Here is a 67747-nt window from a genome sequence, read left to right as displayed (position 1 = left end):
AACATTTGTGGAGGGATAGCCTATAGACTAGGAAAACTATATCTATATGTGTGTGTATATATATCTATAAAAATAGATCAAAAGACTGGAAAAGTGGTAGCGATTAACTGGAATGTATTTGAAAGTGTAAGACCTGGGCATGACGTATATGGTATGGAATAAGGGCTGGATACGGTCCTGGTTTTGGCTGGGACCGAGTTCATTTTCTCCCTAGCAGCGGGCACAGCGCTGGGGTTTGGATTTAGGCTGAGAATAACGTTGAGAACGCCCCAGTGTTTGAGTTGTTGCCGAGGGGGGCTCACACCGGTCAGGGCCTTTTCAGCTTCCCCTGCTCTGCCGGGGGCACAAGGAGCTGGGAGGGGGCACAGCCGGGGGGGCTGACCCCGACTGGCCCCAGGGCTGTTCCATACCCTATGGCCTCCTGCCCAGTATAGAAACTGGGGGGAGCTGGCCGGGGGGGAGCGATCGCTGCTGGGGAACGGGCTGGGCATCGTCGGGGGGTGGTGAGCAATTGTGTCGCGTACCACTCGCTTTGTGTATTATTACTGTATTACGTTGTTATTATTATTACTACTCCTACCATTCTGTTCCATTTGACTTCAGTTACTGAACTGTTCTTATCGCAGCCCACGAGTGTTTCTGACTTTCCCCCTTCCAGGTCTCTCCCCCGCCCCACCGGGGGGGCAGCGAGCGAGCGGCTGCCTGGTGCAGAGTTGCCGGCTGCGGTTAAACCACGACAACCGCTCACACCGGCCTCGCACACTCAGTGCACATACGTGACTCCTTGCACACTCACTGGACCCCCAATTCTTGCACACTCATTGCACCGCCCCATGCACAGCTCGCATGGGTCTTGCACACTCATTGCACCGCCCCATGCACTGCTCGCATGGGTCTTGCACACTCATTGCACCCCCTCGTGCACACTCATGGCACCCCCGAGCACTGTTCGCACGGGCCTTGCACACTCATTGCACCCCCTGCGCCTTGCACACTCATCGCATCCCCATGCACTGCTCACACCGGCCTCGCACACTCATTGAACATTTGAGAATCCTTGCACACTCATTGGACCCCCCGTTCTTGCACACTCATTGCACACCCCGGTGCAATGCTCGCACGGGCCTTCCACACTCATCGCACCCCCCCGTGCACCGCTCACACCGGCCTCGCGCACTCAGTGCACACCCGTGACTCCTTGCAGACTCACTGGACCCCCAGTTCTTGCACACTCACTGCACGGCCCCATGCACGGCTCACACGGGGCTTGCACACTCATCGCACCCCCCGGGCCTTGCACACTCATTGCACCCCCCCGGCCTTGCACACTCGTTGCACAGCTGTGACTCCTCACACACTCATTGCCCCCACGTCTTGCACACTCATTGCAGCCCCTGGGCCTTGCACACTCACTGCACCCCCGTGCACGGCTCGCACGGGCCTCCCGCACTCAGTGCACATCCATGACTCCTTGCACACTCATTAGACCCCCAGTTCTTGCACACTCATCGCACCCCCGTGCACTGCTCGCACGGGCCTCGCCACTCATTGCACCCCAGGTCGTGCACACCCATTGTGCCCCCATCGCCACCAGCACCCATCGCCCCCAGCACCCCCGCCCCCACCAGGCCCCCGGCACCCACCCCCCCCGCCCCCTCCCCCCCAGCCCCCCCCGCCCCTACCCCCCCCCACCCCATCGCCCCCCCAGCACCCAGCCCCCCCCAGCCCCCTGTACAGAACCGGTACCAAATGCGGCCGTGTCGCGACACGGCCGCTGCGGCGCCCCCCGCCTCGCGCTCCGAGAAGCCGCTCTTCTCCGCGGTCCCGAGCACAGCGCCCGCGTGCGCCTGCGCGGGGACGAAAGGCGCGAAAAGCGCCGAGGCGGGGGCAGCGCGGCCGTGGCGAACCGCACGTGCGCACTTGTGACCCGCGCGTGCGCGCCAGCCCCGGCGTGAGGAGCCCCGCGGTGCCCCGCGGCGGGGGGCGGCGGCGCGAGGCCGCTCCTTCCGTTCCTGCGCCCCCAAGGCCGCCCCCCCCCCCCCCCCCTTCGGTCCCCGACGAATCCCGAGGCCGCCGCAGACCCCGCGGAAGATCCTCGGACCGAGGCGGTGGTGAGAAACTCCTCCTCCTCTTTCTGACTCTCTCTCCCCTGTTCTTTCCCTCTCCGCCCTCGCCCGCCCTCCTCCCTCCGTTCTCTTCTCCCCTCGAGCAGAAGTGAGAGGTGGTGCGGCATCTGGCCGCTTCCAGCCTCTTCATCTCGTCCTTGGGATCGGATCGAAACCTCCCCCGACGCTGGATCGGGACACCGAGGCACCCGAATCCCACCCAAAAAGGGACCCAGGGCACCCAAATCTGACCCAAAAGGGGATCGAGGCACCCAAATCCCCCCAAAATGAGACCAGGGCACCCAAATCCCACCCAAAACTGGACAAAGGGCACCCAAATCCCCCCCCCGCCACGGGACCCAGGCACCCGGGCCCTTCCCCCGCCCCCCCCCGGGGTCTGGGGTCCCCGGCCCCCGCACCCAGCACCCACCGATGGGTTTCTGGCGCAGCATCAGCCCGGGGGGGCCCGGGGGGGAGGAAGGGGCGGTCGCAGCCCCCCGGCCCCATGCAGGGCGCCTCGAAGGGCGCCTGGGCGGCTGTCAGGGACCCGGTGTCCGGGACCCCCCCCCCCAGGGCACCCACCCAGCAGGGACCCCCACCCCACCCCCGGGGGACCCCGGTGTCCGGGACCCCCACCCTAAGGGACCCCAGGCATCAGGGACCCCCACCCCAAGGGACCCAGGGGCTTGGGACCCCCACCCCCAGGGCACCCAGGGGTCCGGGACCCCCCCCATCAGGGGACCCAGGTATTCGGGACCCCCACCCACAGGTTTCTGGGACCCCAGGGGTCTGCGACCCCCACCCCAAGGGACCCAAGCATTCGGGACGCCCACCCACAAGGGACCCATGGGTCTGGGACCCCTCCACCCCCCCCGGCATTAGGGACCCCCCACCCCCAGGGGTCTGGGACCCCCCACCCCCAGGGCACCCAGAGGTTTGGGACCCCCACCCCCAGGGCACCCAGGGGCCACCCACCTCGGGGCTGAAGAAGCCCTTGGGGCGACTCTTGCCCAGGGGGGGCAGGGGGTCCCCGGCCCCTCCCCCGCGCTGATGCTCTGCTGGGCGGCGGCCAGGATCTCGTCCAGTTTGTGTGGGGGCACCCAGGGGTCCGGGAGGGACCCCCAACCCCCGGGGCACCCAGGGGTCTGGGGACCCCCCCTTAGGGCACCGAAGGGTTCAGGGACCCCCACCTGGGCACCCAAGGGTCTGGGGACCCCCCCTCAGGGCACCCAGGGGTCTGGGGACCTCCCCCAGGGCACCCAGGGGTACAGAGACCCCCCCCCCCCTCAGGACACCCGGGGGTCTGGGGACCCCCCCCCTTGAGACCCAGGTGCCCAGGAGGGACCCCCACCCACCAGGGGACCCCCAAGTCCAGGGGACCCCCACCCAAGGGACCCCCCCATTGGTACCCAGGTGCCCAGGGCCCCCCCTCACGGCACGAGGGGGGCACGAGGGGTGGGGGGGCGGGGGGGTCCCAGACCCCGTGGGCACCTATGGGTGGGTTCCCATCCCCCGTGGGTGGGTCCCTGCCCCCAGTGGGTGCCCGGGGGTGGGTTCACATCCCCCGTGGGTGGGTCCCCATCCCCCGTGGGTGGGTCTCAGGCCCCGTGGGCACCCGTGTGTGGGTTCCCAGCCCCCGCTGGTGGGTCCCTGCCCCCCGTGGGTGGGTCCCCATCCCGCGTGGGCGCCCATGGGTGGGTTCCCAGACCCCGCGGGTGGGTCCCTGCCCCCCTGGGTTGGTCCCTGCCCCTCATGGGTGCCCGTGGGTGGGTTCCCATCCCCCGTGGGTGGGTGCATTCCCCCCAGTGGGAGCCCGTGGGTGGGTCCCTGCCCCCCGGCAGTGGGTCCCAGCCCCTGTGGGCACCCATGGGTGGGTTCCCATCCCCTGTGGTTGGGTCCCTGCCCCCCGTGGGTGGGTTCCAATCCCCGTGGGCACCCATGGGTGGGTTCCCAGCCCCTGCGGGTGGGTTCCAATCCCCGTGGGCACCCATGGGTGGGTTCCCAGCCCCCGCGGGTGGGTCCCCGCCCCCCGTGGGTGCCCGTGCTTGTGTTCCCATCCCCCGTGGATGGTTCCCTGCCCTCATGGGTGCCCATGGGTGTGTCCCTGCCCCCCGGGAGTGGGTCCCAGCCCCCGTGGGCACCCATGGGTGGGTCCCCGTCTCCCGTGCGTGGGTCACTGCCCCCATGGTTGGGTCCCTGCACCCCATGGGTGGCTCCTGGCCCCCGTGGGCACCCATGAGTGTGTTCCCAGCCCCCGTGGGTGGGTCCCTGCCCTCATGGGCACCCATGAGTGTGTTCCCAGCCCCCGGGAGTGGGTCCCAGCCCCCGTGCGCTCCCATGGGTGCGTCCCCGTCTCCTGTGGGTGGGTCTTCGTATCTCATGGGTGCGTCCCCGTTCCCAGTTGGCGCCCAGGGGTGGGTTCCCAGTCCACGCGGGTGGGTCCCCGCCCCCCGTGGGTGGGTCCCTGCCCCCATGCGTGCCCGTGGGTGGGTCCCCCTCCCCCGCGTGTGCCCATGGTGGTTCCCTGCCCCCCGGGAGTGGGTCCCAGCCCCCGTGGGCAGCCATGGGTGGGTTCCCATCCCCTGTGGTTGGGTCCCTGCCCCCTGGGAGTGGGTCCCAGCCCCCGTGGGCACCCATTGGTGGGTTCCCATCCCCTGTGGTTGGGTCCCTGCCCCCCGTGGGTGCCCGTGGCTGGGTCCCTGGCCCCCGGGAGAGGGTCCCAGCCTGTGTACGCACCCATGGGTGCGTCCCCGTCTCCCGTGGGTGGGTCCCCGTATCTCACGGGTTTGGTACCCGCATCCATTGTCAGGTCACTGCCCCACATGGGTGGGTCTCAGCCCACGCGGGCACCCATGGGTGTGTTCCAAGCCCCCATGGGTGGGTCCCTGCCCCCCCGTGGGTGCCTGTGGGTGGGTCGCTGCCCCACGTGAGTGGTTCCCAGGCCCCGTGGCCACCCATGGGTGGGTTCCCTACCCCTGTGTCTGGGTCCCTGCCCCACGTGGGTGCCCGTGCTTCGGTTCCCATTCCCCGTGGGTAGGTCCCTGCCCTCATGGGTGCCCATGGGTGGGTCCCTGCCCCCCGGGAGTGGGTCCCAGGCCCCGTGCGCACCCATGTGTGCGTCCCCGTCTCCTGTGGGTGGGTCCCCGTATCTCGTGGGTGCGTCCCCGTTCCCAGTTGGCGCCCGTGGGTGGGTTCCCAGCCCCCGTGGGTGGGTCCTCGCCCCCCGGGGGTGGGTCCCTGCCCCCATGGGTGCCCGTGGGTGGGTCCCCCTCCCCCGTGTGTGCCCGTGGTGGGGTTCCCATCCCCCGTGGGTGAGTCCCAGCCCCCCTGGGTGGGTCCCAGGCCCCATGGGCACCCATGGGTGGGTTCCCAGCCCCTGTGGCTGGGTCCCTGCCCCCCGTGGGTGCCCATGGGTGGGTCCCTGCGCCCGTGGGTGGGTGCATGCCCCCAGTGGGAGCCCGTGGGTGGGTCCCTGCCCCCCGGCAGTGGGTCCCAGCCCCCTTGGGCACCCATGGGTGGGTTCCCATCCCCTGTGGTGGGGTCCCTGCCCCCCGCGGGTGGGTTCCAATCCCCGTGGGCACCCATGGGTGGGTTCCCAGCCCCCGCGGGTGGGTCCCCGCCCCCCGTGGGTGCCCGTGCTTGTGTTCCCATCCCCCGTGGATGGTTCCCTGCCCTCATGGGTGCCCATGGGTGTGTCCCTGCCCCCCGGGAGTGGGTCCCAGCCCCCGTGGGCACCCATGGGTGGGTCCCCGTCTCCCGTGCGTGGGTCACTGCCCCCATGGTTGGGTCCCTGCACCCCATGGGTGGCTCCCGGCCCCCGTGGGCACCCATGAGTGTGTTCCCAGCCCCCGTGGGTGGGTCCCTGCCCTCATGGGTGCCCATGGGTGGGTCCCTGCCCCCCGGGAGTGGGTCCCAGGTCCCGTGCGCACCCATGTGTGCGTCCCCGTCTCCTGTGGGTGGGTCCCCGTATCTCGTGGGTGCGTCCCCGTTCCCAGTTGGCGCCCAGGGGTGGGTTCCCAGCCCCCGTGGGTGGGTCCCCGCCCCCCGTGGGTGGGTCCCTGCCCCCATGCATGCCCGTGGGTGGGTCCCCCTCCCCTGTGTGTGCCCGTGGTGGTTCCCAGCCCCCCTGGGTGGGTCCCAGCCCCCGTGGGCATCCATGGGTGGGTCCCCGTCTCCCGTGGCTGGATCCCGGCCCCCATGGTTGGGTCCCTGCCCCCCGGGAGTGGGTCCCAGCCCCCGTGGGCACCCATTGGTGGGTTCCCAGCCCCTGTTGTTGGGTGCCTGCCCTCCATGGGTGCCCGTGGCTGGGTCCCTGGCCCCCGGGAGAGGGTCCCAGCCCGTGTATGCACCCATGGGTGCGTCCCCGTCTCCCGTGGGTGGGTCCCCGTATCTCACGGGTGGGTACCCGCATCCATTGTCAGCTCACTGCCCCACATGGGTGGGTCTCAGCCCACGCGGGCACCCATGGGTGTGTTCCAAGCCCCCATGGGTGGGTCCCTGCCCCCCGTGGGTGCCTGTGGGTGGGTCGCTGCGCCACGTGGGTGGTTCCCAGGCCCCGTGGCCACCTCTGGGTGGGTTCCCTACCCCTGTGGCTGGGTCCCCGCCCCATGTGGGTGCCCGTGCTTGGGTTCCCATTCCCCGTGGGTAGGTCCCTGCCCCCATGGGTGCCCGTGGGTGGGTCCCCCTCTCTCCCGTGTGTGCCCGTGGTGGGGTTCCCATCCCCCATGGGTGAGTCCCAGCCCCGATGGGTGGGTCCCAGCCCCCGCGGGCACCCATGGGTGGGTTCCCAGCCCCTGTGGCTGGGTCCCTGCCCCCCGTGGGTGCCCATGGGTGGGTCCCTGCGCCCGTGGGTGGGTGCATGCCCCCAGGGGGAGCCCGTGGGTGGGTCCCTGTCCCCTGGCAGTGGGTCCCAGCCCCCGCGGGCACCCATGGGTGGGTTCCCATCCCCTGTGGTTGGGTCCCTGCCCCCCGTGGGTGGGTTCCAATCCCCGTGGGCACCCATGGGTGGGTTCCCAGCCACTGTGGCTGGGTCCCCGCCCCCCGTGGGTGCCCGTCGTTGGGTTCCCATCCCCCGTGGGTGGTTCGCTGCCCTCATGGGTGCCCATGGGTCTGTCCCTGCCCCCCGGGAGTGGGTCCCAGCTCCCATGGGCACCCATTGGTGGGTTCACATCCCCTGTGGTTGGGTCCCTGCCCCCCGTGGGTGCCCGTGGCTGGGTCCCTGGCCCCCGGGAGAGGGTCCCAGCCCGTGTGCGCACTTATGGGTGCGTCCCCGTCTTCCGTGGGTGGGTCCCCGTATCTCACGGGTGGGTCCCCGCCCCCATTGTCAGCTCACTGCCCCACATGGGTGGGTCTCAGCACACGTGGGCACCCATGGGTGTGTTCCAAGCCCCTGAGGGTGGGTCCCTGCCCCCCGTGGGTGCCCGTGGGTGGGTCGCTGCCCCACGTGGGTGGTTCCCAGGCCCCGTGGCCACCCCTGGGTGGGTTCCCTACCCCTGTGGCTGGGTCCCTGCCCCACGTGGGTGCCCGTGCTTGGTTTCACATTCCCCGTGGGTGGTTCCCTGCCCTCATGGGTGCCCATGGGTGTGTCCCTGCCCGCCGGCAGTGGGTGCCATACCCCGTGGGCATCCATGGGTGGGTCCACGTCACACGTGGGTGTGTCCCTGCCCCCCGTGAGTGCTCGTTGGTGTGTCCCTGCCCCCCGTGAGTGGGTCCCCGTCCCCCTTAGGCGCCCATGGCTGGGTTCCCAGCCCGCGCGGGTGGGTCCCCACTCCCCGTGGGTGCCCGTGGTTGCGTTCCCATCCCCCGTGGGTTGGTCCCTGCCCCGATGGGTGCCCATGGGTGCGTCACTGGCCCCCGGCAGTCGGTCCCAGCCCCCGTGGCACCCATGGGTGGGTCCCCGTCTCCCGTGCGTGGGTCACCGCCCCCATGGTTGGGTCCCTGCACCTTATGGCTGGCTCCCGGCCCCCGTGGGCACCCATGAGTGTGTTCCAAGCCCCCGTGGGTGGGTCCCTGCCCCCCGTGGTTGCCCGTCGGTGGGTCTATGCACCACGTGGGTGCATCCCAGGCCCCGTGGGCACCCATGGGTGGGTTCCCTACCCCTGTGGCTGGGTCCCCGCCCCACGTGGGTGCCCGTCGTTGGGTTCCCATCCCCAGTGGGTAGGTCCCTGCCCTCATGGGTGCCCATGGGTGGGTCCCTGCCCCCCGGGAGTGGGTGCCATACCCCGTGGGCATCCAGGGGTGGGTCCATGTCACCCGTGGGTGAGTCCATGTCCCCCGTGGGTGCCCGTCGGTGTGTCCCTGCCTCCCGTGAGTGGGTCCCCGTCCCCCGTGTGTGCCCGTGGTGGGGTTCCCATCCCCCGTGGCTGGGTCCCCGCCCCCCGTGGGTGCCCGTCGTTGGGTTCCCATCCCTGCCACCTCTCAGGGCACTGCCTCCTGCCTGCCAGGGACAAGGCAGGGCAAGCTAGAAGGCACATCTCTTTCTGGTAAAGGTCCCCTGCACTGTCCCAGGCAGCGTGCACGCCCCCGCCCCGCCACACGCTGACTCACTGTATCTCCACGCGCATCGTGGAGCACAAGGCGAAGATCTGAAGAGCGCTCTGTAAGGCGTGAAGGCTCTCACAGGGCAGCTTTACTCCAGGGAGTCCAAACAGACAGAGGAACGTGCAGCCCTGCCAAGGACAGATGCAGCACGCCTTGCTACAATGCCCAAGAGGGAGTCGCTCCCTCTTGCTCGCTGCCCACCCTCTCGGGGCGCGGGGAGGCGATCGCTCCCCCACGCTCACTTTATCAAACAGGAGGACTTTGTTCACTTCAGCCTTGTGAGGACTGAGGATTTCTAGCGTCATCCTGCTGACGTTGTGGAGGATGGTGCACAGATCCACTGCGTTGATATCTGCAGCCAGCTGCAGGTGGACGAAGAGGCTGGTGACTGGCCGTAGCTCAGAGAAGAGGTCCAGCGGCACTCTGTCATCAAGCTGTAAGACAAGAGCACGACAGCTTCGCCATCCTGCTCTCCCGGGGGCTCGCTGCCCACACCAGATACCGAGGAAGAGCAGGCGTACTGGCAAGAGCAGGTACTACCGGAGGAAGGGATAATCCTCCTCCCGGTGCAAATGGCGGGCAGGCTGCCCAGCCTGCGGCAGGCAGATACTGAACCATAACACAAATGACAAAGGAGAGAAAGGCGCTCCGGTTACACCCCATCTTGGGACAGGCATGGACATGAGGGAAGACCCTCAGGGATGCTCTAGGCGCTTCAGGAGAATCTCCCTTTTAGCCCACCGCCACGTCCGCAGCACATCCAGAACCACACCCACGGAAAAGACGGAGCCGACGCAAGACCGCCTCCCGCCACCCGTCTCTCTCCGAGGACAACGCGCGCAACGGTGCGGCACCGGTGCCCCTCGGCTCCGATTCCCTGCCATGTCGTCTCAGGGTGCGTTTTCTTTTGTTGGTCTGTTCTCGTGAGAACTCCATCTCTGCCACGCACCCCTTCTTCTGCCCTCCAAAAATGCAGCAGCCCCCCCGCAGTGGTGGCCTGGCCGTACCTTCCTGAGAGCAGCTTCTGGGATGTACTTCATAATCACCTCCTCCGCATCAGGATCAGTGGGCAAGAGAAGAGCAGGACTCGGGGCACCTGAGGAGAGAAAACGCAGGTGATCGCTGGGAGGATGGGACTACGAGGTGTTGGAAAGCAGGGGCCGGCACTGGAAATGGGGCAGAAAGAGTCTTGTGCGTTTGCTCGTGTTGCCACCTCCAGACGCTCCGGGCGGAGCCGTCCCCTGGAAGGAGGCGGCGGCAGCAGCAATGCCCCAGCTCACGCACAGGAGGACCAAAAGCACGAGTGCTGCCCGAAAGGGGGAAGAGGGTGGCGGTGCTTCCTCTCTGGCCCCCGAAGCGGCCAGGCCCCCCCCTTCCTCGGCAATCGCAGAACAAGGGGAAGGTTGCACTCACTTTCCTCTTCCGAGGGGCGACTCATTTGGCAGTGTACAAGCTTGCGTAAAGCGTCTTGGCATTCTGACTGAGACATCTGATCCATGCCTGTAACCTGAAGACACACAGAATGAAAGCACTGCCACTGGCCTCCCCAGCAGTCCCAGGGGACAGAGCCTGCCCTCCACCGTCACTGCCCAGGAAAGGGGAGAACAAGCCCACCCGGCGCGATGGGACTGCAGCGCTTCCTCAGAAGCACCGGAGCTGGGCAGGCATCCTCCAAGCATCCCCAGCTGTCAACAACAGCTCCGTGACCCACAGAGGACACTGCTGGTGGGCCCAAAACCCGTCCAGTGCCTCCCGACCCCTCACACCAAGCAAGCCCGGCCCACAGTTACCCCCGAGAGGGAAGGACAAGAGCTTCAGCCGCCTGCCCGCTTTCACAGCTACAACTGTGAGCCACATTCAGCTCCTCAGCCTTCTGACACCTCTCTCCTTTGTGGCCAGGTCCGGCTCCTCAGAATGGCTCTAGAGGCCGTCCCATCCACCTACCTTCACAGCTCTTTTGCCTTCAAGACGCTTGGTCCTGAGCCGGCGCTGCACACAGAGCTCCCAGGCGGTGGCTGAGAGGACAACTTCACCTGCATTCGCAAGCTCCTCGGCCTCACGAACTTCAGCCAGGGCCTGGCCATAGATACAGAAGTACTGCCGCCTCCCGTCTCCGGCAATCAGGAGGCTCATGGGCCCCGCAGAGATGCCTGGTGAGAGAGAGAGAGGGAGAAGCAGAACTGACACAGGGAACGTTTGGAGCTCTACAGTCCCCAGCATCTCAGCTGTTCAGAAGCTCATCTGAAGCCCAAGCGGGGAGACGGGCGTTGTGGAGGGGGAGGGCTTCCTACTCGGGGGGTACCGACACAGGTCCCTGAAACGGGGGTCTAGAAACGGACAAAGTCGACGTTGACAACGTGTCGCTGAGACGCGAGAGTGCCAGGCGTCTTACCCAGCTGCCCGTCCCAGACGCCCAGCAAACCAGCGGGCTTGAGCACCGCCTGCTCCGTTTACATGCAGGCAGGTTGGAGCTGTCTGCTGGAGACAACACAGCGGCCTGCAAAAGCCCTTCTCACAGCTGTAAGCAAAGCGGGGCCCTTTTGCTCTTTGTCAAAGGCAGGGGAGAATCCAGCAGGGGAAAGGATGCAAAGCTGCCCCAGCTGGAAAAAGGAAAGGCTAACTGCCTCCCCCAGACATCTGCGCTGAAGCAGCCATTCAAAGACCCCAATACTTGATCTGAGCCCCGCTCTGCCTTTAAGCTTCCTCTGCACCTGCAAAGGCACGCAAACCCAGCAGTCCTGGTCTCCCATCCCTGCTCCGACTACAGCTGGCCCCTTGAACGCTGGCAGGAGATGCTTTCCTTTGGCGCTAGCCCCAGCAGGGATCCCCGCGTTCCCTGCCGGTGCGAAGCACCCTGTGGCACGGCAGAGTGCCACGCATCTGCGCCTGGCACAGCACCCGTACCTATCTTCAGCTGGATCTTCAGACCCACGGGCGTGTCGCGACTCCCGTACTTCTTCTGGATCTGCTGGCTACATTGCAGCACCAGGCTGATGGTCTTAGCCAGCTCCTGGAGCGACGTTCTCCACAGCACCAGCACAGCATCCCCTGGGAAAAGCGAGGGGAAGGCAAAGGCTCTGCCGAGACCTGACTCTCCCCGACCTACGCTCAGTGGCAGGGACGGCAGAACCCGCACAACGTGCGGAGGAAGATGGGCTCGTGGGAGGGCAGCGTCCTGGAGGACCACGCCCTGGGCGCCGGGCCACCTCTCCTCTCCCGGGCCAGCCACAGCAGCAGCCAGCCGGCGGCGGTGCCAGCCCCTGCCCCGAGCGCTCCTCTGCAGCTGCGGCACGCCAGGGACTCCTCCTCCCCTCGCGGCCTGGCAGCCCCAGCTCTGCATCACCAGGGCCTCCCTGCCCCTCGCTGCCACCCCAACACGCGCCTTGGGCTGCGCTTTCTAGGGGGTCTCCTCCTCTCAGTGCTTCCTTGCCCCCAGGGCCCTGCAGGCGGGGGCAGAGGGAGGGGAGCCACAGCCCTTGCAAAGCCAAACCGCAGGCAGGCCCGGGGGCAAAGGGAAGCCTGGGGAAAGGGCGCTGCAGCGGGGGGGGTGTGCGTGGCCAGAAAGCTGGCTCAAGGTGCTGCACAGAGCCTCTTGAGAAGGAGAGCAGAGCAAACGGCCGCCACATCAGTTAAATGCTGCAGATCAGTACGCGTGGGCATCATCGTCCCGAGTACGTACCGGCAAACTTCAAGATGTCTCCTCCAAAACTCAGCATCTCTGCGGACAGAGGGAGGAAAAGGAAGAGTCGTGCGGCCACCTTCTTCCAGAAGCCACAGAGCAAGCCCCTCTGCCCGGAGAGGAGCACCTGGGCGAGGGTGCACCGTGGGGCACAGCTCAGGAAAGCACCACTCCGCCCCGTCTCCCAGGCTCACAGTGGCCCCAGCCCTGGCACCCACACAGCAGGCAGGGCCTCGAGATGCCACCAAGTCTCGGAAAGGTGGAGGCTGGAAGGGACCTCTGGGGTCTGTCTGGTCCAACCACGCTGCTCAAGCAGGGCTGCGCGGTGCCAGCTGCCCAGGACGGTGGCTAGATGGCTTTTGAATAGCTCTGAGGAGGGCGACTCCACAATCTCCCTGGGCAACCTGGGCCACTGCTCAGTCACCCCCACAGTCAAAAAGTGCTTTCTGACGTACGGAGGGACCCTCCTGTGTTGCAGAGCGTGCCCACGGTGTGGCCTCTGCTGCTGACACTGCGCACCACTGGAAAGAGCCTGGCTCTGTCCTCCTTGCACCCTTCCTTCAGCTTTTAGACACATTCCTAAGATCCCCCTGAGCCTTCTCTCCTCTAGGCTAAGCGGTCCCAGCTCTCTGAGCCTTTCCTCGTAGCAGAGATGCTCCAGACCCTTCCTCACCTTTGAGGACTCCCTTGCTTTGCTCTACAAGTGCTGCTGAAGGGGTGGCCATGATGTGCTCACGGTCAGCTCGGAAGGGTCACGATGTCCCCTGTGCTGAGGGGCTCGTGAGGGTCACACACAAACACACACACACACATCAGCGCCAGCATCCTCGGGTCGCTTGCGCACTGGCACTTGCCGGATGCCCTCAGCCTGCTGGGGGCCCTAACGCATCACGGAGCCGGGTGTTCACGCCAGAGGCACAGAGGTGGCTGCTGAGAAAGCGGGGAGCAGAAAGGACCTGCGCTGGTCCTGACTCGCCAGGAGACCCTGGCTGCTCTGGCTGTTCCTCTGGGCCACAGAAAGCCCCAGCCCTTCCTCGGAGGCAGGACCAGGCTGCCCAGCATGTCGGCCTCCACCCTCCATGAGCAGCCTCACGGCCCAATGCCAGAGAGTCCGACAGCACGGCCCTTACCCTTCAAAATGTCACACATGTAGTAATTGAGGGTTTGCGCCAGCTCATCAGTGCCTCTCTCTGTGCTGCTCCGCTGGAGGAATTTCTCTGTCAAAGCAGTGAAACCTGTAAAAGGGACAGCCAGCAATCACGAAGTGCCCGTGTGGGCCTAAGGACCTGGCAGCCAGTTCCACGCTGTTCTCCAGGATGAACAACTCCAGCTCTTTCAGCCTTTCCTCATAGCAGAGGTCTTCCAGCCCTCTCATCATTTTTGTGGCCTCCTCTGGACCCTCTCCAGCACCTCCAGGTCCTTCCTGTGCTGAAGAAAAGAGCTACCATCCAGAGCTACCTTTCCGTGCCACCGCACAGTTCCACTACCAATGGTGTGCAGGGTCATCCATAAGGAAAATAATACAACCCACCAGCCTAGGAGTCAGACAGGTATGGAGGGAGGGCAAAAGGAAGGAGGAGGCGAGTACGTCAAGGGTGCAGAGAGGATGACGCGTGCTTGTCCAACTTAAAGCCAGCACCTACAGGGAGACCGCTGCCATGGCCTCCATAGAAGGACACAGTCCATTCCACTTCCCACCCACCACCAAGCTCTCTTGTGGTCGCACTATACACTTTTAAGTCCCTTTTAAGTTCTGTGTCTAATAGAAAACACCTGGCTAAGCCTGGGTGCCACCAGAAACACCCCAGCCTTCACTCTAGATTGTCAGCACATCAACATTCAGGGATGAGCACCAGCCACGTCCGTCGCCTTTGGGCATTCCCAAAAGCCAAGCCTGCTGGTGAAGCCCTTCCTCACAGCAGTCGTTCCCCATGGCGGACATCACCCCTCCAAAGAACAGAGGGGAAGAGACAGAGGCACACCCGCCAGAGGGACCCCAGTCCTGCTTGACTCCGGTGTGAAGCAACGGAAGCTTTTGGAGCAGGAGGTGCGGCACTGCTGTAAGCTCGGCCTGCCTGGCGTTCCTGGGGTGGCCATGGCAATTCTGTGCTACGGAGGGTGCCAGAAGCAAAGCTGCATCTGCAGAGCTCCTGCAGGTGACTGGAAGCTCCCGGAATGAAGCCCCTGCCATCCTGCAGGTCCCAAACGGAGCTGCAATTAATAGGTAAAGCCAAAGTGAGCTACAGCGGATGTGCGGAAACAGACTCCCCAGCCCGTAAGGCTGTAAAGTAGGTATGTTTATTCAGCGCTGGGCAGCACGGGGGTCATCCCGCCAAAGTCGTGCGCGCCCACGTGCTGGCTTGTCCCGGATTTATACGACAAAGTGTTACATATACATAAGGTTTCCCAATACGCCTACACATATGCACTGCCTGTCCCCGCTTCATACTAAAATTCGCCCCCAGAGGTCGTTTCCATAAACCCCTCCCAACTGCGCTTGCGCGGTGCCTCCTGGTGGGGGTCGCGGGGGGTCGTGGGGATGAAGGCTGAGGACTCTTCCTCCTCACCGCTGGTAACCCCTTGTTCTTGCGCAGACTCAGTTGCTCCTTGACTCTTGTCCAAACTGCAGGGTCGGTTTCAGCTGGTTTTCAAGACAAGTTGCTGTTCTGATCAGGAACTGTCCTTCGCTGAGAGATTGCAAGACTTCAATCCTTTTGTACAATAGGTAAACTTTTGTAGTTACACTCTAAAGCCCCTTTGGTTAAGCCCCTTTTCACAGCGAGCAGCTGTGTGGGGCTTAGTTGCCGGCTGGCGTTAAACCACGACAGAAGCGCAGAAGACAACCTCCAGATGCAAACCTTTCTCCTGCCAAAGCCCTTGGTAGGCAGCTGGAGGGGACGAACCCAAGGAATTCTTCCGCCAGAAGGAGCGCGGCCAGCTGGAAGGGCAGAGGAGCAGACGTACGACCTGCCTGCGTGCTGTGTCCCCACATTCTTCCCCCGTCTCTGCGGCGCTGCTTATAGACCATAATTGCTTGCAGAGTTTTGGCACTGACACGGGGGCAACGCTAGGCACAAGGGTGTGTTGTTTCACGCCCCCCGATGAGCTCAGTCAAGGCAAAACCTTTGGAGATACCTGCCCAAAGTCCCCTGGGCGTCTGGGGCGTTTCCTGTCACCCTGGCCTTATTAAACAGGTTTCTCCTCCCCTTTAGCTGGGGAAAGGTGGGGAGCAGCAGTAGGCGGCTGACCGTACGTGGGTGGTGAGGAACAAGAGCAACAGAGAGGGCTAGGCTTTGAGAGGGTCTCTGGCTTTAATGTGACCTCCAATCAGCAGCGTCTTCAATCACGACTCTGCACCAGGGCCTGCGAGAGAGCTGTAGGCATCACAGCTGGAGCCACGGTAGCCCTCAACAGAAAGAAGACGACAGCGTGTCTTTTCGTGCCTCAGAAAGAAAGGCCCGACAAGAAAGGTCTTCCAAAAGGAGATGTTTAATGAGAGAACTTCATTTCCCCCCTTCTGTTCTAACGCTGTCTGTGGTGGGAGTCTGCCGCCTGATAGGCGTCTGCTGCCCTGTCCGTGTTGGCCTTCATGCGCGCTGCCAGGCGGGAGAACGTCCGTCCGCTGGAAGTGCCCTCCAGGCTGAAGAGGTGCTCCAGTAAGGAAAGGCAGCAGCTCTGCCGCAGCAGCCAGGCGAGCCTCTTCCTCCTGCCACACAAGAGAAACTGCTGGGCCCCGAGGCACCGGACACCTGGCCCGGAGGCAGGGTGGCCGATCAGCCAGGAGACACCTCCCTGGAAGAAAGGGAGCTGCTGGAGCGAGGGCTGCTGGAGCGGAAGGGGGCAAACAAAGAAGTGCTGCTGGGGGAAGCTGACCGCTCGAGGGGGCGTCTTGGCACTACAGCGCCGGGGGGGCACCAAGCAAAGCCGGGAATCGGCAGGAAAAGGGGCATCGCCCTCGGAGCTTCCTCACCCTCACACCTCCCCTCCACCTACTGCTCCTTCCCCATGTCCTGCTCCTGCCTCCAGACCCCCTGCCCCTCTTCAGCCTCTGCTCCCTGCTTACAGCTCTCTCTTCCCAGCCACCCCCAACCCCCTGCCGCAGCCAACACCTGCCGGCAGACGCATCCCCAGCTGCAAGCTGCTTTTTGCCCAAGGGCGTGCTTTGTTCCCATGACTGCGCAGGGAGGGAGGGAGGGAGTGTGGGGCTCTGCAGTTCCCTGTTCTACCCGCACATGGCTCCTTAATGCCTCCGTCCGGCGAAGGCCTATGCGTCTGGTTAGGCGCGGCCTCAGGTCCAGGCAGGTCTGGGCCCGGACGCCTGCGACCGGGCAGGACATGGCTCTTCCTCCCCTGAGCTCTCAGTTCTGCTTCTCACCGGGCCTCCTGCGGAAGGGAGGATGCTCTTCTGGCAGCAAAGGCGGCACACGGCAACTTTTCCACCTGAGACTTGACAAAGGCTCCAACGGAGGTCCGGGGGAACTGCCTTCTGAGCAGGCGCAAAGCCTCCCTGATCATTTTCTTTGCCAGCTTCGCGTGTCCCATACGACAGCAGACCTGCACGGGGAAAGGGAAGCATCCCGATGTGGACGAGTTGCCCAAGAGCCTGCAGGAATCCGCCAGTGGCGGGAGAGGCCGGGGATATCCCCTGCAACCGGGGAAGACATCCAGCCCTGTCCCCCAGGAGATCCCTCCAGACCTCCCCGTCTCTTTACCTCCCCTTTGAGGCTGAAGAAGGTGGCCTCTTCAAAGCAGGCTGTCCCATTCCCATCCGCTTTCTTCTCTAGTGAGTTCCTCAGGACCTCCGCTTCATTCAGCTTCAGCAGGGCCTTGCGCAAGCACACAGAGAGCAGGTGAGCGTGGGCGCAGAGCCCGTGGCCAGCCTCGTCCTCCCCCGTTGCCTCTGGCATCTGTCTTAAGAGGGCCTGTTTCTGCCCCTGCTGATGCCCGCCCAAACGCAGTCCCGCTGGCTCAGAGCACAGGCACCAGGGATCCTTCTGCCCGCCTCCCTGCTAACGCCCCTGGTGCTAAGGGCACGGTGCCCTGTGTCTCTTACTGCACAAGAGGCAAACCAGAGGCGAAAGTCAGGGTCCGACCCCAGCGGTTCCCTTCCAAGGCCCTGCGAAGGCACGCCCTATTGCAACGGGGAAGTTGTCCTGCCCAGAGCCAGGCGCCTGAGAGGACTCCACGCGCAGCGGGTGCTGGCAAGCAGGGCAACTCACCATGTAGCTGTTGGAGACGTGCAGGTAGGCAGCCGCACACTCCAGAAGGTAGTAGAAGGCTCTGGCAGCGTCGCCCATTGCCATGTAGTGGCGAGCCAAAGGCACAAGCACCGATTCCACGATGGCTTTGCATTCACACGAGCGCACGCCGTTGTGCTGCCCCTTGGTCTTGCTGGGCAGCTCAGCTGTCTGTTCGCTCTTTGCCAGAAACCACCCTGCCGCACTAGTCAGGGGCCAGTGCCCAGGGGAAGAAGAGAGCAAAGAAGACACGGCCGTCACTTGTACTGCTCTTTCTCCCCCCAGAGACGGCATCAAAAGCCCTTTGTTCAAAGCAGAGCACGAGGCCACGGGCAGGCGTGACTCCTACGGGTGCTTTGTAGGTAGGGAGAAAAAGACAAGCTGGGCTTTCTGTCACCTCCCACAGGCAAACCACCCGAGTCCCTGGGGTGGCTTTTGCCCTGCACATTTTGTCCAGTGGAGTGTGACGACCACTCTGAGCCCACGGGCTGCCTCGAGCACTCCCTCCTCTCCATGGCCATCTCCTCCCAGCTCCCACCCCACAGAAAGCCTCTTCCCTAAGCTAGGCTCACAACCGGCAGCCAAATGCCAGCGCGTCCTTTGTCTCCTCTGGAGACCCTCAGCTCACTGGCTTCAAAAAGAATCAAAACCTTGTCCGCTCACCCAACATCCTCCTCCGGGAAAGCCTGCTGCTGCTGCAGAGCATCTGCAGCACCTGCAAAGAAAACGGGGGGCTAGAGACCTCCTCGCCTACCCTGGGCTAAGAGCTGCTCTCCCTTTCCCAGCAGGCTCGCAAGGAGCCTTGCAAGGGTCCCGACGCACTGAGGAAAGACTGTAGCGGTCGTCCTCACCGCCGGGGCTCATCCCTAGCAGATCTACTCCCACCCGATGCCCAGCACACACCCCTGGGCTCCTGGAGGGCCCGGGCTGCGGAGCATGGCGCGCAGCATACCCTCAGTGGCGCGGGTCCTGTCCCTCTTCAGCCGTTCTCCTGCCAGCACCAAGGCCTCCCAGCTGCGTGAGTCGCCCTGGTCAGCAGGGCCCTGACAGCTCCCTCCGTCCTGGGGGCTGGTGGCGGCGAAGCGGTGGAAGGCAACAAAGTCCCCTTGGCTGCAGCTCTTGCACTTGTGCGCGTGCTGCTCCAGGAAGGCGGCACACTTGCGGTGCAAGACGACCCGCTGTTTCTCGGGCCACAGCTCGTAGGCAGCCTCCCGCAGCAGCGGGACACAGAAGGCCAGGACGCCAGACTGCTGCTCCGCGGTCTTCTTGCTGGGAGAGGGCCTCTCCGCACCTGCAAGGCAAAGGGCCTTTGCATCAGCCAGGGCTGGGGCCACGGCTCAGGGCCATCCCAGCCGGGGCACCAAAGTCGTGCCTTGGTGCGCATCCTTGGCAGCGAAGCAGCGCTGCTGCACACCGAGCCTTGCAGCGTGGGGCGAAAGGGCCCGGCTGGCCTTGCTGATGGTAGCACCGCCCTGGGACACAGCGCTCAGCTGCGCTCCAGGCGGGACCTGGGGACGTCGCCACCAGCCGAAGGAGGCCTCGGCTAGCGCTTTCTCCCCGCTCTTGGCAAGGCAGCCCCCGGCCTCCTGAGCTTCCCCTCCCTGCGCCACAGGGGAATCCAAGCTGAATAAGAGCCTGTCGAAGGCCTTGGGGCACTCTGGAGGGCATCTTTGATCCGGATGCGGCAGGCGGCTGGGAGAGGATGACAGGGATCCCTACGCCCTCCCGTGCCTGCGCTGCGAGCAGCGCTTGGAGGCAGGGGAGCAGGGGCACTTGGGACGGCTGGTGGGAACTTCCCTCCAGCGCAAAGCGAGCGTGCTTTGAGATTGACTTGGAAGATCTTTGAACAACCCGTCCCCAACAGCCATGCCTGCCTGAGCTCTGCCTACCCAGCAGCAAGGGGGACGCGCACCGTGCCCTGGGGAGCCCCGCCAGGACACAGCTGGGAGCTGCCTTGTCCGCCTTACTGCTACCACTTACTGCTCTCCGCCTCCGGGGAGGTGGCTGGCCCCGTGGGAGGATCCTGGACACCTCCTGGCACCTCTGGGTTTTTCAGCCACTTCAGGATGTTGTCGTGCACCAGCATGTCCAACAAGCAATTCATCTTGTGCCTGAAGCCCGTGGGCAGGATGTGCGACAGCAGCTGGGTGGTAAACACTGGCCCGATGACAGCTGCAAACTTCAGAAGCATCCGCTTCAGCGGCTTTATCTGGTCCAGCTGAGCCAGCACAATCTCTGTCAAAAAGAAGCAACGCGTCTTTCTCTTGCCTCTTCCCCATGCTGAGGCTGGAGTGGCTGGAACGGTTCCGCACATGACACGGGCTAGACTTTGGCCTCCTCTCCTCGGGACCACGCCTGCTGGGCAATCGCAGCCCGGGGCAGGCGTCTTCAAAACGGCTCCGCTCCTGGTGGAATCGCAGGCCAGGGGAAAAGCGAGACGCTCAAACAAACACTCCCCCACCAAGGGTGAGGAGGGCAGGATCCAGCAGGCACCTGCATCCCGTGCCGTGCCCTACCAGATCTGGAGTAGGTTTTTGCCCAAGAGTGCACGCAGGGAACAGAGAACTTTCCCCCCCTCAGAGGGGGACTCAGAGCTCCCCACAACGGATATCTTAAGTATTCCTTTCTTTCCGAGCCAACCCACAGCAAAAAAAAGGGATTTGGTTAGGATGAAGTGCCTTGAGTCCAGCGTTAGCTGGGGAGCTTCCCAACAGAACAGGGAGGTAGAAGCCACGTTCCAAGTTGAATCAGAGGCAAGGCAAAGACTTTTCCCAGCAAAGGCTTTGTTTCTCTGAGGAAAGGGAGTCATTTTAGTGTTGCACCAATAACCCTTTCCCTCCTGCCTGCTGCTGGAGAGCAGCCAGCAGGCTCACAGCTGGTCCGCAGCCAGGAGGGGAAAACGGCTGCCCGCAGCCCCAAGCCTGTTTCTGGTGGGACCGGAGCCACCTTCCCAGCAGAGCCCCCAGGCTGAGAGGGTGACTCTGCAGCACCCAGATGCCCAGCCTCCCTCTAGCTGATGCCCCGGGAAGGGGCCCCGGCACAGCCGCCAGCCGGCAAAGCGGCGCTCGGCCCCTCACCTTTCAAGGTGGCAGGCAGCACGGTGTTCTCCAGGTTCACGTCTGGTCTGACGACGCAGACCCTGCCCTCGTTCCCCGCGCCGGAGCTCGAGGCTGCTGCGAGGGCTGAAGCCTCGGCCGCAGAAGCTGGGTGGAGCAAGAGAGCACAAATAAGGCAATTTGCAAAGTGACTTGCAGCTTGCAAACCTTTCAAAACGCACCCGAGATGGGACAGGTCCCACCTTGCGTGGTCCAGTGCGGGCGCATGGACCTGCCTGCGCTGAACGTGGCCATTAAGCAGAGCAAAACAGTTCCCAGTGCGAGCGCCTCTTTGCGTAGCCCTCCCAAAGGCGTTCTGCCTTCAGACCCGCTTTCCCAAAGAGTCCTTCGGTCACAGCTTCCAGACTTCCCGGGGGGCGACGGAGCGCCCTGGGACAGAAAGCAGCAGCATTGCTGCCTTTGACAGCGCTACCTCCACGCCCAGGGAAATTGCTGGTGATAATGCAAAAGGTAGCGTCCGTCCTGGCTCTTCCCCAGGCCACGGCGCTCCGGCTGGCACTGCTCTCTCGGTGGCGTTACCGCTGCTTTCTTCCATGACCAGCACCCTTGTGGGGATTTATGGCTTTGGATTCAAGTTTCCCGGGCCTGTCCCTCACCTCAAGCTGGGATTTGTTCTCAAGTGAGCTGGCGTTTGGCCAAGGTTACTTGCGTGCCCATTAGAATGCTTAAGATATACCAGGAACACATGCGCTCTGGAACCATTTCCCCTGTGTTTTAGCCCCCCAGCCCCCACCCCAAGAATTCAGGCCCCTCCGAGCCACCACAACTCGCTAGTCCCCGCTTTGGCTGTCCCAACAGCAAGGCTTGCAGGAGCCCACGCCTCCGCCACACCAAGTTCTGCACTGCTGCAAGAGCCGACTCTGCCAACATCCACGGGGGAACAACGGGGCAAGACCGTGCTGCGGACAACGCGCCACAGCAACTCGCTAGTCAGCAGCAAAGATGCTTACTGATCAGGCTCTCCCAGTTGTCCTCTGCTTTTACACCCCGCCTCCGGGTGCGGAACAAGAGCACGTCGTTGCAACGAAGCCAGCGCAGCAGCTCCTCGCAGTAATAGGGGATCCCCGAGCTTCTTTGGATCAGGAACCTGGACAGGAGTAGATCCGGCAGTGAGCAACACAAGGAAAGTAAGGCGCAACACAGTTCAGGTGGGCGGCGAGGCACTCGAGCCTAACAGGGCAGCCAGCATCTTCGTCACAGCTACACCTCACTTTTGAAAGGGACGGTTCTCCCACTGGCTTGGGCTTTTTGGCCCCCGTGAACCTCCAGCCTTCGCTGAAGTCCACGGGAGAAGCATTGCGCACGATGCCCAAAGCACAGAGCAGCGAGCCCTGCCTTTCCTCTCCTCAGGAGCCTAGCTCCTCCCTGGCAGCAGGCCGGACCTCTGGCCCGGCGAATCTCCCCCACAGCCTGGCCACCCAGACCAAGGCCTTTTCACAGCCCGGCCACGCTTGGGTTCGAGACTCTTCCTCCCTTCCTCCCTCCCTGTGCAAGAGCGAAGGGCTGACAGCTCCCACACGCTGTGAATAGGGGATTGCCCGCTCTCAGCTCACACCTGCCAGGGCGAGGCGTAACAAGCAGCCCATGGCCGCTGCTCGCTAGAGCCAGCCATGCTTCTAGCGGCCCTGCGCTCCCTCTCCTGGGGGGTTGATTCCCTCCCATGGTCTGCATAGGTTCAAGCCCTCTGGAAGAGCTCCTCGAACTTACCTCGCTAGATCCCTGGCGATGCTGACCACTCCAAGGGCCTGGCAGACCTTCTGCACCACAGCGGAAGGTTTCAGCTCGGCCAGATGAAGATAGGCGATTTCCTGGGATGTTGCGTTGCCTGCTGCGGCTTTGCAAAAGCTCTCCATTCTCACGCAGCCTGGAGCTAAGCTCATGACCATGAAGTGGGAGACATTTTGGAGCGCACGTGACATGAGAGACCAGGAGGCAGGGTCGATGAAATGGGCGTTGTCGATGACAAATATGCCAAATTCTCCTCCAATGACCTGAAAAAAGCAGGTTGTTCTGAGGGGAAGCCGGTGGATTCTCACGGGTCTTCCAGGGGAGGAGATTTAGCCTCTGTCTCTTGAGAGGATGCTCGGAGGTCTCTCCCCAACCACTTCCCTGCTCAGAAGCTTACCGACTCTTAATTTCTTTGAGACTTGAAGGTCACACCTAGCATCACTTGCCCTGCACAAGGAGGGAGCTTGGGCAAGGGAACGCAGAAGACATCGTTCCTCCTCCAGGGCCACTTTCCAGGAAGAAAATTATTGGGTGTGTTTTTCCCGGCGGCTCACACTGCTGTGGTACAGAGCCCAGAGGCAGCAGGGCTGTTGTCCTTCTCTGACCCAGGAGGAAGGAAGGAAGGAAGGAAGGCGAAATGCTCACCTTCTCAAGCACCTTCACCCACGTCGAGCACAGTTCTGCTTTTCTTTGCATTTCACACATCTCGCGAACCTTGTCCGAAACGGGAAACTGGCCAGAAAAGCAGCAGAGTCAGGGAGCAACATCACGCCGGGGCTAGGCACACCTACCCGCCAAGCAAGGGCGCCGAGCAAACCGCCACTGCTGGCCTCGGCACCTTAACTCTCCCCAACAGAGGTGCAAGGAGCCCCACTGGGGCCTTCACCTAGAGCCTAAAGCAGAGGCCCTCTGCTGAGGGTGTCTGGCAGAGCTGGGGCTTGGGGGTGGCCTCAAGAGCTGCTTCTCTGGCTGCGGGAATCTTGGGCTGGCTGGAGCAGACCACTCGCACACCGGTGACCTCAGCACGAGGTCAGCAACAGCCTCTCTCCAATGCCACTTCCAGGGTGCTGAACAAGGCAGCGGGCACTGCCGCATGCAGCGCGGGACATGAACTCGGCACAGAAAGCGAGCCCCCCGGGCCCGGCAACGGGAAACGTGTGCTATGACCCCTGCGACTCCCACCCCCGAGCTAAGGCACTCCTCCCAGCAGCGTGCCCACACGACGTCAGACCCAGAAAAGCTGAGGAGAAGGCCTTCTCCAGGGCCAGAGAGGCCTCTCGCTCTCACCTGGACAAGGAAGCTGTCGTTGAGGAGGCAATAGCTGCTCTCTTCGATTGCCCCTCGGAGCTCTGTCCGCAGCACGCGCTGCTTGTCGCTGCAGTTTTCACAGTCCTGGAGGCCCAGGGCCCTGGCCACCAGCGTAGAGACGGCAGAGAAGGACTGCCTGACGTTGACCTCTAGCAGCTCCATGGCAACCACCCTGCCGTGCAAAAGCAAAAGGGACTGAGATCCCCAACAGCCCAAGCCTTCTGGACAAAACGGGTGGAGATGTCCTTGGCGGGGGCTCTTCTGCCACCCATCCCAAGGTGCTTCCCAGAGAAGGCCAAGCTTCTCACTCCTCGTACGAGAAAGGGCACAGAGGGGCGCTTGCTGCCAAGGCACTGGGAGAGCCGGGTCGAGAGCCCGTGTCTCCGCAGCGCCGGCCCAGCTCTCGCTATGTCCCCGCTGCAGAGGAACTGACGGGGCTAAGAGGCAAGGATGGAGCGAGTGGTGAGTTTGCCTTTGGGCTCCAGACCTCAGCAGTCTGCCTGCCAGACCGCAGGAAGGCTTTTCTGCCCCAGCGCTCCTCCTGGGAAACAGGCAGAGGGCAAGCAGGGCTTCTGAGACAGGCCACTGTGCTGTCTGTTGGGTCTGGAGTCGGATGAAAAGCCCTGAGCTTGGGCTCTTTCCTTCCAGCTGTGCCCAGCCCAGAGGTGAGGAGGAAAGGCCATGGCTCAAGAAGCCACCGCCAGCTCCCCGAAGAGCTGGCAGAGCACACGGGAGCTCCTAGGGAGTGTCTCCAGGAGGCTTTTTGGGGAGGCTGCAGTCCAAGGGCCAGGCGCACCGGCAGAGGGGCGGGAGCGTTCCATGGCTGTCAGGGGACGGGCAGGGGCAGTGTCCCAAAGCTACACATTCAAAACCCGTACGTGTGGCCAGCAGCCTGGCCTAAATAGGCCAGTTCAGTAAGTAAGTGGCTCTTCCCGGAGCCCATCGTGCCCTCAAATGCCAGGATGTGCCTTTGTCCTAAATCCTCATAGGCTTTCAAGCAGCTGACAAAGAGGTCAATCTCCTTCTCCCGACCTGTGAAGACAAACAAGAAAACGAGCTGCTGGGGCGTGCCGACAAGCAAAGAGTCGCCCCTCGTGCTGGCACCCTCCACCGCAGCTTCCCTCCCCGCCACCACAGCCGCCAGCCTGCCTACACCCAGGCCTCCTTCCCGCCCGCTCATCCCAGCTTTTGTACCTCTGCCTTCCTGGGAGCGGCAGCGGGACCCCCTGCCCGCCTGCCCCACGGCACACCTCCCGTGCCCTCTTCCCCGCCTGCCCCCCTCCCAAAGGCCCAGAGATTCAGCCGGCCCCGTGCAACTCCCCACAGTGATCCAGCACCAGACTGGAAGGGATGCTTTGAGTCGCTGCAGGCAGCTGCGTCCCAAACGGACTCAAAGCATCTCCTCACCGCACCATGAGCCACAGAGCACTTCCCAGTAGCTAAGGCAGCGTCTTCAGGCCTGGACTGGTTTGGGCTGGGCTAGAGTTAATTTTCTTTGGTAATAGCTCGTGTGGTGCTATGTTTTGGACGGCTGACCAAACATCGGTGGGGCTAACACAACGATGTTTTAGTTATTGCAGAAGAGCGCTTGCGCAGCGTCAAGGCCTTTTCCGTTTCTCACGCCGCCCCGCCAGCGCGCAGGCTGGGGGTGCGCAAGAAGCTGGGAGGGGGCACAGCCGCGACCGCTGACCCCGACTGCCCAAAGGCCTATTCCACACCATAGGACGCCGTGCTCAGCAAGAAAAGCTGCGGGAAAGAAGGAGGAAGGGGGGACGTTCGGAGTTACGGCGTTTGTCTTCCCGAGGCACCGTTACGCGTGATGCTTTCCTGGAAATGGCTAGACACCTGCCTGCCGACGGGAAGCAGGGAACGAACGCCTGAGTCTGCCTTGCGCGCATGCGCAGCTTTTGCTTTACCTACGAAGCTGTCTGTATCTCAGCCCACCAGCGTTAGGGCCGCTGCAGGCAACACCATCCCTGGCAAAAGCTTCTCCCTTCCCAGCGTGGCACTAAAAGTTACCAAGGGGAAGAACCCGGGGTTCAGAAGAGCAAGGCGTTCTCTACCTACCCAGCAAGGGGACGTACTCTGACCTCTCCTTGGTAAGACCCATGCCAAACATGCTAGAAGCAGGGCAAAAGAAAACACAAGTCAATTAGCTGGCGAGAAGCAGCCTGGCCTGGAGGGGCAGGGCGTGCTCCTCGGGTACCTGCTTTTCTTTCGAGCAGCGTGTTATTCTCTGCACGCTCCCCCAGCCAAAGTTCAGGCTGCACGCTAGGACAGCTTCAAGCATACCGAAGCCCAACGGCCATGGCGGGACGGGAGAACGTATCGAGAGCCCATCACCAGAGGCCAAACCCAGAGAAACCGGAGACACGCAAAAGAAGCCAGGCCGTGTTGTTGGCTAGCAGACAGCTCTACCCCATTGGCCAACAAAAACAAGTGTCTTGGAAAGAAGGACTTGTGTCCCTGAATGGGTGGGGATGCCAAGCACCCGGCACCTTTGGCTCAAGTCTTCCTGTAGCTTCCAAGAGATGGCAATGTTAACGTTCAAACCGTCATCCAAAGAGGTGGTCAAATCCTGGCTCAGAGGAAGAGCCGGAGACTTCAGCAGGAAGACAGGAGGAAGAGTGGCCCGTTATGTCCCCGTGTCCCCATGGGAAACTGGACTGGTTGGCCTGTGCCGGAGGTGAGGCACAGGCCATGGACACGGACATGGACAACATGGACTGGCCTAAAACTTCCCGCTCAGAAGCAGCCGGGACAAAAGCCTCCTTGGGCACGTGGTGGAGCAAGCACAGTCAAAAGCCATTTGTACAGAGCCTGCGAGGCCAGGTTGCGTCTACCGAGACAGACGAACCTTCTCCATCCCTGTGGCTTCGCTCCCGCCCTCTCAGCAGCAGGAGACAGCAGGGGAGAGAGGCAGAAAGCCTCCCACGCCAGGGCTTCCGACCGTCTCAGCCAGAGGGAGGGGAGAGCAGCTTGGTCTCTCTCTGCAGGACTCCTCTTTGCAGGCCAAGGCTGCGCCTTTGGTGCCACCGTCCCCTCAGGCAGCCCTCTCAGAGGACCCTCACCTCTCCTTGGTGATCCCCACGTATTGATAGAGAGTGCCAGCATGGCTAACGCCTTTCATCTCTCTCTCCGGCAGCTCCTTGAAGCAGCAAGGGGGCAGCCGAGAGGCGGCGTAGGTCACTGCATCACAGGACACCAGCCCAGGGTAGTGCACCATCATCCGGGCTGCCAAATTCACCTTCTGGCCAATGGCTGGAGACAGAGAGAGGGAGAGCACGTGTTGCTGGACCTGTGCCACCAGCCCTGCGGTGCCCTTCCAGGCCAAGGGCTGCCTCGCCTCCGGCACAGGCCAACCCCACAACGGGGTCAGCAGAACCCAGGGGAACAACCGGCCACGGAGCCCCTTCTCCCGCCCCGCGCCAGGACCGGCGCTGCCTAGGCCCCTCCTGGCCGGCTGCTGGGCAAGCCCTCTCCCAGCGCGCCTTCCTCTTCCAGACTGCTGTGCTTAAGCAGGCCCACGCCAGCCTCCCGCGCCTCTGACACACGCCTCGTACCTGTGTATTCATGCCTCCGAGGGTGGCCAGTGACTCCGCAGAACACCGTCCCGCTGGTCACCGCAACAGACACCGCCCTGGCACATCGGGAAACAGAGTGGCTTCAGCAGCGCCCCAGGCGCGGTCCTGCCCACCCAGCTTCATCCCTTCCCGCACCTCCCCTCGGCGCTAGCCTGGGCCGCCTGCTGTCCTGCCCTGCCGGCACGGGTCTTGGGGCCATGGAGAGCTCGGGGGCGCAACATACCCATGTTGCAAGGGACAAGGGACAGGGGTAGAGCGCACGCAGGAAGTTTTGGACACTTCCCCCGAGGCCACGTTCCCTGAGCTGCGACCTGCAGCAGGCCGCAGCCCTCTCGTGAGCAAAGAGGGAGGGAAGGTGGCGCCCACGATGTCACCACCTGTGGCGACAGAAACTTGACCTCAGGTGGCTGGGCCCTGCCACCTCTCAGGGCACTGCCTCCTGCCTGCCAGGGACAAGGCAGGGCAAGCTAGAAGGCACATCTCTTTCTGGTAAAGGCCCCTTGCACTGTCCCAGGCAGCGTGCACCCCCCCGCCCCGCCACACGCTGACTCACTGTATCTCCACGCGCATCGTGGAGCACAAGGCGAAGATCTGAAGAGCGCTCTGCAAGGCGTGAAGGCTCTCACAGGGCAGCTTTACTCCAGGGAGTCCAAACAGACAGAGGAACGTGCAGCCCTGCCAAGGACAGATGCAGCACGCCTTGCTACAATGCCCAAGAGGGAGTCGCTCCCTCTTGCTCGCTGCCCACCCTCTCGGGGCGCGGGGAGGCGATCGCTCCCCCACGCTCACTTTATCAAACAGGAGGACTTTGTTCACTTCAGCCTTGTGAGGACTGAGGATTTCTAGCGTCATCCTGCTGACGTTGTGGAGGATGGTGCACAGATCCACTGCGTTGATATCTGCAGCCAGCTGCAGGTGGACGAAGAGGCTGGTGACTGGACGTAGCTCAGAGAAGAGGTCCGGCGGCACTCTGTCATCAAGCTGTAAGACAAGAGCACGACAGCTTCGCCATCCTGCTCTCCCGGGGGCTCGCTGCCCACACCAGATACCGAGGGAGAGCAGGCGTACTGGCAAGAGCAGGTACTACCGGAGGAAGGGATAATCCTCCTCCCGGTGCAAATGGCGGGCAGGCTGCCCAGCCTGCGGCAGGCAGATACCGAACCATAACACAAATGACAAAGGAGAGAAAGGCGCTCCGGTGACACCCCATCTTGGGACAGGCATGGACATGAGGGAAGACCCTCAGGGATGCTCTAGGCGCTTCAGGAGAATCTCCCTTTTAGCCCACCGCCACGTCCGCAGCACATCCAGAACCACACCCACGGAAAAGACGGAGCGACGCAAGACCGCCTCCCGCCACCCGTCTCTCTCCGAGGACAACGCTCGCAACGGTGCAGCACCAGTGCCCCTCGGCTCCGATTCCCTGCCATGTCGTCTCAGGGTGCGTTTTCTTTTGTTGGTCTGTTCTCGTGAGAACTCCATCTCTGCCACGCACCCCTTCTTCTGCCCTCCAAAAATGCAGCAGCCCCCCCGCAGCGGTGGCCTGGCCGTACCTTCCTGAGAGCAGCTTCTGGGATGTACTTCATAATCACCTCCTCCGCATCAGGATCAGTGGGCAAGAGAAGAGCAGGACTCGGGGCACCTGAGGAGAGAAAACGCAGGTGATGGCTGGGAGGATGGGACTACGAGGTGTTGGAAAGCAGGGGCCGGCACTGGAAATGGGGCAGAAAGAGTCTTGTGCGTTTGCTCGTGTTGCCACCTCCAGACGCTCAGGGCGGAGCCGTCCCCTGGAAGGAGGCGGCGGCAGCAGCGATGCCCCAGCTCACGCACAGGAGGACCAAAAGCACGAGTGCTGCCCGAAAGGGGGAAGAGGGTGGCGGTGCTTCCTCTCTGGCCCCCGAAGCGGCCAGGCCCCCCCCTTCCTCGGCAATCGCAGAACAAGGGGAAGGTTGCACTCACTTTCCTCTTCCGAGGGGCGACTCATTTGGCGGTGTACAAGCTTGCGTAAAGCGTCTTGGCATTCTGACTGAGACATCTGATCCATGCCTGTAACCTGAAGACACACAGAATGAAAGCACTGCCACTGGCCTCCCCAGCAGTCCCAGGGGACAGAGCCTGCCCTCCACCGTCACTGCCCAGGAAAGGGGAGAACAAGCCCACCCGGCGCAATGGGACTGCAGCGCTTCCTCAGAAGCACCGGAGCTGGGCAGGCATCCTCCAAGCATCCCCAGCTGTCAACAACAGCTCCGTGACCCACAGAGGACACTGCTGGTGGGCCCAAAACCCGTCCAGTGCCTCCCGACCCCTCACACCAAGCAAGCCCGGCCCACAGTTACCCCCGAGAGGGAAGGACAAGAGCTTCAGCCACCTGCCCGCTTTCACAGCTACAACTGTGAGCCACATTCAGCTCCTCAGCCTTCTGACACCTCCCTCCTTGGTGGCCAGGTCCGGCTCCTCAGAATGGCTCTAGAGGCCGTCCCATCCACCTACCTTCACAGCTCTTTTGCCTTCAAGACGCTTGGTCCTGAGCCGGCGCTGCACACAGAGCTCCCAGGCGGTGGCTGAGAGGACAACTTCACCTGCATTCGCAAGCTCCTCGGCCTCACGAACTTCAGCCAGGGCCTGGCCATAGATACAGAAGTACTGCCGCCTCCCGTCTCCAGCAATCAGGAGGCTCATGGGCCCCGCGGAGATGCCTGGTGAGAGAGAGAGAGAGGGAGAAGCACAATTGACACAGGGAACGTTTGGAGCTCTACAGTCCCCAGCATCTCAGCTGTTCAGAAGCTCATCTGAAGCCCAAGCGGGGAGACGGGTGTTGTGGAGGGGGAGGGCTTCCTACTCGGGGGGTACCGACACAGGTCCCTGAAACGGGGGTCTAGAAACGGACAAAGTCGACGTTGACAACGTGTCGCTGAGACGCGAGAGTGCCAGGCGTCTTACCCAGCTGCCCGTCCCAGACGCCCAGCAAACCAGCGGGCTTGAGCACCGCCTGCTCCGTTTACATGCAGGCAGGTTGGAGCTGTCTGCTGGAGACAACACAGCGGCCTGCAAAAGCCCTTCTCACAGCTGTAAGCAAAGCGGGGCCCTTTTGCTCTTTGTCAAAGGCAGGGGAGAATCCAGCAGAGGAAAGGATGCAAAGCTGCCCCAGCTGGAAAAAGGAAAGGCTAACTGCCTCCCCCAGACATCTGCGCTGAAGCAGCCATTCAAAGACCCCAATACTTGATCTGAGCCCCGCTCTGCCTTTAAGCTTCCTCTGCACCTGCAAAGGCACGCAAACCCAGCAGTCCTGGTCTCCCATCCCTGCTCCGACTACAGCTGGCCCCTTGAACGCTGGCAGGAGATGCTTTCCTTTGGCGCTAGCCCCAGCAGGGATCCCCGCGTTCCCTGCCGGTGCGAAGCACCCTGTGGCACGGCAGAGTGCCATGCATCTGCGCCTGGCACAGCACCCATACCTATCTTCAGCTGGATCTTCAGACCCACGGGCGTGTCGCGACTCCCATACTTCTTCTGGATCTGCTGGCTACATTGCAGCACCAGGCTGATGGTCTTAGCCAGCTCCTGGAGCGACGTTCTCCACAGCACCAGCACAGCATCCCCTGGGGAAAGCGAGGGGAAGGCAAAGGCTCTGCTGAGACCTGACTCTCCCCGACCTACGCTCAGTGGCAGGGACGGCAGAAACCGCACAACGTGCGGAGGAAGATGGGCTCGTGGGAGGGCAGCGTCCTGGAGGACCACGCCCTGGGCGCCGGGCCACCTCTCCTCTCCCGGGCCAGCCACAGCAGCAGCCAGCCGGCGGCGGTGCCAGCCCCTGCCCCGAGCGCTCCTCTGCAGCTGCGGCACGCCAGGGACTCCTCCTCCCCTCGCGGCCTGGCAGCCCCAGCTCTGCATCACCAGGGCCTCCCTGCCCCTCGCTGCCACCCCAACACGCGCCTTGGGCTGCGCTTTCTAGGGGGTCTCCTCCTCTCAGTGCTTCCTTGCCCCCAGGGCCCTGCAGGCGGGGGCAGAGGGAGGGGAGCCACAGCCCTTGCAAAGCCAAACCGCAGGCAGGCCCGGGGGCAAAGGGAAGCCTGGGGAAAGGGCGCTGCAGCGGGGGGGGTGTGCGTGGCCAGAAAGCTGGCTCAAGGTGCTGCACAGAGCCTCTTGAGAAGGAGAGCAGAGCAAACGGCCGCCACATCAGTTAAATGCTGCAGATCAGTACGCGTGGGCATCATCGTCCCGAGTACGTACCGGCAAACTTCAAGATGTCTCCTCCAAAACTCAGCATCTCTGTGGACAGAGGGAGGAAAAGGAAGAGTCGTGCGGCCACCTTCTTCCAGAAGCCACAGAGCAAGCCCCTCTGCCTGGAGAGGAGCACCTGGGCAAGGGTGCACCGTGGGGCACAGCTCAGGAAAGCACCACTCCGGCCCGTCTCCCAGGCTCACAGTGGCCCCAGCCCTGGCACCCACACAGCAGGCAGGGAGGCAGGGCCTCGAGATGCCACCAAGTCTCGGAAAGGTGGAGGCTGGAAGGGACCTCTGGGGTCTGTCTGGTCCAACCACGCTGCTCAAGCAGGGCTGCGCGGTGCCAGCTGCCCAGGACGGTGGCTAGATGGCTTTTGAATAGCTCTGAGGAGGGCGACTCCACAATCTCCCTGGGCAACCTGCGCCACTGCTCAGTCACCCCCACAGTCAAAAAGTGCTTTCTGACGTACGGAGGGACCCTCCTGTGTTGCAGAGCGTGCCCACGGTGTGGCCTCTGCTGCTGACACTGCGCACCACTGGAAAGAGCCTGGCTCTGTCCTCCTTGCACCCTTCCTTCAGCTTTTAGACACATTCCTAAGATCCCCCTGAGCCTTCTCTCCTCTAGGCTAAGCGGTCCCAGCTCTCTGAGCCTTTCCTCGTAGCAGAGATGCTCCAGACCCTTCCTCACCTTTGAGGACTCCCTTGCTTTGCTCTACAAGTGCTGCTGAAGGGGTGGCCACGACGTGCTCACGGTCAGCTCGGAAGGGTCACGATGTCCCCTGTGCTGAGGGGCTCGTGAGGGTCACACACAAACACACACACACATCAGCGCCAGCATCCTCGGGTCGCTTGCGCACTGGCACTTGCCGGATGCCCTCAGCCTGCTGGGGGCCCTAACGCATCACGGAGCCGGGTGTTCACGCCAGAGGCACAGAGGTGGCTGCTGAGAAAGCGGGGAGCAGAAAGGACCTGCGCTGGTCCTGACTCGCCAGGAGACCCTGGCTGCTCTGGCTGTTCCTCTGGGCCACAGAAAGCCCCAGCCCTTCCTCGGAGGCAGGACCAGGCTGCCCAGCATGTCGGCCTCCACCCTCCACGAGCAGCCTCACGGCCCAATGCCAGAGAGTCCGACAGCACGGCCCTTACCCTTCAAAATGTCACACATGTAGTAATTGAGGGTTTGCGCCAGCTCATCAGTGCCTCTCTCTGTGCTGCTCCGCTGGAGGAATTTCTCTGTCAAAGCAGTGAAACCTGTAAAAGGGACACCCAGCAATCATGAAGTGCCCGTGTGGGCCTAAGGACCTGGCAGCCAGTTCCACGCTGCCCGGCCCGAGAGCCTGTAGGTCACACCTTGCCATGCCCCGGCTCAGGGCCGGTGGCAGCAGTGGTTGACCGCCCAAGATAACCCATCCTGCTCTCTCTGGGCATCCCAGCAGAAGAGCTCAGCAGCGACAAGATGGCCACTCTGCTGAGGGGCAAGGGCACGGCTCCAAAGGGCCTGCTCTGTCCCAAAATGGCTCATGTCCATGGCTGCTCCTCCCTGCTCACCCCACCTGAAATGTCCGCAAAGAGCAGCACTCCGTGGACGGGCTGAACGAGGTGGCTGCTCTGGAGGGAGTCCTCAGCAAGGAGACTGGGGAGGAAAGCTGCTGCTCTGTCCAGGATTGAGTGGTGACGTTTGCTGTCCCAGGCAGAAGCCATCGTCGGCGCCCTGTGGCACACGGGGTCCCTCAGGAGAAGACGGCCGTGCTCAGCTGGAGGAGGACGAGGACCTCACCGCACAGTGCGAGTCGCACAGTGAGCCCGGGGCCTCTGCGGGACGACTGGCCCTCTGCCCTCACGGGGGTAGTCACAATCGCCTGGCAGTGACCTCCTCTGTAGGTCACCGCTTGCCCGTCAGCTGTCCTCGGGCGACACAACCAGCTAACGGTGACATCGTCTGTATGTCATCGCCTGCTGAGCGGCTGCCTCCTTGCTGCTGAGCCACTCGCTCAGAGGCGGCCAGCGCCACCCCACTTCTTCGAGGACGGTGCCAAAGGGAGGCTCCTGCAGCGACCGCTTGCTCAATTTGCAGCTGCTTGCCCCGTTCCCAAGGGCCAGCTGCCTCGGGCACACACAGCTGTTGGCTAGCACTGGTCCTTCCCCCTGCAGAGAGGCAGCCTGTGGCCATCTTCCCAGCAGGCTCGCTCCTTTCTTGCTCCCGTGCTCCCTCCCCGAGCCCCCAGCTGCCTCAGCTCAGACAGGGCAGCCCTCCAGCTCCCCCATCCCTCCGGCCGCACAGTGCCTGTGACGGAGGGTGGCCTGCCTCTGGCAGAGACAGCAGCTCCTGAGCTGCCCCTTTCCCTGGGCTGGGAGAGAGCTCCAGCATGCGGAGGCAGGCCTCTCGCCTTGGAGGGCTATCAGCCCTTCTTGGGAAGACAAATGCCATCACGCCGACTGTCCCCCCCTTCCTTCTTCTTCCCCCAGCTTCATACGCTGACCATGACGCCATACGGTAGGGAATAGCCCCTTGGCCAGTCTGGGTCAGCCCCCCTGGCTGTGCCCCCTCCCAGCTTCTCGTGCGCCCAGCAGAGCAGGGGAAGCTGAAAATCCTTGACTGGTATCAACACTACTGAGCAACAACTAAAACATCAGGGTGTTCTCAACATTGTTCTCAGCCAAAATCCAAACCACAGCACCGTACCAGCTACTAAGAAGAAAATCAGCTCAATCCCAGCCGAAACCAGGACAGCTTCCCATGGAGGCACCTCTAAGTTGGTGGCAGAATTCAAACTTGTGGGCATAGCTACGGGTGTGCTCACGGAGATGGGCAGGAGCTCACAGGCCCATTGCAGCTCCGTTTGGGAACTGCAGGATGGCAGGGGCTTCATTCCGGGAGCTTCCAGTCACCTGCAGGAGCTCTGCAGATGCAGCTTTGCCTCTGGCACCCTCCGTAGCACAGAATTGCCATGGCCACCCCAGGAACGCCAGGCATGCCGAGCTTACAGCTGTGCCTCGCCTCCTGCTCCGAAAGCTTCCGTTGCTTCACACCGGCGTCGAGCAGGACTGGGGTCCCTCTGGCTGCACATAACGGCCTCCCTGCTGCCAGCGGGGACCGTCACTACGTACGTGGCATCTGCTTCGGTGGCCACTTGTGCCTTCAGCTAGGAAGGCTGTGGCTGTGCCACAAGCGATTGCCTTCCTCCTCACGTTTCTGTCTTCCAGGGCATGGATTTGGACGTCCACCTGGCTGTTTGAACGCTGTAGATTTTCACCGGCACTGGCATGCGCTGCTGTCCTCAGACTAGCTCCTTGCAAACTCCACCATCTTTTCCATCCTTTCAAAAAGGTTGAGATATATTGCAAAGGGACACCTGCACGTACCTGAGAGTAACATAAAGGGCTGGTGGGAAAAATAAAATCAAATAATAGAAACATATCTACTTGTCCATAGCCCCTTCTTCTTCTTCCTCCCGCTTTTTCCTCTCCCCTCTTCTTTCTTCTTTAATTTCTACTCGGCTTCTGTTGCCAGCTACCCTGTGTCTGGTCTCTCTCTGAAGCCCACCCTTGCACTTGGAACAGCATCCCCACCCCACGCTGCTGCCATTGCCCCCAGTACCTGCAGCCCCCACCCCGCTAGGAGCCACCCCCACAAGTACCTCCCGGGGTCCCCCACAAGGGGACACCCCAGGGGCTCCCGTAGGAAAATCTCATGCCCCAGCTATGGCACCAATTCATCTGGAGAGGATGGAACTGGATCAAGTTCCTTAAGTGACAGAGAGAGAGAGATACAGCTAGTTGACACTGTACACTGCACAGCCACGGTTCAGTCAGCATGACTAAGGGACCCCAGCTCATTGCAAGGAGAAGGACGGCCCCCACCCCAAAGAAGAAAGGACACCCCTGGACTACCCAGATCATGCCAGCATCCCAGCCCCTCCGACACCTCTGGGAAACCCTCCCCTTATCTGGCATCAGAGATAGGGAACCGCAGCAAGACCGACTGCAGGGACGCCTGGATCAAGAAAGACGCAGATGGATGACGACGCCACAGAATGAGAGTTGCTTTGCAAAGCAGCAGCTTGTGTGTGTGTTAAGTAGCGATTGGTCAAATGGCGTTGGACCTGAACGCTTGAAAGGTAGAAGAACCATGTGTACGGCCGCATTTGGGGTGCCCCTGAGTGGATGGGACAGCTCGTAGGCATGAATGCCAGAATTCCTCTTGTCATGCTATGCTTTGCCTCCCAGCGTATCTCCTCGGTTGGCACGGGCCACTTGCCGAATTTTCCTGACAGCTCCCCCTCAGGGCCACACGGCACCCGCACCGGCACCGCCACAGCTGGGAGCAGCAGTTGCCTCCCTGGGGCAGAGAGGGGGAAGACCAAAACAAACCAAAAGCGCCCCATCCCCACCAGCAGCACAGACATGGTGGCATTGCAGGGCCACCAGTGCCAGCCCCATCCCTTCCCCTTGGGCAGGAAATCCACCTCCCCACAAAAATCAGGTGTGGGATGGGAAATCGTGGGGATGGGAAACCATCACGGGGCTGGGAAAATATCATTGGGATGGGCAACCATGGTGGGGATGGGCAACCAGCTTTCAGGACAGGAAACCATCAGCAGGATGGGCAATCCTTGAGATGGGAAGCTGTTGTGGTAGGAAAAATCAAACCAGCGCAAGGCTGGCTGAAGGAGGTGCTGGCGGAATCGTCACCATGGGGACGGACCCCCCCAGAACACTGTTTCCCAAACAAACCCCACCCTGACCAAGCGCCATGGCAGGTACAGCAGCAGGCTCCCGCTCCTCCTGGTGCTCCTGCCCTCCAGGTAGCCCCCCAGCCAGCTCTGCCCACCCATATCTCACGGCATTGCTCCTCTTCGCTCCCCGCAGCAGAGAGGTTCCCTCTCCGACTGCCGAGGGCATCGGAGGTGCCCAGCGTGAGCTCCACTGTCTGGCAGGGGGTGCCGGGGCCCCTGGGGGCCCCGGGCCAGCTGATGCATCTCCCTGGCGTGGTGCCGCTTCCCCCTGTGGTGTGGCTCCTCCCGATGGCGCGGCTCCCCCATGGGGTGCAGCTCCCTCGCGGGGTGCACCTCCCCACCGTGCCTGCTCCCTGTCCCCCTGCCTATGGCTGGGGACAGCAGGTGCTGACAGGGACGCTGCTGCCCCGCCAGCCCATGGGCCTGGGACCGTGGGCCGTGGTCCAGGGGGAGCCCCTCTACCCCACGGGCTCCTGCCTGCTGCACGGCCCTGCCTGCCCCGGCCCCCCGCCACCCCGCGGCTCAGCACTGGCTGCAGGGCCCCCCTGTGCTCCACACCCTGCCCCACAGTGCCCAGAAGCCGCCAGAGGCCTTCAAGAAGGATGCGTCGGCCATCCAGGACAGCCACCCTGCTGCCAGCCCCCACCAGCCTGCCCTGGCTCCGCTGACTGGCAGAACCACAATGAAGCCCAAAGGTGAGGACCTGTGGGTGGCAGAGCCTGCGGGCAGGTGGCCCGCGCCCAGGAAAGCTTGCATCGCCATGGGCTTGAGTTGGCTTTGTTTGCTTTTTCAGCAGCGGTGACCAACCTGGCGGCCCTGGAGAAGCCCGCGGACCTGTCCGAACAGGGGCCACGCACCTTCGCTGAGGCCTTTCCTCAGCAGCCGGCTGACACCAACGTTAACGAGACGCTCGCCTGCCTCAAAACCGCGCACGGCACGGAGACCGTCCCCGACATCTCTGACAGCCCCAGCTTGACTGCCATGGTCCATCAGCTCCCTGACCTCTCCCAGTATGTGGCAAAGGGCAGCTGCCCCAAGGAGCGAGCAGTGCTGGCGGGGCTGGGGGACGGCGAGGACACCGTCCCCGATGGCCCCGACGGCCCTGACTTGACCACCCCCCTCATCAAGCTCCCTGACCTCTCCGAGTACAGGGCAGGGGGCCTTGGCACCAAGGAGCGAGCAGCGGCGCCCATGCTGGGGGACAGCGAGGCCACCGCCCCCGATGTCCCCAGTGGCCCCAACAGCACCGCCTTCCTCAACCGGCTCCCCAACTTCCCGCAGTACAGGGTGGAGGGCGACTGCCCCGAGGGCCAAGCGGCGGCAGCGATGCTAGGGGATGCCGACCCCTCCTGGGCAGGGCTGCCGACGTCCCCCTCGCTGGACCCCAAGAGGAAGCCCCACCAAGAGGAGGCAGCCCCGCGTGGTTTTGACCTGCTTGCTGCTGCCGCCGGGCGTCACCTCCTGCTGGGTGGTGCCCAGATCGGGCAAGGCGGGCGGCAAGCAGGCCAAGCGCCCTGTGCCGGCTGGCACCCCCAAGATGCAAGACACCTCCCCGTGGGACAACATGCCGCCCAAGAACAAGAAGATGGTGGCGTGCCGGGTGGCAAAACACTCAAAAACCCCGCGGGAGGGGAAGCCGGACAGGGACGGCAAGGCGGCGGGTGGCAGCGGGCAGCAGGTGGGTGGCGGCGGGCACCAAGCGGGCGGCACCAAGCACAGGGCATCTGAGGACACCAATGGGCGTGCCTTGGTGCTCGAGTGACCCAGAAGCCCTGGGGACGCCGGGGGGCAAAGCGCCCCGCCCACCCCGCCCGCTGCTGGTCGAGAAGGTGCGCAGCACGCATCCCCGCGCCATGCAACCCCTCGACAGGCTGCTGCGCAAAAAGGTCCAGGCCAAAACACTGCGGGGGCTGAGGATGCCCCGCACCGACCTGAGGGTCCACCTGCTGGCCTCCATCCAAAGCTTCCACCCGCTGGGGCAAAGGGTGAAGGCGGTGGGGCCGGTGCGCCAACCGCCCGAGCCGGAGCCCCAGGCCGGCCCCAGCGTGCCCCCCAGGGTCCCCAGGCCCCTGCCCCTGGCCCCGACACCCAGCGCGGGGCTGGCTGCCTCCAAGCCCCCGGCTGACGGCGAGAAGGAGACGGCACTGGCGGCGGCATCGAGCAGCAAGGCGCGCACCGGGGCTGCCGCCAAACCCAAGCGGCCCAGCTGGCTGCGCCTGTCACCCACAGGGGGCCAAACCCCGCGGGAAGGGCTGCCACAGCAGCTGCACATGCCGCCGCAGCTGCCGCGCCCTCCCGCCAACTCCGCACTGCCGGCTGACTCCCGCTGGCCCCGGGCTATGCCCACCCCGCTGGAGGAGCAGGAGGAGTCGGTGCCCATCACGCCTGAGCAAGGGCCCGAGCGGGAGCGCCTGAAGAAGCTGGCCCAGGAGGAGCGGGAGCAGGCGGCCCTGCAGATGACACTGGGGCAGCTGCAGTTTTTTTGCAGAGGGAGATCGACATGGAGATAGCCGACGCATATGGTTACCCATAACCCACCGCTCCAGCACCGTCCCCCCTAGCACCCATGCGCAGAGCAGATCCACAGGCAGGGACCTGCACCCACCCGCTCCAGCCCCAGCCCTCTCCCACATCCCCCCATTTCATGCTTAATTCATTAAAAGGGATGGGGTTTAACGCAGCCTCTGCCCACCCCGCGGGTGGCTGAGCTGGGCTGGGGATGGCCACCGAGACCATGGGTAGACGGGGCATCGCTCCGGGTGGCGGGCGCCCGTGGGAGAAACCGCACTGATTCACACCAGCGCCGGGAGGACGGAGGCCTCCATCACCGCCCCGGTACCGGCATCACCAGCACTGCCCCAGCACCAGCATCACTGCCCGTGAGCTGGATCCGGCCCTGGGAAGCAGCCGCAGCCGCCCCAGAGGGACAGGCAGAGACTGGCTGAGCGCAGAAAACGCACCTCGTCCCTGGCCGGCGAGCAGGCACTGCTGGCTGAGGCTGGCGTGCCGAAATCCTGCAGCTGCCGCTGCAGCGGCTGCACGGCTCGCTCGGCCCCCCTCGTCTGGTGCTGCCCAGACCTCATCCAGCAAAAACCCCTGCCCACAGGCCAGCCCAGAGCTGCTCTCACGAGCAATTCGCAAACGGCCCGTGCCGACCGAGGCCAGAGGCTAGGACGCAAAGTATAGCAATACAAGGGCCAATATTCTTTCATGCACGTGCCGTGTGCCAGCCCAACTGGGGCAGCCCCAGTGTGCCTTTACACACGGTTCTTGTACCCTTCAATCGTTCAGGCACCAGACGACTTGACTGATCACTCCCACCCACACTACTGATTACCAATCCCAGTCAAACTTTGCAAAGCAGCTCTAGTTTTGCAGCATTCTTGCTGCTTGTCTGCTGAGCCGCGTGTCCCTGGAGTCAGTCTCCCTAGAGTTACTGATCTACTGATGCCGGACGACGCTGGGAGGGTTTCAAAGACTTTCCAACATGGCCACCTGGCAGCCCCATACCCCAGGGGTACAGCTCCCGGCGTGCCCTGGGGTGCTAATTCCTGCTGTCTGACCCTGCTGGGACACTGCCTGCCGCCGCGGCTGGGCCCCGCCCCCCCGCAGGCCCCATGGCCGCCTCCCTGGGGCTGCCTGGGTCCCAGACCCTGGTGGGGCAGGGAGGAGAAGGAGAGAGGGACAGAGTGGTAGAGAGGGGTGGGACAGGGTTGTGGGACGGCCAGAGAGAGGACAGGAGCAGGACAGAGGGACAGAAGACAGACAGAGGGATGAGGAGGACTGGGGGATGGAGCTGGGCAGGGAGTGGAGAAAGGAAAGCCCTGGTGAGGAGCGAGCACAGGGACAGGGAGAAGGGGACGGCGGGGAAGGGGGCCGGGGGCGGCCAGGATCACGGTGATGAGCAGCGGGACAGAAGGACAGAGAGAGCAGAGCAGGGCAGGAGGAAGGACAGAGGGACGGACCAACACAGGCAGGGTGAGGGAACCAGACAGAGGGAAAAGGACGAGAGGGAAAAGGAAGGGGAGAGAGAAAGGGAGAGGCAGGGACGGAGAGCCGGACACAGAGAAGAGAAGCAAAAGATCTGTAAAGCAGCCAGTACTGTAAACTGGCAGCCAACTGCCTCTTCTCTGAAAAGATGTGAAAACTGCTCTTAATGATGACACAAGCAGTTGCACAAGCCAGGGGCCTGCTCCTGCCCTATCACCTGCTCAGCAATCGGTGACAGCAGAAGAAACGTCGCAAGCCAGCTGACTTCTCATACCTAGAAAGCTAGTCAGGCACCAGGGACCTCACAAGCACCCGCACAGCAGGAGCGTCCTCACTTCCAACACCCTGGGTGTCTCCCATCTCCCCGTGCTCTCCTCTCTCCCAGGCTGGGAGGGGACACAGCTGGGACAGCTGACCCCCGCTGACCCAAGGGCTGTTCCGTACCATATGACACCGTGCTCAGCAATAAAACTGAGGGGGAGAGTGGCAGGGGCTCCCTGCTCAGGTACCGACTGACTATCGGTCGGTTGGTGATGAGCAATTGTTTTCATTTGCATCCCTTGTTTTTCTTGGGCTTTATTTTCCTCTCTCTTTTTTAAAAATATTGTAGGGAAAAGGGGAAAAAAAAATTTCTTTTCAATTATTAAACTGGTTTTATCTCAGCCCACGAGTTTCTTTCTCACTTTTACCCTTCTGATTCTCAACCCCATCCAACCGGGTTTTGTTATTACCATCATGTCAATGACACACTAGATCCTGCCAAACCTACAACCTGCAAAACCAAAAGACCAACTTATGCAAGACACGTTCCAGAAATTACCATCAGCACAGAGAAGCATACGTATCCATCTTGTTCTGTCCTTGCCAGAACTGCTGGCTGACCTGTCATCAGCCTCGGTGACTAACAGCAGGCAAGACGCGCTCATCTGCCTTAGCTCAGATGCAGCTCCTAGGAAGACAGCTATTTCAGAAAGTCATGCCTTGTTATTTTGGGAAAGTGTTTCAAGGAAATGTTTTTAATACTCTAGAATGGTAAGACTAAGCATGGTAATCTCACTCCAAGTTCAAGCTCTGCTACAGATTACCTTCCCCCCCCCCCCCCCCCCCCCCCTTTTCCCCAAAAGGGTGGCACTTCTTCCTGAACACAAGATGAGTTACATGGGGTATACAGATAGCCCACGGAAAACTGAGAAATGAGCCTGTGATCACTTCCATCCCCATTCCTTGGCACTCCAGCACTCCTTTCACACTCCTCTCCTCGCCAGCAGTCAGGCCTTATGCAGGCTGTGCCACACGTACAAGACGCCGACTTCGCCAGATATTGCCCAAATCATTTCCTACTTGAGATCTGATGGGCTCAACTACTGCCACAGCCTTTTCTGTCCCTACATGCAGTCTTGCCCCCTTCTGACCCATCCAGAAAGCTCCTCAAAGGATCATCTCACTCACTGCCTTCATTGCAACTAACAGTCTCCTTAACACCCCAAAGTTGTTTCCCTCACTCACACATCGAGTTAATATGGCCTTTCAAGACTTAGCTTCCTCCCTCGTTATTTCCCACCGAGTACCACGACGACAGCTCCTAATTACAGGCCCCGAGAGCAGCTTCCACCGACTGCCGCCTGCTACACACCAACAGGAACGGCACGGTCTTCTCCCATGCCCGTCTCCATGCTCGGGAGGACCTGCTCACACCCCCCGGCAGCCGGCCTTGGTGCCTGAAAAGCCTTGCTGTGCTGCTCAAGGCCATGAAAACTGTCACGCTACGGCTGTACCCACATCACTGTTCCTCTTTCTGAGTAACACTGCCCATTTCTGTCTATTCCCACCTGCCCACAGCCATCTCTTGTTTTCAATCTTTTTTTTTTAATACCTTCTTTGGACCTCACTACGGTACAGGCTCAGAGTCCATGACTATGGCTGGGAAAGTCTGTAGCAATACAGAATTGTGTAGGGATGAAAAATCCCCAGTAATTCAGCTCATTTCAATTGTTTAAGAGAAGGCTTTTGGCTAGAACACAGTCAAGAAAATTAAAAACCATAGAATCATAGAATATCCTGACTTTGAAGGGACCCACAAGGATCATCGAGTCCAACTCCTGTACCTGCACAGGACAACCCCAAAAACCATACCGTATGGCTGAGGGCGTTGTTCAATTGCTTCTTGAATGTTGTCAGGCTTGGTGCCATGACTACCTCCCAGGGGAGCTTGTTCCAGTGCTCCACTACCCTTTGGGTGAAGAACCTTTTCCTAATGTCCAACCTAACCCTGCCCTGGCATACCTTCCTGCCGTTCCCTCGGGTCCTATCATTGGTCGTCAGGGAGAAGAGATCAGCGCCTGCCTCTCCTCCTTCCCTCGTGAGGAAGCTGTAGACCGCGACGAGGTCTCCCCTCAGTCTCCTCTTCTCCAGGCTGAACAGACCAAGTGACTTCAGCCGCTCCTCATACGGCTTCCCCTCTAAACCCTTTACCATCTTTGCGCCTCTCCTCTGGACGCTCTCTAGGAGCTTTGTATCCTTTTTCTACTGTCGTGCCCCAAACTGCACACAGGACTCAAGGTGAGGCCGCACCAGTGCGGAGCAGAGCGGGACAATCGCCTCCCTCGACCGGCTAGCAATCCAGTGCTTGATGCACCCCAGGACACGGTTGGCCCTCTTGGCTGCCAGCGCACACTGTTGGCTCATCTTCAACTTGCCGTCGACCAGAACCCCCAGATCCCTCTCCGCGGGACTGTTCTCCAGCCTCTCGTTCCCCAGGCTGTAGGTACATCCAGGGTTGTTGCCATGTCCCAGATGCAAAAGCCAGCACTTGCCCTTGTTAAACTTCATATGGTTGGCGATTGCCCAGCTCTCTGATTTGTCCAGATCTCTCTGCAGGGCCTCTCTGCCCTCGAGAGTGTCAACAGCTCCTCCCAGTTTTGTGTCATCGGCAAACTTTGATAACAAACCTTCGAGTCCTCCGTCCAAGTCATTTACGAAGATATTGAAGAGCACTGGCCCCAAGATGGATCCCTGTGGAACCCCGCTAGTGACTGGTTGCCAGCCCCATGTAACCCCATTTACCGTAGCCCTTTGAGCCCGACCCGTCAGCCAACTGCACGCCAACCAGAACTAACCTACACTCCCTCCTTGACTGGCACCTCTTTCTTCATCAGGTCGCTGCATTTCTATAGTTCCTGGGGAGTACATATCAAGATTTTCCTGTTCAAAAGAAACAAGAAACATCAGTCACAAATATGCAGAAAACCTGCCATTCACATACACGGGGCCCGCGCAGGAGCATTATCAAGGCCCTGCACATATGCAAAAGATTAAATTCATGCACCGGGGAGGAGAGAGCAGGAACAGCGCTCCGGCGCCCATGATGAGTAACAAGAATTTCTGCTCTGAACTGGGGCTTAGTAAATGTGCAAGTACACTGCTGATCCGGACACAAAACTAAGCCTGTCACTTCATCCCAGGTGCCACACACACCGTCCGTTCTTCCATCGCCTCCCGCCGGTGAATTGTTTTCCAGGCTCTTCCATCTCATCGCAGCTTAGACACCTGCACTCTGGCTCCGGGCTGACTGGGGGAACTTCTCAGTGCCTTAACTTTGCTTTGGGCTTGGTACGAGCACAAGGCTTCATCCCTCTGGCTTGGGCCCCAGCAGAAGGTGGGCAAGCGGCAGGTTTGCAAGTGGCTTGATGGAACGGAGCTTGGACACCTACCGGAGATTAAAAACCAACCAAAGAAAAAGCCCAGAGAAACTGTTAGAGAGGAGCAGAAAGAAACCTCAGGGCTGATCCCTGTTTAACACACAGGGTTTGGAATTTCTGAGACTGGAGCTCCCAACAGACTCGGCTCTTGCAATGGAAACATCCTTTAGCTTTTGAGCCTGACAGAAATATTACAGACTGCCCCCAGCTCTACTTTGCAGCTGCCTGAAGCGTTTGCTTGTCCATGCCCAGTGCTCTTCCATGCTTACAAGGTATGTTTAATCTGCAAAACAGTCAGTACTACAAACTGGTAGCCGCTTCTCTCAAAGATGTGAAAACTGCTGTGAAAGACAACACAGCTACCATGACAAGCCTTCTGCTCTGGGCTAGGTTTTAAAAAGCAAGCTCTTCTGAACCTCTGTTTTCCAGCTGCCACCAACAGCTGCAGAAAGGGTCTGGTTTTGACCAGCTGGATGATCAAGGCTACCTACCAAAATCCAGTACAGGACGTTACACCTCAGGCTTCAGATTTTGAGTCTAACCCAAAGGACTGAATAACCTCCCTCCTGCCATTGGGCTGACGGCAGTATTGCACATCCCCTGGCTTCTCCAGCTCTTCCCCGGCAGCCTCCTCCTGACCACTCTGCTATAGGCTGCTATACGGTCTCAGGGAACCATGTTCCGGATCCACTCTGGCATCTCCCGTCAATGAGGATGCAGAGATGCTCTCCCAGCACACTGGGCTCCTCTCACCTGTTCTGCTCTCTCTGCATTGTCCTTTCCTCATCTCCAGGCACCGGTTTGGACCTTCAGCCAGATCTCCACTGCTTGTAAAATTCCCCTGTCTCAAGGAAATCAGCAAGATGACCACGTCCTCCTGATCCCCGGCTCTCATGGGAACTTTGCTCTGGCAACCGATACAGAAACTGGCAGTGGGATCACAAAACCATCAAGGCTTGCACCGCAGTAGGTGGGATGAGATTTGCTGCTGTTCTGCAGGGAAGCACAGCACAAAGAAAACCTGGTGAGGTCTGAGCATTAACAACTTTATTGGGCTTTACGGGGCTTTTGCTGCCTTCTGCAGACCTCTCGGCTGTTAACATGCCAAACTTCCCAGCCCCCTGGGTACTGAGGTGGCTCGTTTTGGCTTGGACTAGAGTATCGGTTAACACCTGCACTGCTGAACCCTCATAGACCCGAGCGCGCTCCTCACAGCTCCGTACCGCTGTACCCTGGGGGAAGGGAGGCTCAGGGTGAGCAGCGCTGCACAGATATGTGCTGGAAGGCAGCGCAATGGGAATACAGATACGAGACTGGTGGGGGAAAGGTCAAGTATCGACACTGGGAAGCGTGATGCCAGTTCAGTGTCTGCAGCAGGATCCAGGCAGCCACAGAGCTGAGCAGTGACTCTCTCTGGAGACCAGGAGGCAACGGGTACCCTCACTCCCACAACCCGCTCTAGATGGCATCCCACTTCTCGCATCCTTGCCCTCCCTTTCTCCTCCAGCTTTCCAGACAGTGGCAGTCGTCCTCTGAGGGTAAGACAAGAGAAAGCACCCCTTGCTGAACCGCCTCCATTGCCTCCACTGGAACCACCCTGGCTCTGCACGCAAGGACGTACGGCAGTGGCAGCAGTTCACTCCCGTTCTGCTCCCTACAGACCCCCTTGATGACCTGAAGGAAGTCTGCTCCCGGCATCTTCCTCGTGCCCACACCAGCCTCCTTGAAGAAGTCGACTCTCAGCCACTTCTGCCTGCGCAGGAGCTTAGGCAGCATGACAACATCCTGGGGTGCACGAAGAAGGGGGTGCTGCCCTTCCCCCAGGGCCATCGGCTCTCCGGTGGAAAAGGTGACAAAACACCCTGAGAGCACCCTTACCCAGAGTCACCGAGCCAGGAGGTGTGACACCATCGGGGGTAAAGCAGCGCAACTCTCCGGATCTGTTCTGCTCTCTCCAGCCTTCCTTTTCTCCTGAGGGTTTTCGTCAGCAGGGTTTGCTCCCGAGTTCTTGCAGATGCAAACAGAAACCCTTCTGTTACGGCTGAGGAACTAACTCACCCGTGAGCTATTTTTCAGAAAGGGCTACGGTTACTTGTCTGGCATAAGCAATGCCCAAACAGAGTTTCTGATGCCCCTCCTGAGCACGCAGACAAGGGACTGATAAGACTCAGAGTAACTCACATCATTTCAGAACCCACAATAGGCAACTGAATGTGAAAATGAGCACAAAGAAAGGGGTCTTTTCAGAATCACTATCTATTTCTTTTTCATGTCCATATTTTCCTCACCGCAGCGAGGAAACACAGACTCTGCAGCTCCTGCAGTCAAATACGGTTCTGTGGGACAGAGGGGAGAAGAAAGCAGAGAGACCTCAACAGGGAATTTTCAAACCTGTGAACAATCAAGTAGAAACGGTTGCAAAGCGTAGCATCAATTTACAGAAATTTAAACCTGATGGAGCCGAGTAGTAGAAGCGAGCGTTACAGAGAACTACAAGGGAGCACTGCAATCAAAAGGGTGAGCAACGCAGACAGCTCTAACGGCACATTTTCACCTGATTGCCTTAAACAGAACAGGCCTGGGATCCCCACTGCTCACTTCACCCTGGAACAGTCCCATTCCTCATCTGAAAGCTACTGCGTGCTTGGCTGAGGACAGACACAATCCACACAGAACACAATCAGAGCTCAACCCTGAACTTGCCTTGGTGAAGTTTCCTCGGAAAAAATACATTTCAAGAAAAACCCCAAACTGTTACTGCCAGAACCAGGCAGAAAAAAAATCCCTGACAGGTTGACTGGAACTTCCCAGCTGTGGTAAAACCATCCGCCCTCAGTACCCCCATTTCCCAAAAGCCGGCAGCACAGCTTGGGTGGGGGGAAAGGCAGGCATCAGACCCTGGGGCCCAGAGAGGGGCACAAGCATCTGCCAAGGGAGCTGCATCCAGCCAGGAGCGCTCCCCACTGCCTTCTCTGGCAACACAGCCCCGGCGCGTGCTCTCACCTGGAGAAAGAAAAGACTTCCATGTCTTATCCAAGGCTGTCAGCACAGATGGGGCTGTCCATCAGCACGAGACCCACACGAAGGCCCCCGGCCTGTCCCCACCACAGCATGCCTGCTCCAAAGCCTGCAGCCGCCTGGGGAGAGGAGGCCGCTCTGCCTTCCCCTGGCCTGCGGACATCAAACACCGACCCCCAGCTCTCAGGGCTGGGGCTGGCGACCCTCGGGGCAGAGCAGGGACCGCTCTGACCCTGCTGCTGGGGCCCAGGGCTGGGGACTGGGCCATGGCGGGGCCCGTGGGCAGCGAGGCCTCCACGTCCCTCCCCCCAGGCCCGTCCGCACCGGCAGATACCTGTTCCTGCTCCTGTTCCTGTTCCTGTTCCTGTTCCTGTTCCTGCAGCGGCCCCGGCCCCGGCCCCGGCCCCGGCCCCGGCCCCGGCCCCGGCCCCGGCCCCGGCCCCGGCCCGGCTGCCCCCAGGCCCCGGCTGCCCCCGCCCCGGCTCCGCCCCTTTCTCCTCAGGCCGCTCGGCCTCCGCCCCCTCCGGCCCCGCCCCACCCGGCTCTGACTGACCGGCCGCCTCCGGCTCCGCTGATTGGCTCAGCCGTGGCCAATGGCGCGGCTGTTGCCGGGCGGGCTCAGGCAGCCCGGGCCTCTCCTCCCAGCGCCGCCCTGCGCCCGCTGCCCCCGCAGCGCAGCGGCTCCTCAGCCCGCCGGGACACGGGGCCTGCGGAGAGACGGCCTCCAGAAGGGCCATGGCGCCGGGAGCTGCTCTCTCAGCAGCGCAGGGGGGTGTGTGTGCACAGCTCTGCCGTCCCTCGGTCCGCTCGGGGGTCTGGGCCTGCGCAGGGAGGGCAGGGAAGGGAAGGGAAGTGGGGGAAGGGCAGGGAAGGGAAGAGGAAGGAAGGGGAGCTGCCCTGGATTTGCTCTGGATCGACAAGGCTTTCCCAAACTGCGGCTCTGTCTGTGCTCCAGCCCCAGCCCTGGCCAGGAGGAGCTGCGTGGCGGGAGCCGCTGGCGTGGGCCAGGCCGGCAGCTGGCAGGAGACGGGGCTCTGCCCCCGGTCCCAGCGCCCGTGCTGAGCCCAGCACCCAGGGCCTCCCTCGGGCCTCGCTTCCCCCGGGCGCTGAGGAGGAGAGACGCCCTGTGCTGGCGGGGCCCAGGGCCTCCTCCTGCGGCCAGAAGGAAGGACGGAGCCCCGTCCCTCTCCCTGCAGGGGCTGACCACTGTCCTTGGCTTCTGTCCCCAGGGCTCCCCAGCGCTGGCAGGCCTCGCGGGGCCTTGGGGCCAAGCAAATGCCGGGGCACCAGGGGCTCAGGGCAGCCTTGGGCATCTGCGAAGCTGAGGTGTGGCTGCCCCTTTGCTTCTGCAGATGCAGTTGTTTTCCACCCCCTTAGTGGTCCAAGGTGTTTCTCCTCGTGGCACGTGGGCTGGACGGATGCCACATCCCTGTTAGTCTGGGAGGACGTCAGGGAAACGAGGAATTCCCAGTATGCACACAGGTAGGAGGAGAGTGAAAAGGAGGTGGGTCGAGGTTTTTCTGCTGTTTCACGTCTGAACTCGGACGCCTGCGTGCATCAAAGTCATCTCTTTTTCCTCCAAACTGCGCAACTTGTTGCCAGTAAAAGCAAGGTGGGCTGAGGTGGTCTTTGGGATAACTCTGCTCCTTTCTTTTTTAGTTGTGTGCCTACGCTTTTCTCCACCTTTTCTTTCTTCCTCTTTCTCCCCCAGTTGCATTCTCTGTTAAAGGCAATTCTGATTTGGCTTTCTGGACACATCATTGAGGAAGTAGATCCAGGAAATAGAGGCTGGTCTGTACCTTCAGAGCTGTAGGCTACAGACTACTGGATAGATACGGGCTCCAGGTAGAATTACTATTGGCTAGTGATAATTTCTTTTCCATATTCTACACTAGCTAAGCATGGGGACAGCAGTGTAGTCCTCCTACTGAGAGGTTGGGCTCAGTGTAGAATGACAAGAAGCCCACCCTGAGTGATACGGTGGGAAACAAGACGGAAGAAGAGCATGGCCAAGAGAGCCATTAAGGTAGCAGCTGAAAGCCAATCACTCCTGCATACAAAGTGGGAAAGGGTGGGTCGTGGAGCCAGAGGGCTCTGCTGCTAACGCTGGCAACAGGCAAGCAGCAGGTCCTCTTCAGAGAAGGTGACACGCGTCTGAGCCTTTCTAAAGGGCCCTGGTAATTGCTGGGAACTGGGGCCCTGTGACAGTGATGGTAAGGCCGTCAGCCTGAAGGGAATGAGACACGGACTCCGCATACGAGTTCAGGCGAAGACAAGCGAAGAGCCTTTACTTTTACAATCTATCCCTTTTATAATATGATCTAGTGTTCACGAGCAAGCAAACCCCATTTCATCGGCTACTGTCTTTCGTCCACGCGTCTCTTCAGCGTTACTTATTGGTTCTTCAGGCTGGTGCATGCGAATTCCTCTTTCAGGAATGTCTCCAATCTCATCCTTATTTTTCTGCCTCTAAGTTTCACAAACTTGTTTGTAACAAGCCTCAAGGGCACAGCTGCATTCCTGCGAACCTGTAACAAGCCTCAAGGGCACAGCTGCATTCCTGCGAACCTGTAACAAGCCTCAAGGGCACAGCTGCATTCCTGTGAACCTGTAACAAGCCTCAAGGGCACAGCTGCATTCCTGCGAACCTGTAACAAGCCTCAAGGGCACAGCTGCATTCCTGCGAACCTGTAACAAGCCTCAAGGGCACAGCTGCATCTCGTCAAAGTAAGACACAATCTCATTTATTCCTACAAAGCCCCCTTTTTGTTTTTCTGTCACAAAAGCTTGTTTAATCATATTCTATAGCATTTTCTGTACCCAAGACACTAGACAAGAAACTATCATTATTGTAGTGCAAAATATTAGTAACAAGAAAAAACCCATTTTGATTAGAGACGTTATCCACCCGCCAATTCCCCAACTTGTTAGTAAGTGATTCAGCCAATCAAATCCATCACTGACTTGTAATTTGCTAACTTCAAATCTTTGATTGCTTTACGGATTAATTTGGAGTTATCTAATAAGTCATTCCCCATCAGTCTTCTTGGAGTTCAGTGTCTTCTGCTGTTGGTTCTTGTTATCCGATGCAAGAGCCGGTCTTATGCACCTTGCAGGTACCCACTTAGGTCCTACATCTGTTGAGACACAAGCATACCCTCGACCCCAAGTTAGTAGCCGCTATGGCCCTTCCCACCACCCAGTATTTAAATTTTTCATTATTGCCATCGCCTTCTCCTGTGGTATATGTGCCATTCCCGACTCCATAGCTTTAAAATGATTGACTATGGGTGTGACATCTTCATGTTGAAAAGGCAGCGATAAACGGTTTAGTACATATATAGCTTTTCCTAATCTGTTTTGGGGAGATTCCTGAGCTTCCCCCTCTTTTTGTTTTTGCAATAGAGTTTTTAAGGTTCTGTGTGCACGTTCTATAATAGCTTGCCCTGTGGGGGAATGGGGTATCCCTGTCTTATGAGTGATACCCCACGTGTGGAAAACTTTTTGTGTCGCATGGCTGACATATGCAGGGCCGTTACCTGTTTTTATTTCTTTTGGAATACCAAGCGCTGCAAAGGCAGCTCGGAAATGGCTTTGTACGTGCCGGCTAGTTTCACCTGTCATTGCAGTGGCCCAGATTGCATGGGAGTAGGTATCTATGGAAACGTGAACATATCTCTGCCGACCAAAGTCGGGTACATGAGTCACGTCAGTTTGCCAGAGCTGAAGGGAAGAGAGTCCCCTAGGGTTTGTCGCAAACAGTGGGCGGGATGGTTGTTGTTGACAGTCTGGACATGTTTGCACAACGAGTTTTGCATCCCCCCCTAGAGATTGCCAATTGTTTCACAAGAGCTTTGGCAGATTGGTGGAAAAATTGATGCGATAATTGAGCTTGAGAAAGTGTGTTTGGTACTGGGGTATGTAATGCAATGTTCGTTAGGTAGTCGGCTCGTGCGTTTCCTTCTGTAAAGAACCCGGGTAAGTTTGTATGGCTTCTAATGTGGATTATACAAGAGGGATGTTTTTGTTGTTCTATTAAGAATAATAGCTCCTTAAACTTCAAAACCAAGGCTTCTTTCAGTATATGTTTTAGTTGTGCCCTTTCAATGCGTTGCACAATTCCTACAGCGTATAGTGAGTGATACAATATTTAATGGAGTTAGAGGCCATTCTCTAAAAGCCATGGTAATGGCGTGCAACTCGACTAATTGAGGTGAACCCTCAATTTGTTCTATTTTGTGTTGCCATTGACCTTCTTTTTGCCATGTGATGACTGCTTTTCCTGTTTTCCCTGAGCCATCGGTGAACACCGTTTGACCCTTAACCGGTTGCCACTGGTATAGTGGCGCCTCTTCAATTTTCACATTATTGTAAAAGGTGAACATTTGGGGGGGGGGGGGGGGGCGATGAGTATCAGTTCTTCCACTAAACCCTGCTAAGGCCATTTGAAGCTCTAGACTATTTTGTAAGCACCAATCTAAGTAGTCCTTTACGACAGGAAGGACAATGAGATGAGGCTCTTCTCCAGCCATTTCTACAATTCGTTCTCTGCCCTTTTTTATCAAGGCGGCGAACGTTTCGATACGAGTAGCCAGGGTTTTCGCAGGTTGATGTGGCAAAACCACCCATTCCAACATCATGAGAGGGTCTACTCCTTTGTTCTCCCATTGTCCGATGATTGCTAGAGGCTGTTGGTTTTGGTTGCAGATATATAATTGCATGGGTAAATTTTCAAGTCGTCGGTGACATTGTTGCAGTGAGAGTTTTTCATTTATGATTCTCAGTGCGTTTTTTGCTTCGGTCGTCCATTGGCGTGGTGCGTTAATATCGGTATCTCCTTTAAGTAGCTCAAATAAGGGTGTTAATGTGTAGTTATCAATACCACACTGCGCTCTAATCCAATTTATGTTTCCCAATAGTTTTTGTACATCATTCGAGGTTTTTATGTCTGCTGAAATGATCACGTTTTGAGGTTGGATTCTTTGTTGTAAGATTTTCCACCCAAGATATTGCCATTTGAATTTTTTCTGGTGCGATTTGCAGTCCTTTGCTTTGCAATGCATATTTTAAAACAGGTAGTGCTTCACGCACCATGGTGTTCGTGGGGCCTGCTAGTAAAATGTCGTCCATATAGTGATAGATATACATTTCCGGGAATTTTAGTCGCACAGGACGTATGGCTTTAGCCACATATGTTTAACAGATCGTTGGAGAACTCTTCATTCCTTGAGGCAGGACAGTCCAGAGGTATCTATCCATTGGCTCGCCTCAGTTAATTTTTGGTACCGAAAACGCAAACCGCAGTGCATCCATAGGATGTAGGGGGATAGTAAAGAAGCACTCTTTTAAGTCTACTATGATTATGTCCCAGTTTCGGGGTATCGTTGTTGGCGAGGGCAAGCCGGGTTGGAGCGCTCCCGTTTCTTCCATAGCTTCGTTATTTGTCTCAAGTCATGTAGCAGTCGCCATTTTCCACTCTTCTTTTTTATAACAAATACAGGAGAATTCCAGGGGCTGGTTGTAGGAGTGATATGTCCTTGTTGAAGTTCTTCTTTGACCAGTTCTTGAAGGGCAGCGACCTTTTCTTTGGGGAGCGGCCATTGATCTATCCAAATGGCTGTTTCTTTTTTCCAAATAAGTTTCATTGTCGGTCGCTCATCAATGGCCGCTACTGAAAATTTTCAGGGCAATTTAAGGTGAAGCCGCAGTGGGACATTACGTCTCACCCGAACAGGCTCATGGGCAAATTTGTCACATATGGCCGTACAGTAAATGTAGACCCTTCTTGGGTATTGATATTGAGCAGGTGGGTACTTTGAAAGGTTTGAGAAAGGCCGCCGCCTCCAATCAAGCCCTCTGTGGGGGTGGCTATTAAATCTTTTGATTGAAGAGACAGAAAATGAGAGATAATAACAGGAATATTATTTTCGGACATATTCAGGTAGTTTTAACACATCCACAGCTTTACTTAGTCTGTCTGCTGGAGTGGCTCCTGGCATTCCCCCTTTTTGTTCTTGCAGGTTCAATTGTTTGTTGCAAGATTTTCCAGCCCAGATATTTCCAAGGCTCAGTTTTTTGCACTTTTTCAGGGTCTATTTCAAGTCCATATCTGTTTAGAGCTCGTCGTACCTCTTTTTCTTAGTTGTGGGCAATCTCTTTTAAAATGTCCCGTTTTACCACAGGAGAAACATGATTGCTGTACTTTCATTGCAGTGGCAAAAGCTGTAGCTAATGTTTCCATATGATGGGACATCGACTCCACCTTTTGGGTAGCTTCTATCATATCCATTAAGGAGGGATTTTTTTAGAGGCAAAAGCACTTTTTTTACAGTCCATATTCGCATTTTCAAAGGCTAATTTTAAGAGTAGGACCTCTCTTGCTTCTGCATTTTCGACTTGTTTTTCCAAAGCCTCCTATAGACGATCTAAGAATGAGATAGATCCCTCTCCTCTCCCTTGCTTTATTAACGTAAATTATTTTGTCGCTCTTCCGGCATCCGGCACTTTTAGTAATGCCTGTAAAGCAAGGTCTCTGCCTTGTGCTAATATCTCTGGTCGTAATCGTGCCCGTAACATTGGGTGATTTAACGGCGGATCCCCCATAAGCTGGGGGAGTCCTGCCCCTTGTAAAGGGTCGCCTTGTTGTCGCTGCATATTGATAATTGTGGCGTTTTGGCAGGCGGTACGCCAGGTGCTTTCAAAGATCACCTTTTGCGTTGGGGTCAATATAAGATTAGTAAGCGTGCATATATCCAATGGTACTATTTCATTTGTCAATATTCCCCGTAGCAGGGATTGTGTAAAAGGAGAACCCAGTCCATGCGCGGCAACTGTTTGTCGTAGATCTTTTAAAACATTATAGCCAAAAGGTTCCTGCTCATCGGGGACGTTTGCGTTGCTGCGTATGACAGGACACGCTATCGCTGAACAAAAAGCTGTATCTCCCGCTTGCAATGCTTGGTGTCTAATCTTTTGCCACCTTGTAGCAGGGGCTGACACCCCCCCATTCCTCGGGTGGCAATTGATGATGGGTTTGTGGAGTATCGGTATCAGGAGCGGTAGAGAAAGGCGGTAAGAATGCTGACGCAGCAGGGGCCGGGGGCGGGCAGGCGGGGAAGTGGAGGGGTACCGATCGCAGGGATCGGAAGGTCTAGCAGAGGTGTTGAAGCCATAGGAGCAGGTGAAGGAGAAAACGGCGCGGAGGGTAGCGGCGGGGCGGGGGTGGCTGCTGTTATCTTGTACCCGCACCGGAAGCGCGAACCCCGCGGTTTCTCCATCTTTCAACGCTTCCCTACGGAGCTGCTCCCACCGATCCCGGGGGTCGAAGGCTCGCTCAGGCTGTGCTACAGCCTGCGGCACGGGCGGCTGCATCGGACACGGGGGACAGGACGGAGTGGATTTCATTGGAATGGAACTTGGGGGAGGCGGTCTGAGTCCTGCTCCCTTGGTTGTTTCACCCAAGTTCTCAGACTTTTCATTTTCCCCCGAGTCTATAAGAGCTTCCTTGTCTTGGGGCTTGCTTTCACTCACTTCATCATTCCTTATCTGCGCCGCTTGAGCGACTGCGTTTTGTACCTTTTTTCTTTTTTTTCTTTTTTTTTTTTTCCTTTTTTTTTTTTCTGTTTTTCAGCTTGTCATGAGCACAAGGTCTCAGTCACTAATCACCAAGTGGTCATGACTTCAGTGGTGGTGGTGTCCCCTCTGGACGCCGCCTCCCAAATCGTCTGCCCTCCTGTTCCCAAGTTTTCACATCAAATACTGCAGAGACTGTAGAAGGAGTCCCTTGCTTTTGTAAGAACATCAGTAATAATTTTATTTTATATGCGTCATACTTCACTCCTCGTTTCGCTAATAGCTGCATTAAAAGTTTAACTATAGCTGCTTCTTGAGCTGATATGTTAGCTCCCATGATTACTGCCCAGCTGCTCACCTGTTTCTTAAGGTGATGTCCCGGGATTAAAGCCGCGGTCCTGCCGTCAGCTTGAGTCATTCAGCTGGGGTTCCCTCCGGACACTACTTGCAGCGCTGCCTCCTCCGGATCACGTCGTGGTCACCATTTGAAGGGAATGAGACACGGACTCCGCATACGAGTTCAGGCGAAGACAAGCGAAGAGCCTTTATTTTTACAATCTATCCCTGTTATAATATGATCTAGTGTTCAAACCCCATTTCATCGGCTACTGTCTTTCGTCCACGCGTCTCTTCAGCGTTACTTATTGGTTCTTCCAAGCTGGTGCACGCGAATTCCTCTTTCAGGGATGTCTCCAATCTCATCCTTATTTTTCTGCCTCTAAGTTTCACAAACTTGTTTGTAACAAGCCTCAAGGGCACAGCTGCATTCCTGCGAACCTGTAACAAGCCTCAAGGGCACAGCTGCATCTCGTCAAAGTAAGACACAATCTCATTCCTACAGTCAGCCTGCAGCTCTGTGGCAGTTAAAACTCCCACTGAAACAGTTTGGATGGTGGATGCTGTTCTGTTTTGTTTTGGGTACTCGTTTCATTGAGCTAGAATTATTTCTTTGCAATTAGGTGGCGGGGATCTTCTTGCACGGGTTTTCTCTTGCTGGAGCACGTCCTGACAGCCTTTGTCATCCAGAGCTTTCCCCTCTGTTCCTTGGAGGGGTGATGTCCAGAAATGGGGAACGACTGCTGTGAGGAAGGGCTTCACCAGCAGGCTTGGCTTTTGGGAATGCCCAAAGGCGACGGACGTGGCTGGTGCTCATCCCTGAATGTTGATGTGCTGACAATCTAGAGTGAAGGCTGGGGTGTTTCTGGTGGCACCCAGGCTTAGCCAGGTGTTTTCTATTAGACACAGAACTTAAAAGGGACTTAAAAGTGTATAGTGCGACCACAAGAGAGCTTGGTGGTGGGTGGGAAGTGGAATGGACTGTGTCCTTCTATGGAGGCCATGGCAGCGGTCTCCCTGTAGGTGCTGGCTTTAAGTTGGACAAGCACGCGTCATCCTCTCTGCACCCTTGACGTACTCTCCTCCTTCTTCCTTTTGCCCTCCCTCCATACCTGTCTGACTCCTAGGCTGGTGGGTTGTATTATTTTCCTTATGGATGACCCTGCACACCATCGGTAGTGGAACTGTGCGGTGGCACGGAAAGGTAGCTCTGGATGGTAGCTCTTTTCTTCAGCACAGGAAGGACCTGGAGGTGCTGGAGAGGGTCCAGAGGAGGCCACAAAAGTGATGAGAGGGCTGGAAGACCTCTGCTATGAGGAAAGGCTGAAAGAGCTGGAGTTGTTCATCCTGGAGAACAGCGTGGAACTGGCTGCCAGGTCCTTAGGCCCACACGGGCACTTCGTGATTGCTGGGTGTCCCTTTTACAGGTTTCACTGCTTTGACAGAGAAATTCCTCCAGCGGAGCAGCACAGAGAGAGGCACTGATGAGCTGGCGCAAACCCTCAATTACTACATGTGTGACATTTTGAAGGGTAAGGGCCGTGCTGTCGGACTCTCTGGCATTGGGCCGTGAGGCTGCTCGTGGAGGGTGGAGGCCGACATGCTGGGCAGCCTGGTCCTGCCTCCGAGGAAGGGCTGGGGCTTTCTGTGGCCCAGAGGAACAGCCAGAGCAGCCAGGGTCTCCTGGCGAGTCGGGACCAGCGCAGGTCCTTTCTGCTCCCCGCTTTCTCAGCAGCCACCTCTGTGCCTCTGGCGTGAACACCCGGCTCCGTGATGCGTTAGGGCCCCCAGCAGGCTGAGGGCATCCGGCAAGTGCCAGTGCGCAAGCGACCCGAGGATGCTGGCGCTGATGTGTGTGTGTGTGTTTGTGTGTGACCCTCACGAGCCCCTCAGCACAGGGGACATCGTGACCCTTCCGAGCTGACCGTGAGCACGTCGTGGCCACCCCTTCAGCAGCACTTGTAGAGCAAAGCAAGGGAGTCCTCAAAGGTGAGGAAGGGTCTGGAGCATCTCTGCTACGAGGAAAGGCTCAGAGAGCTGGGACCGCTTAGCCTAGAGGAGAGAAGGCTCAGGGGGATCTTAGGAATGTGTCTAAAAGCTGAAGGAAGGGTGCAAGGAGGACAGAGCCAGGCTCTTTCCAGTGGTGCGCAGTGTCAGCAGCAGAGGCCACACCGTGGGCACGCTCTGCAACACAGGAGGGTCCCTCCGTACGTCAGAAAGCACTTTTTGACTGTGGGGGTGACTGAGCAGTGGCCCAGGTTGCCCAGGGAGATTGTGGAGTCGCCCTCCTCAGAGCTATTCAAAAGCCATCTAGCCACCGTCCTGGGCAGCTGGCACCGCGCAGCCCTGCTTGAGCAGCGTGGTTGGACCAGACAGACCCCAGAGGTCCCTTCCAGCCTCCACCTTTCCGAGACTTGGTGGCATCTCGAGGCCCTGCCTGCTGTGTGGGTGCCAGGGCTGGGGCCACTGTGAGCCTGGGAGACGGGCCGGAGTGGTGCTTTCCTGAGCTGTGCCCCACGGTGCACCCTCGCCCAGGTGCTCCTCTCCGGGCAGAGGGGCTTGCTCTGTGGCTTCTGGAAGAAGGTGGCCGCACGACTCTTCCTTTTCCTCCCTCTGTCCGCAGAGATGCTGAGTTTTGGAGGAGACATCTTGAAGTTTGCCGGTACGTACTCGGGACGATGATGCCCACGCGTACTGATCTGCAGCATTTAACTGATGTGGCGGCCGTTTGCTCTGCTCTCCTTCTCAAGAGGCTCTGTGCAGCACCTTGAGCCAGCTACCCCCCGAGTAGGATGCCCTCCCCCTCCACAACGCCCGTCTCCCCGCTTGGGCTTCAGATGAGCTTCTGAACAGCTGAGATGCTGGGGACTGTAGAGCTCCAAACGTTCCCTATGTCAGTTGTGCTTCTCCCTCTCTCTCTCTCACCAGGCATCTCCGCAGGGCCCATGAGCCTCCTGATTGCCGGAGACGGGAGGCGGCAGTACTTCTGTATCTATGGCCAGGCCCTGGCTGAAGTTCGTGAGGCCGAGGAGCTTGCGAATGCAGGTGAAGTTGTCCTCTCAGCCACCGCCTGGGAGCTCTGTGTGCAGCGCCGGCTCAGGACCAAGCGTCTTGAAGGCAAAAGAGCTGTGAAGGTAGGTGGATGGGACGGCCTCTAGAGCCGTTCTGAGGAGCCGGACCTGGCCACCAAGGAGGGAGGTGTCAGAAGGCTGAGGAGCTGAATGTGGCTCACAGTTGTAGCTGTGAAAGCGGGCAGGTGGCTGAAGCTCTTGTCCTTCCCTCTCGGGGGTAACTGTGGGCCGGGCTTGCTTGGTGTGAGGGGTCGGGAGGCACTGGACGGGTTTTGGGCCCACCAGCAATGTCCTCTGTGGGTCACGGAGCTGTTGTTGACAGCTGGGGATGCTTGGAGGATGCCTGCCCAGCTCCGGTGCTTCTGAGGAAGCGCTGCAGTCCCATCGCGCCGGGTGGGCTTGTTCTCCCCTTTCCTGGGCAGTGACGGTGGAGGGCAGGCTCTGTCCCCTGGGACTGCTGGGGAGGCCAGTGGCAGTGCTTTCATTCTGTGTGTCTTCAGGTTACAGGCATGGATCAGATGTCTCAGTCAGAATGCCAAGACGCTTTACGCAAGCTTGTACACTGCCAAATGAGTCGCCCCTCGGAAGAGGAAAGTGAGTGCAACCTTCCCCTTGTTCTGCGATTGCCGAGGAAGGGGGGGGCCTGGCCGCTTCGGGGGCCAGAGAGGAAGCACCGCCACCCTCTTCCCCCTTTCGGGCAGCACTCGTGCTTTTGGTCCTCCTGTGCGTGAGCTGGGGCATCGCTGCTGCCGCCGCCTCCTTCCAGGGGACAGCTCCGCCCTGAGCGTCTGGAGGTGGCAACACGAGCAAACGCACAAGACTCTTTCTGCCCCATTTCCAGTGCCGGCCCCTGCTTTCCAACACCTCGTAGTCCCATCCTCCCAGCCATCACCTGCGTTTTCTCTCCTCAGGTGCCCCGAGTCCTGCTCTTCTCTTGCCCACTGATCCTGATGCGGAGGAGGTGATTATGAAGTACATCCCAGAAGCTGCTCTCAGGAAGGTACGGCCAGGCCACCGCTGCGGGGGGGCTGCTGCATTTTTGGAGGGCAGAAGAAGGGGTGCGTGGCAGAGATGGAGTTCTCACGAGAACAGACCAACAAAAGAAAACGCACCCTGAGACGACATGGCAGGGAATCGGAGCCGAGGGGCACTGGTGCTGCACCGTTGCGAGCGTTGTCCTCGGAGAGAGACGGGTGGCGGGAGGCGGTCTTGCGTCGCTCCGTCTTTTCCGTGGGTGTGGTTCTGGATGTGCTGCGGACGTGGCGGTGGGCTAAAAGGGAGATTCTCCTGAAGCGCCTAGAGCATCCCTGAGGGTCTTCCCTCATGTCCATGCCTGTCCCAAGATGGGGTGTCACCGGAGCGCCTTTCTCTCCTTTGTCATTTGTGTTATGGTTCGGTATCTGCCTGCCGCAGGCTGGGCAGCCTGCCCGCCATTTGCACCGGGAGGAGGATTATCCCTTCCTCCGGTAGTACCTGCTCTTGCCAGTACGCCTGCTCTCCCTCGGTATCTGGTGTGGGCAGCGAGCCCCCGGGAGAGCAGGATGGCGAAGCTGTCGTGCTCTTGTCTTACAGCTTGATGACAGAGTGCCGCCGGACCTCTTCTCTGAGCTACGGCCAGTCACCAGCCTCTTCGTCCACCTGCAGCTGGCTGCAGATATCAACGCAGTGGATCTGTGCACCATCCTCCACAACGTCAGCAGGATGACGCTAGAAATCCTCAGTCCTCACAAGGCTGAAGTGAACAAAGTCCTCCTGTTTGATAAAGTGAGCGTGGGGGAGCGATCGCCTCCCCGCGCCCCGAGAGGGTGGGCAGCGAGCAAGAGGGAGCGACTCCCTCTTGGGCATTGTAGCAAGGCGTGCTGCATCTGTCCTTGGCAGGGCTGCACGTTCCTCTGTCTGTTTGGACTCCCTGGAGTAAAGCTGCCCTGTGAGAGCCTTCACGCCTTGCAGAGCGCTCTTCAGATCTTCGCCTTGTGCTCCACGATGCGCGTGGAGATACAGTGAGTCAGCGTGTGGCGGGGCGGGGGCGTGCACGCTGCCTGGGACAGTGCAAGGGGCCTTTACCAGAAAGAGATGTGCCTTCTAGCTTGCCCTGCCTTGTCCCTGGCAGGCAGGAGGCAGTGCCCTGAGAGGTGGCAGGGCCCTGCCACCTGAGGTCAAGTTTCTGTCGCCGCAGGTGGTGACATCGTGGGCGCCACCTTCCCTCCCTCTTTGCTCACGAGAGGGCTGCGGCCTGCTGCAGGTCGCAGCTCAGGGAACGTGGCCTCGGGGGAAGTGTCCAAAACTTCCTGCGTGCGCTCTACCCCTGTCCCTTGTCCCTTGCAACATGGGTATGTTGCGCCCCCGAGCTCTCCATGGCCCCAAGACCCGTGCCGGCAGGGCAGGACAGCAGGCGGCCCAGGCTAGCGCCGAGGGGAGGTGCGGGAAGGGATGAAGCTGGGTGGGCAGGACCGCGCCTGGGGCGCTGCTGAAGCCGCCCTGTTTCCCGGTGTGCCAGGGCGGTGTCTGTTGCGGTGACCAGCGGGACAGTGTTCTGCGGAGTCACTGGCCACCCTCAGAGGCATGAATACACAGGTACGAGGCGTGTGTCAGAGGCGCGGGAGGCTGGCGTGGGCCTGCTTAAGCACAGCAGTCTGGAAGAGGAAGGCGCGCTGGGAGAGGGCTTGCCCAGCAGCCGGCCAGGAAGGGCCTAGGCAGCGCCGGTCCTGGCGCGGGGCGGGAGAAGGGGCTCCGTGGCCGGTTGTTCCCCTGGGTTCTGCTGACCCCGTTGTGGGGTTGGCCTGTGCCGGAGGCGAGGCAGCCCTTGGCCTGGAAGGGCACCGCAGGGCTGGTGGCACAGGTCCAGCAACACGTGCTCTCCCTCTCTCTGTCTCCAGCCATTGGCCAGAAGGTGAATTTGGCAGCCCGGATGATGGTGCACTACCCTGGGCTGGTGTCCTGTGATGCAGTGACCTACGCCGCCTCTCGGCTGCCCCCTTGCTGCTTCAAGGAGCTGCCGGAGAGAGAGATGAAAGGCGTTAGCCATGCTGGCACTCTCTATCAATACGTGGGGATCACCAAGGAGAGGTGAGGGTCCTCTGAGAGGGCTGCCTGAGGGGACGGTGGCACCAAAGGCGCAGCCTTGGCCTGCAAAGAGGAGTCCTGCAGAGAGAGACCAAGCTGCTCTCCCCTCCCTCTGGCTGAGACGGTCGGAAGCCCTGGCGTGGGAGGCTTTCTGCCTCTCTCCCCTGCTGTCTCCTGCTGCTGAGAGGGCGGGAGCGAAGCCACAGGGATGGAGAAGGTTCGTCTGTCTCGGTAGACGCAACCTGGCCTCGCAGGCTCTGTACAAATGGCTTTTGACTGTGCTTGCTCCACCACGTGCCCAAGGAGGCTTTTGTCCCGGCTGCTTCTGAGCGGGAAGTTTTAGGCCAGTCCATGTTGTCCATGTCCGTGTCCATGGCCTGTGCCTCACCTCCGGCACAGGCCAACCAGTCCAGTTTCCCATGGGGACACGGGGACATAACGGGCCACTCTTCCTCCTGTCTTCCTGCTGAAGTCTCCGGCTCTTCCTCTGAGCCAGGATTTGACCACCTCTTTGGATGACGGTTTGAACGTTAACATTGCCATCTCTTGGAAGCTACAGGAAGACTTGAGCCAAAGGTGCCGGGTGCTTGGCATCCCCACCCATTCAGGGACACAAGTCCTTCTTTCCAAGACACTTGTTTTTGTTGGCCAATGGGGTAGAGCTGTCTGCTAGCCAACAACACGGCCTGGCTTCTTTTGCGTGTCTCCGGTTTCTCTGGGTTTGGCCTCTGGTGATGGGCTCTCGATACGTTCTCCCGTCCCGCCATGGCCGTTGGGCTTCGGTATGCTTGAAGCTGTCCTAGCGTGCAGCCTGAACTTTGGCTGGGGGAGCGTGCAGAGAATAACACGCTGCTCGAAAGAAAAGCAGGTACCCGAGGAGCACGCCCTGCCCCTCCAGGCCAGGCTGCTTCTCGCCAGCTAATTGACTTGTGTTTTCTTTTGCCCTGCTTCTAGCATGTTTGGCATGGGTCTTACCAAGGAGAGGTCAGAGTACGTCCCCTTGCTGGGTAGGTAGAGAACGCCTTGCTCTTCTGAACCCCGGGTTCTTCCCCTTGGTAACTTTTAGTGCCACGCTGGGAAGGGAGAAGCTTTTGCCAGGGATGGTGTTGCCTGCAGCGGCCCTAACGCTGGTGGGCTGAGATACAGACAGCTTCGTAGGTAAAGCAAAAGCTGCGCATGCGCGCAAGGCAGACTCAGGCGTTCGTTCCCTGCTTCCCGTCGGCAGGCAGGTGTCTAGCCATTTCCAGGAAAGCATCACGCGTAACGGTGCCTCGGGAAGACAAACGCCGTAACTCCGAACGTCCCCCCTCCTCCTTCTTTCCCGCAGCTTTTCTTGCTGAGCACGGCGTCCTATGGTGTGGAATAGGCCTTTGGGCAGTCGGGGTCAGCGGTCGCGGCTGTGCCCCCTCCCAGCTTCTTGCGCAACCCCAGCCTGCGCGCTGGCGGGGCGGCGTGAGAAACGGAAAAGGCCTTGACGCTGCGCAAGCGCTCTTCTGCAATAACTAAAACATCGTTGTGTTAGCCCCACTGATGTTTGGTCAGCCATCCAAAACATAGCACCACATGAGCTGGGAACCCAGCCATGGGCGCCTAAGGGGGACGGGGACCCACTCACGGGGTGCAGGGACACACCGACGAGCACTCACGGGGGGCAGGGACACACCCACGGGTGACGTGGACCCACCCATGGATGCCCACGGGGTACGGTACTCACTCCCGGGGGGCAGGGACACACCCATGGGCACCCATGAGGGCAGGGACCCACCCACGGGGGCTGGGAACACACTCATGGGTGCCCACGGGGGCCGGGAGCCACCCATGGGGTGCAGGGGCACCCGCGGGCTGATGCTGCGCCAGAAACCCATCGGTGGGTGCTGGGTGCGGGGGCCGGGGACCCCAGACCCCGGGGGGGGGGGGGGCGGGGGAAGGGCCCGGGTGCCTGGGTCCTGTTGGGGGGCGGGTGGGGGATTTGGGTGCCCTTTGTCCAGTTTTGGGTGGGATTTGGGTGCCCTGGTCTCATTTTGGGGGGGTTGGGTGCCCTCAATCCCCTTTTGGGTCAGATTTGGATGCCCTGGGTCCCTTTTTGGGTGGGATTCGGGTGCCCTTGGACAGTTTTGGGTGGGATTTGGGTGCCTGGGTCCCGTTTGGGGGCATTTGGGTGCCTGGGTCCATTTTTGGGTGGGATTTGGGTGCCTGGGTCCCGTTTGGGTGGGATTTGTGCGGGATCCGGAGCCCCCCCCGGCCGCCGGGGCCCCCCCAGTGCCCGCACCCCTCCCCCCCGGGGGGCAGCTCTTGGCGCCTTTACAACTTGGGGCAACGGGGGGGGAGGGGGAGTCCCCCCAAACCCCTGCGCCGCAAAGGGCCCTTGGTGAAGCAGACGAAGGTGGAGGAGGGGGGGCGGGGGGCCCGGCAGGGGGCGGCGGGGGAGGGGAGAAGAGTTCCATCGCCATCCCCACCGTCGTGGTCAAGGCCCCCTCCTGCGGGTCTGGATCGGTAACGGGGGGAGCGGGAGGCGCCGCCGGCCACCGCTCGGGACAAGGATTCCCTTCACCGAGGTCAACGGGACCGGGGGAAGGCTGCGGCTGGCTCGAGTCCCCCGCTCTTCCAGCCTCCGAGAGCGCTGGCGACCGCCGCCGGCCGCCGGCCTTCGCCCTCGATCCCCGCAGAGGGGCCTGCCGCTCCCTCCCGTGCCGCTCTGCCAACGGCCGCTCGCCGGCCCTGCTCCGGAGAGGCGTCACCGCTCGCTCCTGCGGTACGGACCGGTACGGCACCGCCCCCGCGCAGCTCCCAGACGGCCGACTCCGCCCACGGGGGGGCGCCAGCGACGCCGGCTTTTACGGTGACGTAACTGGAGGCAGCGAAGAGCGGCGACCCCTTGGGCAGCTCCGGGGAAGCGGAGGGGACACCAGGTCTACCCCTGAGCCGCGGAAATGCGACCAAGTCCCGCCGGAGCCGGGTAGACCTGGCCGCCCTGTCCGACGGACGCTCCGGCAGCGACGGGCCGGGGTCGCCGGCCGCCGCTGGCGGCCGACCCGGGCTCCCGGAGCCGGGTAGACCTGGCAGCCGACTGCGGAGCCGGGTAGACCTGGCAGCCGCTGCCGGCTCCGGAGCCGGGTGGACCTGGTCCGGGTCCCGGCGCCGCCGGGCGCTCGGCGGCTTTTGCTGTTGGTTTCGCGGTGCGGGGTTTGGGGGGGGGGGGGGGTGCGCGTTTTGTTCCTTTTGTTTTTCCCCGCTTGCCATCGTTTTATTTGACTTTGATTTTTTAAAATAAACTAAATAGATTAAAACGCGCATCTGCGACCCTGCAGACGCGCCCGCCCCGTGCGACATACGCGTCTCAGGCAGACAGACAGGCAGACAAGACAGACAAGACACACCCACACCCATACACCCCCCCCCCCCCCGCTGCAGTTGCAGACCCGCAGCCCGGCACGCGCGGCCCCCCCCCGACCCCAGACCCGCCGGCGCCCCGGAGCGGCGGGGGGGGGGGGTGGGGGTGTCCCCCCGTTGCCCGGCAACCGGGCCCCGCCCGCAGGGAAAGGGCAGCGGCTCCCGCCGCGCCCGCGGCCCCGCGCTCCGCCGCGGCGGCAGCGGCAGGGAGGGGAGGCTGGCGCAGAGGCTGGGGCGAGCGGCCGGCGAGCAGGCGGGGGCCCGGCGCAGAGGGAGGCTGGGGGCGGGGCGGGGCCCGCGTCTCTTTTCGGAGAAGATTTCTGTGTGGGTCGGTGAGGGGGTTTCTCCTTCCCTTTTGTGTTTTTGCTCCTCAACCGCCCACCGCACCGCACCGCACACACACGCCCCCCCCCCCCCTTGGCGTTCGCTCGGTTTCCGCCCGCGGCGGGGGCGGGCAGGCGCGCAGCAGCGCGAGTGACCGAGCGAGCGGGAGAGGAAGGCGGGAGCCGGGGCACGGGCACGGCGGGGCAGCGGCTCGGCAGCCGGGGCGAGAGACCGCCCGCCCCCGGGACTCCCCTCCGCCGCCCGGGCACGGAGCCGGCAGGAATGCCGCTGGGTCCTAAAGTCTCCCGCCTGCCTTCCCCGGGGCGGCGAACGGGCGGGGGGGGCCGCCGCGCTCGCCGGTCGAAGCCGCCCCTGGGAAAGCAGCCGCCGCCGGCCTCGGCCCGGGCAGAGCCCTGGGTCCCCAGGGCCGGGCTCCAGCGCCCGCGCGGCAGGGCCCCGGCCGGGGCCGGCGGGGAGAGAGGCGGGCCGCGCTTCTGACAGGCGGCCGTCGGCGTTTCCGTCGCCGGCGGGATGCGTCGGAGCGGCGAGTCCCGCCGAGAGGCCGGGCCCGGCGGCCTCAGGCGAGGGGGGACGGCTCCTTTGCCGGCGGCGGGGAGGCGGCCCGGGGCGGGCCCGATCTTCCGGCACGGCGGCCGCGAGAGCGCCTCGTCTCCGAGGACGCTCGGCTGAGTCGGCCCGGGCCGCGGGGAGCGTTTGCCGGGCACGGGGCCGGCCAGGACTTTGCTCAGAGGCCTGCGAGACCGCCGTCCCTCGGAGGCCCGGCCGCGTCCCCGGAGAGGCCTTCTCGGGGACGGAGGCCCGTCCCGGGAATCGCTGGGCCGGGCCGGGCTGGGCCGGGCCGGGCTGGGCCGGGCTGGGCCGGGGCGGGCGAGAGGCCCGTCCGGCTGACGAGTGACGGCCCGCGCTGTTCTCCGCTCCGGCCAGGCCCCGAGGCGACGTGGAAGGGGCTTGCCGCCCCAGGCCGAAAGCAGCCTCGCCCGGAGCCCCCGCGGAAGGTAGGCCGGCGACCCCCCGCCGCGGCCGCGCCGGGACGGACCCGATCAGGTACCGGTCGCGAGCGAGGGCGCGGGGAACGCGGCCCCCGGCGGGCGGCGAGAGGAGAGGATAAAGGAAGGGTCTAAGGGGTGATGATGTGCGGGAACAGACTCCCCAGCCCGTAAGGCTGTAAAGTAGGTGTGTTTATTCCGCGCTGGGCAGCACGGGGGTCATCCCGCCAAAGTCGTGCGCGCCCACGTGGTGGCTTGTCCCGGATTTATACGACAAAGTGTTACATGTACATAAGGTTTCCCAATACGCCTACACATATGCACTGCCTGTCCCCGCTTTGTATTAAAATTCGCCCCCAGAGGTCGTTTCCATAAACCCCTCCCCACTGCGCTTGCGCGGTGCCTCCTGGTGGGGGTCGCGGGGGGTCGTGGGGATGAAGGCTGATGACTCTTCCTCCTCACCGCTGGTAACCCCTTGTTCTTGCGCCGACTCAGTTGCTCCTTGACTCTTGTCCAAGCTGCAGGGTCGGTTTCGGCTGGTTTTTAGGACAAGTTGCTGTTCTGATCAGGAACTGTCCTTCGCTGAGAGATTGCAAGACTTCAATCCTTTTGTACAATAGGTAAACTTTTATAGTTACACTCTAAAGCCCCCTTTCAGTCCCCCCTTTTCTATACAGTTAGTAAATTATTTTATTATATCTTATTTTAGTATAATGTTTCTCTATCTAATGTCGTCTTAAGATATTTGTTAGATTCTAGTTTTCGTCAAAGTTGGTTCTTCTTCCATTCGCTGTAGGAATCCCCTGTGCTCTGGCAATACCACCAAGCACACCGAACTATTACACACAGGGCCATAGACAGAATTGCAACTCTAATTGTCACAATAAACAATTGTGTCAACCATGCCAAGTTTGGTAACCAAGGTGTTAGTTTTTCTATTAAGTCACTAAATCCCCAAGATGTGTTATCTTGGGCCACTTCATGCAAGAGTTTGTTTTTTTCCCAAATTTGAGATAAATCCTTTTCAATCCTTTTGTCTTGGTTAACATAGGTACAGCAATGTTCACCAAGAACCGTACATAAACCTCCTTCTTTAGCAAAAGCAAATCCAGCCCTAGCCTGTTTTGAAGTGTTACTTGTCTTAAGGAAGAAATTTCTTTCTGTAGAGCCGTGAGCGCATCAGCTGTAGCATTACTGATCATTTCCATTGTAGCTGAAATGTTAACTAAGGCCTTTTCTCATTCACTAACTCCTAACCATGGAAGAAACCACCTCGCAAAGCTATGAAACCTGGTTGGCCTCGTCATTAAAGGGTTCAGTTTTCTCTTGATTGGATGGGTTACAGGTTTCATATAGGTGCGTAATAGGCCAAGCGTGCGTAAACTGGTTACGTCCTGTGCAATCGTAACGTTAGGAACTATGGTCCCTACAGCACATTGGCCCTTCCACCCTAAAGGCAATCCCTTATATCCCCACTTCCCACAGATCCAATACCATCCCTGACCTACAGGAGTCGGCCAGCCTTTGGGGATACTGCTGGCGTTTCTCCGAGTCTGCTTGCTATCCCACATATTTGCACCTCCATACTTGATGTAACTAGTGCAATTGGAGTAGGCCCCAACAAAACTCGGAATTCCACAATGTCTGTCTGTGCTCTTCCCTCCCGTGTTCTGGGTGGTGTTTTCTAGGTAGCACCTCTGGACACAAGGTACTCCTTCCGTCTCGTTCCAGAGTAGGCTTAAATCTCTCTGCCATTCAAGATTCCTTTTTGGTATCTCTGCGTGCTCGGAGAGGGATATATTGTTAAAGGCATTAGCTATCTCCGAAAAATTGGGAAAAATGTTAGCGACCACGGGGTGGCCATGTCTTGCGTTTGTGGGCAAGTGTGAGCAAATCCAGCAGTCAGACCAATTTATGGTGCTAGCAATTTTGTCACGTAGCTGCAAAAAGGTATTACTCTCTCATGCCCCCGTCTTCCTATTAGGCTTACAGTCAGCGTCGTGACAAGGTAAGCTTTCCTTGCTGTAC

The 67747-nt window shown here is 60.2% G+C and overlaps 2 protein-coding genes and 2 long non-coding RNA genes across 10 annotated transcripts; 1 reads left to right on the top strand and 3 right to left on the bottom strand.

Annotated features, from left to right (window-relative positions):
* Nucleotides 1–9051: 9051 nt before the first annotated feature.
* Nucleotides 9052–10098, bottom strand: LOC309600846. Its single transcript, XR_014230478.1, has 3 exons — nt 10059–10098; nt 9653–9741; nt 9052–9079 (listed from the first exon to the last, which is right to left on the bottom strand). It is a non-coding gene; the product is annotated as an uncharacterized lncRNA (long non-coding RNA).
* Nucleotides 10099–15341: 5243 nt separating this feature from the next.
* On the bottom strand, nt 15342–43855 carry LOC309600894 (adenylate cyclase type 10-like). Its single transcript, XM_082333523.1, has 27 exons — nt 43715–43855; nt 43357–43441; nt 33068–34877; nt 32661–32765; nt 31525–31563; nt 30750–30893; nt 29788–29993; nt 29257–29350; nt 28851–28939; nt 28087–28278; nt 27851–27972; nt 27277–27353; nt 26785–26974; nt 25781–25833; nt 24592–24745; nt 23693–23885; nt 23051–23137; nt 22385–22668; nt 21628–21764; nt 20639–20764; nt 19542–19796; nt 18514–18852; nt 18225–18276; nt 17544–17766; nt 17037–17150; nt 16700–16878; nt 15342–16030 (listed from the first exon to the last, which is right to left on the bottom strand). The coding sequence occupies exons 3-27, from the start codon at nt 33213–33215 to the stop codon at nt 15847–15849; spliced, it is 3786 nt and encodes a 1261-aa protein (XP_082189649.1). The 5' UTR covers nt 33216–34877; nt 43357–43441; nt 43715–43855; the 3' UTR covers nt 15342–15846.
* A 5-nt stretch (nt 43856–43860) lies between these two features.
* LOC309600927 lies at nt 43861–47363 on the bottom strand. Of its 6 annotated transcripts, none has more exons than XR_014230489.1 (4): nt 47291–47363; nt 45817–45945; nt 44692–44931; nt 43861–43946 (listed from the first exon to the last, which is right to left on the bottom strand). It is a non-coding gene; the product is annotated as an uncharacterized lncRNA (long non-coding RNA). The 6 variants fall into 6 exon arrangements; XR_014230490.1 differs by lacking the exon at nt 47291–47363 and adding an exon at nt 46942–47021; XR_014230491.1 differs by lacking the exon at nt 47291–47363 and adding an exon at nt 46493–46571 and having other exon boundaries at nt 45817–46274.
* Nucleotides 47364–58495: 11132 nt separating this feature from the next.
* Nucleotides 58496–62261, top strand: LOC309600852 (adenylate cyclase type 10-like). 2 transcript variants are annotated; one of them, XR_014230480.1, is made up of 6 exons: nt 58496–58529; nt 58847–58935; nt 59508–59699; nt 59814–59935; nt 60812–61001; nt 61953–62261. XR_014230480.1 is itself a non-coding variant. In XM_082333478.1 (5 exons), the coding sequence occupies exons 1-5, from the start codon at nt 58505–58507 to the stop codon at nt 60876–60878; spliced, it is 495 nt and encodes a 164-aa protein (XP_082189604.1). In that variant the 5' UTR covers nt 58496–58504; the 3' UTR covers nt 60879–61138. The 2 variants fall into 2 exon arrangements, 1 of the variants encoding a protein (XP_082189604.1); XM_082333478.1 differs by lacking the exon at nt 61953–62261 and having other exon boundaries at nt 60812–61138.
* The last annotated feature ends 5486 nt before the right edge of the window (nt 62262–67747 follow it).

The sequence above is a fragment of the Platalea leucorodia genome (assembly GCF_965183815.1).
Source record: "Platalea leucorodia genome assembly, chromosome: 26".
In the NCBI taxonomy this organism is placed as follows: domain Eukaryota; kingdom Metazoa; phylum Chordata; class Aves; order Pelecaniformes; family Threskiornithidae; genus Platalea; species Platalea leucorodia.
The sequence above is the reverse complement of the archived record's forward strand: the minus strand, read 5'-3'. Positions and strand labels throughout refer to the sequence as shown.

Excerpts from the sequence above, each read along its gene's own strand:
- LOC309600894 (XM_082333523.1), bottom strand. The coding sequence starts at position 33,215 with ATGGCTTCTGCCTGGGACAGCAAACGTCACCACTCAATCCTGGACAGA. Across the intron at positions 30,894-31,524 it reads AGACATCTTGAAGTTTGCCG|GGGATGCTGTGCTGGTGCTG; the intron begins GTACGTACTCGG and ends CGCTTTCCCCAG. Across the intron at positions 27,354-27,850 it reads ACGATGCGCGTGGAGATACA|GGCGGTGTCTGTTGCGGTGA; the intron begins GTGAGTCAGCGT and ends CCGATGTGCCAG.
- LOC309600852 (XM_082333478.1), top strand. The coding sequence starts at position 58,505 with ATGAGTCGCCCCTCGGAAGAGGAAA. Across the intron at positions 58,530-58,846 it reads TCGCCCCTCGGAAGAGGAAA|GTGCCCCGAGTCCTGCTCTT; the intron begins GTGAGTGCAACC and ends TTCTCTCCTCAG. Across the intron at positions 58,936-59,507 it reads CAGAAGCTGCTCTCAGGAAG|CTTGATGACAGAGTGCCGCC; the intron begins GTACGGCCAGGC and ends CTTGTCTTACAG.